Source organism: Solanum stenotomum, chromosome 8 (genome assembly GCF_019186545.1).
Source record: "Solanum stenotomum isolate F172 chromosome 8, ASM1918654v1, whole genome shotgun sequence".
NCBI lineage: Eukaryota > Viridiplantae > Streptophyta > Magnoliopsida > Solanales > Solanaceae > Solanum > Solanum stenotomum.
This window is the reverse complement of record NC_064289.1, coordinates 2,808,592-2,863,376: the sequence shown is the minus strand read 5'-3', so window position 1 is coordinate 2,863,376 and position 54,785 is coordinate 2,808,592. Positions and strand designations below refer to the sequence as shown.

At 29.8% G+C, this 54,785-nt stretch overlaps 6 protein-coding genes across 6 annotated transcripts; 2 read left to right on the top strand and 4 right to left on the bottom strand.

Annotated features, from left to right (window-relative positions):
* Window positions 1-18,910: 18,910 nt before the first annotated feature.
* On the bottom strand, window positions 18,911-20,551 carry LOC125874398 (fasciclin-like arabinogalactan protein 4). Its single transcript, XM_049555278.1, has one exon. It carries the CDS (start codon window positions 20,414-20,416, stop codon window positions 19,151-19,153), a length of 1,266 nt encoding a protein of 421 aa, XP_049411235.1. The 5' UTR covers window positions 20,417-20,551; the 3' UTR covers window positions 18,911-19,150.
* Window positions 20,552-31,033: 10,482 nt separating this feature from the next.
* Window positions 31,034-34,339, top strand: LOC125874392 (protein TRM32-like). Its single transcript, XM_049555273.1, has 5 exons — window positions 31,034-31,239; window positions 31,707-31,901; window positions 32,073-32,158; window positions 32,259-33,594; window positions 33,698-34,339. The coding sequence occupies exons 2-5, from the start codon at window positions 31,739-31,741 to the stop codon at window positions 34,273-34,275; spliced, it is 2,163 nt and encodes a 720-aa protein (XP_049411230.1). The 5' UTR covers window positions 31,034-31,239; window positions 31,707-31,738; the 3' UTR covers window positions 34,276-34,339.
* Window positions 34,340-38,823: 4,484 nt separating this feature from the next.
* On the top strand, window positions 38,824-39,857 carry LOC125873044 (metallothionein-like protein type 2). The gene is made up of 3 exons (XM_049553894.1): window positions 38,824-38,987; window positions 39,161-39,232; window positions 39,531-39,857. The coding sequence occupies exons 1-3, from the start codon at window positions 38,923-38,925 to the stop codon at window positions 39,616-39,618; spliced, it is 225 nt and encodes a 74-aa protein (XP_049409851.1). The 5' UTR covers window positions 38,824-38,922; the 3' UTR covers window positions 39,619-39,857.
* Window positions 39,858-40,714: 857 nt separating this feature from the next.
* LOC125872229 (eukaryotic translation initiation factor 3 subunit C-like) lies at window positions 40,715-45,280 on the bottom strand. The gene is made up of 4 exons (XM_049552945.1): window positions 45,159-45,280; window positions 44,978-45,044; window positions 42,363-44,141; window positions 40,715-41,863 (listed from the first exon to the last, which is right to left on the bottom strand). Exons 2-4 carry the CDS (start codon window positions 44,999-45,001, stop codon window positions 40,922-40,924), a joined length of 2,745 nt encoding a protein of 914 aa, XP_049408902.1. The 5' UTR covers window positions 45,002-45,044; window positions 45,159-45,280; the 3' UTR covers window positions 40,715-40,921.
* A 1,371-nt stretch (window positions 45,281-46,651) lies between these two features.
* On the bottom strand, window positions 46,652-49,501 carry LOC125874959 (cytochrome P450 71A9-like). The gene is made up of 3 exons (XM_049556007.1): window positions 49,100-49,501; window positions 48,165-48,700; window positions 46,652-47,431 (listed from the first exon to the last, which is right to left on the bottom strand). Exons 1-3 carry the CDS (start codon window positions 49,461-49,463, stop codon window positions 46,820-46,822), a joined length of 1,512 nt encoding a protein of 503 aa, XP_049411964.1. The 5' UTR covers window positions 49,464-49,501; the 3' UTR covers window positions 46,652-46,819.
* A 2,704-nt stretch (window positions 49,502-52,205) lies between these two features.
* LOC125873250 (glucan endo-1,3-beta-glucosidase-like) lies at window positions 52,206-54,230 on the bottom strand. The gene is made up of 3 exons (XM_049554149.1): window positions 53,142-54,230; window positions 52,513-52,786; window positions 52,206-52,427 (listed from the first exon to the last, which is right to left on the bottom strand). Exons 1-3 carry the CDS (start codon window positions 54,183-54,185, stop codon window positions 52,399-52,401), a joined length of 1,347 nt encoding a protein of 448 aa, XP_049410106.1. The 5' UTR covers window positions 54,186-54,230; the 3' UTR covers window positions 52,206-52,398.
* Window positions 54,231-54,785: the final 555 nt, after the last annotated feature.

Genomic DNA, 54,785 nt, shown 5'->3' with positions numbered 1-54,785 from the left:
TTTTTTTCAAAACAAGTAACCAACTCACGTAACTATTTTTTTAAAAATGGCAAAGTAGTTACTTTTTGAATTTGAATTTAAAGTGGTTACCTAAAACTACTCTACCCATTATCTCTATTCCCTATATATACATAAATAAAGTCATTAACAAAATTAATTGATCTATTCTTCAAATGTGTAGTACTATTTGTTGAATTATTTCCATTCTTCTTATCTTCATCTTTTTATGGAGCGAATAGGTAGATTATTTGATGGCTAACCGAAAAAAAAGTTTGAATATACTTGCATATAACAAAGTGAAAGTCCACGAAGAAGAAGAACAATATTTATGCAATTAGAAATCTTCTGCAAATGATGATATTGTTAGATCTATAATGTCTTTCCGTGGATTTTTTTTAGTTCATCTCATTCAATTTGATTTGTTTGTCATATATTGTACTTAAATTCTTTAGGTCGAATGAGTTTTTTATGTTCTTCTTTTATTTACATTTGTAATCTTTGATGATTTTTACTGTGATAAATATTTTTTTATGATTGAGTTATTTTTTATTTAATTTAAGTGAAGTTATTCTAATACTTTTTATGTTATCATTTTCTTTTAATTTTTTCTATTCAATCATTTATACTAACATGTTTTTATATTATTGAATTATTGGTCGTATCTTCACATTTATTAAAATGTTAAATATATGCACTTAAAAATCGTTGTTATGGAATCATTAATATAATAATATTGATAAATGTGTAATATAATTTATTATCATAGTTATGCATGTTACCTCACTTTCTTATAGATTTTTATTTTAATAATAGATTTGTGGGTGATAAAATATTAGAGTATGAATTAAAATTTGATTAATTTTATTTGTAATTGTATGTTATTTTTTAATTTAATTTTAGTGCAGCTAATCAAATACTTTTTAATTTTATTATTTTCTGTTAATTTGATATTCCGTCATTTATATTAACATGTGTTTATTATTGAATTATGGATGTATTCTTCTTCAAATGTGTAATGTTGTCTGTTAAATTATTTCTATTCTTTTTATCTTCATCTTTTTATTTAGTGAATAGGTAAATTATTTGATGGCTAGCCGAATAAAATTTGAATATATTTGTGAATAAAATAGTAGAAGTTAAAGAAAAGAAGAACAATATTTATCAAAGTGAAAATCCTCTGCAAATGATGATATTGTTAGATCTATAATGTCTTATTGTGTTTTTTTAAAATTTATTTTATTCAATTTGATTTGTTTTTGTCATATTTTGTACATAAATTCTTTAAATCAAATGATTGAACCATGAATCTATTCTTCTTCAAATGCGTAATATTGTTTATCAAAATTAGTTTCATTCTTCTTATCTTCATTTTTTTATGGGGTGAATAGGTCGATTATTTGATGGCTAGCCAAAGAAAATTTGAATATATTTGCAAATAAAAAAGTGGAAGTCCAAGAAAAGAAGAACACTATTTATCAAACTGATATTGATAAGTATAATGTCTTATTGTGACTTTTTAGTTTATTTCATTCAATTTGATGTTTTTGTGATATTATGTACTTAAATTCTTTAAATCAAATGAGTTTTATATGTTTTTTTTTATTTACATCTGTATTTGTAATCTTTGATATTTCTACTGTGATTAATATTTTTTTTAGATTGTACGTTATTTTTAAAATTTAATTTTAGTGAATTTATTCTAATACTTATTTATTTTTTCATTTTCTGTTAATTTTTATTCAATTATTTACACTAACATGTTTTTGATTGTTGTATTATTGGTAATATATTCACATTTTTAAAATTCTAAATATGTGCAATTGAATATCTAAAGTACTATGGAAATATTAATATAATGTATCGATAAATGTAGAATATCATGATTTATGCATATTATTCCACTTTCTTATATCTTTTTACCAATATACTTGTGAGTGATAAAATATTAAAGTATGAACAAAATTTTGTTCATTTGTTCAGTTAAATTTTATTTAAAATATAATTTTTAAAATTGTTAGTATACTTAAAATAAATGGTTTGTCTTTGAAATTTAGAACGACCTTCAAACCTATAGAATATACAACTATTCTAAAATTAAATGTACAAAAAAGACTTCTTATATTACAAGATATCAGATAATTTGAAATTATTTTGTCAATAGCGAAATAAATAATAGGTCATTTACTTAATTAGAAATTACCATTTAATTAATAAGAGAATATGCACCATTGTGTATGAGATCAAGACAAATAGTAACGTATTTCAAAATATTAGATCAAAGTAAACTCAAAATTAAGATTACTTTTTTATAACGTGGAATTCAGACATTTTAAAAAAATATTGAATTTATATAAATTTTTAAATAGTTAATTAGGAATTATAAAATTATTTTTAAAATGATAAGTTAGTTATTTTAAAATTATAAAATTATTTGTAATTTTTTAAATAATTGAGACTGACAAATTAAAAGTTCAAATTTTGAATTTGATATTTATAGTTTTTGAAGATAGTTATACTTTTCCGACTTTATCATAATTGTAAGATAATTATTTAACTAGAACGTACTCTCTAATAGTGCATGTAATTATTTTATTTGTTCAAAAATATTTTTATCTGTACGTACCTCAATTTTTATCTCAATTATGTGGAAACTTTAATAGTGATCATAAATAATTTCAATCATTATTATTAATAGAACATTAGAAGAATTAAAGTATTTATGTTAATAAAATTAAATTGTTGTATGTATTATTGATATATGATTAAAGAAAATAACACAGTGAAGAAAATATTAAGTAAATATTGCACGTTGTAGTAAAATATATTTAAGTTAATAAAATCAGAAATTGTTGTAAGTATTATTTTTTATGATTAAACAAAAATAACAATTCAAAGAAAATAATAAATAACTTTTACACGTTGTATTAAGATAATAAGTACTAAAAATTATGATAAATTTTATAATAGTCATAAAAAAAATTACGCAGTAATTACTATAATAGAATACTAGAAAAATTGATAAGTTCCTCGACATCTAATCATTGATAAAATATTAAATTATTATTTTCTTTTTCAAAAATTTAAAAGTAGCTTATTCACTATTTGTAATTAATTATTTTCAATGATTAATAAAAAATGTATATATCATGTACTATTATTATGACATTATTTTATATTGACTCTATTTTAAATTACTTTTCTATTATTGTTTGACACAAATTTAAGAATTTAAAGAATATTTTAAATCTTCTGGAATTGAAAAAAAATATATGCAAAATATACTATAAAAATTGATAAGTTCCTCGACATCTAATCATTGATAAAAAGTTAAATTATTATTTTCTTTTTCAAAAGTTTAAAAGTAACTTATTCACTATTTGTAATTAATTATTTTCAATGATTAATAAAAAATGTATATATCAGGTACCATTATTATGACATTATTTTATATTGACTCTATTTTAAATTACTTTTCTATTATCGTTTGACACAAATTTAAGAATGTAAAGAATAGTTTAAATCTTTTGGATTTGAAAAAAAATATATGCAAAATATACTAACATGTCATTTATTCTTATGATATTTTACATTTCATGTGAAATATTTTAAACTAATAAATTGCTAATATGAAAAATATATTAATATATCAATACAACATAAAAATAATAAAGGACAAATATGTAAAATATTTCAACTATTTGCTGGGAATTAAATTAATCATAAATTCATATATAACCGTGCAACGCGCGGGTACGTAGACTAGTTAAGGGAAAAGGGTAAAAAAATTTCTTAAACTATGTGAAAGGAACAAAAATGTCTTCTGTTTGTAGTTTGGTGCAAAAATGCCCTTAACGTCAATAATTTGATCCAAAAATGCCCTTATTGTTAATTAATGGGCCAAAAATGATCATTTTTCAAATAAATATATTATTATTTTCTTTTTTAATACATTCTTTTTCTAATAATATTTTTTAAAAAAAATTAGCAAATGTTTATCTTAAATCAATTCAGAAAAAAAAAAATGAAAATATTTCTTATTTTATTATCATTATTTTTTATCGTTATATAAATATAAATTAAGGATGAATATATTATGATCTTATATATATGACATATATTATCTGTCGAAAGGGTATATGAAATTATTCTATTTTAATTGATAAAATGAGATTAAGAAGAAGGAGAAAATATTTCCTACATTTTTATTTGGTAAAGTTATTTTAGAAGAAAGAAAACAAGAATAGTGTTCTTTAATAATATTTTGATTAGGAAGAAGATGTGTTTAAAAAGAAAAAAAATATTTATTCGGAAAGGGGCATTTCTGAACTAAAGTATTGACTGCAAGGGCATTTTTAAACCAAAGTATTGACAGTAAAGACATTTTTAAGCCAAACTATAAACGAAGGACATTTTTATTCCTTTCACACCGTTTAAAGGCATTTTTCATCATTTTCCCTAATATTAATATAAAAATGTTCTCCAATTGAACATGAAAAAAAATTGATTTTTCCCCCTACCTACCTAAGACGTTCTTAGTTCTAAGAAGCTTTTATGGAAACATTACAAGAATCGTATTTAAACAGATTAATTTTTGGTTTATTCAAATCCCAAAATTATACTAATAAATAGATTAAAAGAAGTTAGGTGGATGGATGGGTTCGTGGCGTTGACGTGCTAGAAGAGCGAGTGAGGTGAGCAGTGCGACGTTTTCGTAAAAGTCAAAGATCACAGCCCAGTTAATGTGTCTAGGAAAATGTGCCCATGATCTTTGAGTATTACTGTTTGATGAAACCATTTGGTCTTGCCACGTGGCATCCCGCTTTTGCCACTTATTGAAAGTTTCTCCCTTTACCATCTAAAAGAAGGAAAAACCCCTTTTTTCTCATCAATAAGCCAATATATGTTTAGTGTAATTCGTCTAAATGGACAATTCAACTATGATTTAAAAGTAAAATCTTTATGTTAAAAAAAACTATAAATTATAAACAATAATAATTTTATTAAGTCAAGAACTTATGATTCAAAGTTTAAATAAATATTAATAATTGAAACTTGAGAGTTTTTATAATTCTTAATAAGCCGTTGCATGGTTTCATCGTATTTTTTTGTCAGAACAGATGAATAAATCAATACATAATATAAAGAGGTAAATGAATTATAAAAAGTCATTTTAGATTACAGAATATTAAAAAGATTAACGTGTGTTGACAACTGACTAGCTCACTTGACGAGCACCTTACCATTTAGGGTCTGTTTGGAAAGTCACCTGGTAATTGAAATTGGTGTAATTACTAGGGTAGTAATTATCAACCTAGTAATTACACTGACATGTTTGGTTGTCACAGTGTAATTACACTGTAATTACACATGTCCTATTTGGATGTCACAGTGTAATTACACATGTTCTGTTTGGATGTACAATTGCAATCATAAAATTATAGTAATAAATTTTTAAATAAAAAATAATTATTTAAAATTTATACTAGACAAATAAGAAACTTTATAAATGACATTAAATTAAATATTTAAGATATATACTCTTTTTTGAAAATATATTAATTAATAAACATATTTTCTGTAACTAATATTATGAAAAAATAATTGATTTATATTTTTTTCAAATTAATATATTTCAATTGAATTGATCGTAACAACTAAAAGTATGAAGTTTCTAAGAACATCGTGAAATGCATGTTTGATTAAAATAATAATATATAAATAAAATGTCATAAATTATTAAATGTTTGACAAAAATATAATTTATCAACTCTAATTAAAAAATGACGTGCAATGTAGATTCAATATTACTAAAACAAATGAAACTAAAAATATAACATAAGTTATAAATTCAGAACAAAAAATTTAACATAATACTCTTTTAACAATTTCAACATAGCAATAAATATGATTTAGTTTTAATTTTTCTTAATAAAGAAAACGTAAGTCTATAACTTACTTAACAATGAATTCTATTTTAATTTAAAAATTAGAATATAATAAAATTAAGCTAATGAGAAAATAAGCATGGCATAAAGAAATAGATAATACGAAAAAATTACATAGAATCACGTAAAGTAAGGTTGAGAATAAGAAGAAAATGAAATATAATAATATAAAATAAAAAATAAACTTTTACAAATTTTTAGAATAATAAAATTAAAAAAAGAACTTAAAATAATAGAAGTAAAAAAAATTAAAACAAAAAAATTAAAATATAAATAAAAAAAATAAATTAAAAAGTAATCAGGTGGTAATTACACCGTGTAATTATCAGCAATTCACAGCCTCTGCCTGTGAATTGTAGAGTGTAATTACCCCTGCCAATTACACCAATTAGCTGCTGACCAAGTAATTACTTGTCCTTCCAAACAGGACAAGACAGTGTAATTACACCAATTACACCAAATCTAATTACCAGGATGTCCTTCCAAACATGCCCTTAAAAGAATTGGTCCAATATTCATTCTTATAATAACAAGAGAAATTATGACTAAATTTCAAATAAGTAAAAATTCATTATAAAAATTTTCACTAATTATATTTCCTTATTAAGCTCTTTATATCATTCATCAAACCTAAAAACTAAAAATGAATAAGTCAACTATATATACAAGTAAAAACAATTGTGATTTTTTTTAATTTTGAATTAAATCTTTTAATAACTCATTAATATTGGATTATCTTTTAAATAAACGTCTAGCTACTTCAATCCTATTCATTATCCAAGGTCGAAAAAAAATTTTGAAAGGTGGGGTGGTTGCAAATGCTAAAGGCAAAAGGCTACAAGTAGTAAAACATTTATTGCCGGCTTAGTGTATTAGGTGGACTTGACTAAATATATTACTCTATCTATTTTAAAATATTTATCGTAATTTTCTTTTATAAATAATAGTGAATGAAAGAAATATTATCTCCATTAATTTTATTTATTCATATATCAAAAACCATTTTAATCTTAATTTTTCATTTTTAATATATCAAAAAAAATTAAAAAATTCTTCATATTTTCTCCTTATTAGCAATTATTTGTACCCTAAATTATTTTCTAAGACCTAAAAGTAATACGAAATATCAATTAAAATAGATATTATTATAAAATCTTCATTTAAATTATTATTTTTTAAAGAGTGTGCAAAATTTAAAGTAGACGAATAAAATATTAATTAGAAGAGATTTTTAATCAATTTATTCTCTTTTGATATTTGAATAATCATATCACTCATAATTAAGGTATTTATAATTTTCAAAAATACTCATTACTACTAAGTGAGTGATATGGAAAAAATAATTAATCATCTTAAAATATCAAAACGATAAATAATGTAAAATAACAACATATAATTGGAAAGAGAGTATACTCTTTCTTTTTTTTTACTGATATATATATACACATTAAATGGGCTTTTCAGGATTATTCTGAGTGGGTCCTAAATCTAATTTTAGCTATTTAAAAGTCAGCTGTATTTAATGCATGCTAATTAAGTCTTCTTTTTCTTTCATTAATTACCTATCCATCATTAGTACTCGGCAAATGGTCACACTTTGACTTTGTGATAAGACTTCAACAAAATGATGTTTGCACCTACTAAATGCTCTTAATCATCAATTAATGCTATTTGCTTTTTGTTGTGTTTATATTCCTTTTTTTTTCCTTATCTTATCAACTTTTTCATTAAAAGAAAAAGGTTGAATAGTATTTTTAGTCACTCTGTTTAGTGTAAAAGTCTAATTTTAGTTATTGTGATATTTAATTGAAAATTTTAATAATTTATTACTTAAAATGTGTATTTCTTTTATATTTCGATTGTAAATATTTAAAGACTTCCAGAATTATTAGAAGCATCATCACTTAATGCCCATGTGTTATATTAATAAATTTATATTATTACTTTACATTTGAGGATAATGTATTCATAAAAAGTAATCTAAATAAAACAAATTTCCTATTTAAACTGGTCAAAATGCACACATTTAAATTATTAAAAAATAAATATCCTAATTTATATATCATAAAAACTAAAATCATAATTTACCAAATTATCGAAGGACCAAAGTGCTATTATTCCTTAAAAATAAATATTCAAATTCATATGCCTCGATATAATATTTTATAAAAATTCATATTTTTCATTTGATGTTCAATATTGCATAAGTGTCCAACTAAATTTAAATTTTTTAAAAATAAAATATTCTTGAATGTATGAATCTAATATCTCTGACTTAAGGTAGAAAAATCTCAAACATCTTCTCATAATCCACGTTGATTCTGATAATTTGTTTGATATTATTATTATCTGAGATTAAAAAAATTAAGATATTCTGATTGGAAAAAATTAGCGCCAGCTAGAAAATTACGAAGTTAAAGTAAAAGCACTACATATTGCCATTGATTGTTCTTGATAGTATTTGATTTCTCTAATGTTATTAGTTTAGTAATAATTTAAAATAAAGGCTTACACATTTCAAGTCAACTAGTGCTAGATAAAATAGATTTTTAACAGCAAAGAGACATTTAATTTTAACCTAAAACACTTCACATAGTTAAAAGGATGGATGTTGATGACAAGGTACAATATTATTATAAGGTTAGTTGTTGAGATAATTAATTAAAAAGATGATATAATGAAGAAGAACCTAGGTTTATTAACGAATTAAAGAATAACAAAACTTAATTAAGTCTCCACTTGCATTATAATACTGTAAATTAAATAAGTGTTCAAAGATATAATGATTTAACATTGCAAGTGGAGAACCCCCTCCTAACGCACCTTCTCCACAATCTCTTTGATGATGACCCACTTTTGTTTCCCTTTTCCCTTTCATTAATTAATGGATGTTCCTTCTAATTGTCTCAAATTTCATATTTAGTATTATGCCAAGTGTTTTAGAAACAATCGTTCTACTTCCACGAAATAAGGATAAGGTCTACATACATTACTCAACTTAAACTCCACTTATACGGCTTAATGAATATGTTTATCCCATCGTTTCACCTAAAGTCTTGCTTTTGCACTTGACTCCTTAGTGGAGCTCTAATATGAAAGTAATTCTAAACCTTAGCTAAAAATTGAGGGATAAATCAAGACATTTTCGAAGAATTATTTGAACACGTAGAGTTCATTCATTTCAAACTTAAGTTTTGTTTACGTTAATAAAATATAGGGCGGGTTTTTAAAAGATAAGTAAATCAAAAATATAGTAAGGGTAAGAATTTGATAATTTCGTATAGTACATTCATACATGAATAAATTTGTTTTTTTTTCCTACAAGAAAATAGAAGCATATTCCAAATCCCAATTCTTGTATAGAATTTTTTTTATTTAAATCATTAAAACAAATAGAGATGAAGAACACTGTTATCGAAGATCTTTCAATTTTTCTAGAAGAAAGATAATAATATATACTCGTACTTAGTTTCATAGCCTTGACGCTTATAAACAAATTTGTGTACTTAAATAATTAATGTTTGGTATCATTAACCTTGACTTAATCTAATTAACTGATTAATTAGTATTAATTATAAAAATAATATAATGAAGCACCACTTGGATTGATCATGCCCTCAATTTCCTCCACTTAATTTTTGAGTCTTCATCACAATACATACACACGCAAAACACACGTACAAATATCAATATAGTCAAACAAATATATATTCTATTGAATTATTCTCTTCTGACAAAAAATAAATACATATATATATATATACTCTTAAACATTGCCTAAATTATGTTTTAAAATGTCATTAAGAGTCGAACAATGAATAATATTTTGGCCAATGTTTTCTTACAATTTATCATAGTTTAGTAAATTTGATTTTTTTACTACAAAATAGTACTACTTTTCTTATACTTTATTTTATTTTGAAAAGTAAGTGAATTATTGGTCATTTCAAATAAAATAATTGGTTGAATCTGACCCTTTGCTAAAAAAAACATAAAGATTTGTCAAATCCTCTATTTCACGTTTTGTCCCAGACCAATTTCTTTTCTTACACGAACTGAATGAACCCCCTCCCTCAAAATAAACTAGCAATAAATTAAAGTTCAACAATATAATAATTAAGACCAAGACTATAGTCTATATATTTGTTGGACTTTACATTTGTGCTGATATTGAAGGCTGCTCAACCCATCTATCTATACCTTTCTGAAGTTGAACTACTATATAGAGTCAACCAAAACTTGTTTAACAACTCAAAGAATTTCACTAAACAAGATTTACCATCGAGATCGTGACGGTGGAATAGAAAGAATCCCTCTATTTTAGTTATTGATCTCAAATTCAAATTTTAAGCATAAAATATTATGGTAGACAGGTAGAGATCGATTTTCCTTTGATGAATTCAGAACCCTATGCTATACAAATTTAAATCTATCAGGACTCGGATATAAATATCAAACGTTGAATATAAATAAAAAAGGCCACCTATTTCTAAAAAGTTATAATAGCAAATTATTTGACTGATGAATTTGTTATTGCAAGATTAGGTTATTATCTTCGTATATTATTTTTTTACGAAAAAATCTTCATTTTTAAATCTAAAATTTTAAAGACTAGTTCTTTTATTCATTTAACAAATGACCAAGATATCTTAATTTCTCGATTATTTTTTTTAGAAGAGGCATAATATATGAGATGAAGTGAGCAAACAAAAAATGTTAAGTAGTAGTACTCTATTAATTTGAGTGATGAGAAAATGGGAATAATAGTCAAAAAAAGTCGGTGTAATGATAAGCGTCAGCAACACCAAATCCACCTCAACCACTACTACTTGCCTGCCTTTCTCTTCAATCTCCATTTTGCCAACTACACTCATTTTGTTTTTATCTCTCTCTCATCGTTTTTTTATTTGATGTTCGATATTTATTTTTAATTGTATATATAAAATTATAATAATTAAAAATATTTTTTTAAAATTTAAAATTTATATTTTTATTAAAAGGCAAATGGGTACTTGCCATTCAAGCAGCATTTATGAACTCTAATTAAATTAAATTTTGCGGAAACTTATATAGATATGGTATATTAAGAAAATATATAACATATATAAGAAAAAAATTTTCACTCGACATTTATAATTCAATTTTAATATATATTATAGAGAACAATTTATAAAAGACATAATATAAATTTTTATTCATGAATAATATATTTGTCACACACATTAATACTCTTATAATACATTGCGTCAATTTCTTACTACACAAGCATAACACATTTTAAAATACTTGGAATACATTTATATTACCTGCATAATTCACTTTTAATACATAACAAATTTATCATAGTATTTTTGTGTATTGCTATAATAATAACAAATAATAAATATTATTAAAATCAATAATTATTTTTTTAAAAGTACTCACTCAAGTAATATTTTGTAATTTTATTTGTCAAACTCTATTCTTATATATCTCAAATCAAAATTTCATTTTGTCAAATATTATATTCACTTTTAACCTTCACTAAAAACAATGCATTAGTTGATCTACTTCTCCTTCTTTATGTTCTTGGATTCACTATGCACATGGTGAATAAGTTGAAAAAGATTGCATGTTCTACTAATTTCCCTTTAAATAAACTAGAAATAAGATGTAACATCTCATTGTACTTTATTAATTTTCGAAAGAAAGAAGGAGTTAGACTTTTGTTTTTCTTCTTATAGTCAAATTAAGTTAAAATATTTGAAGATGAGAAGTTGCAGATGTACATTAGAAAGTTACCTACTCTGACATTTTTAAAATAAAAAATCTGCCTTTGCATTATCAGATTTTAGCTAAAGAGTTGGAATATTTTATGTTAAATAGATATAAAAAATTAGAAAAATAAAATTAGGACGATTAGATCAAGTGAGAAGATAGCAATAAACTAATTAGTGAATAATTGACATTCGTGTACCAAACACGTGATATGTCATATGTAGTTACCTTACGTCGAACAATTACACTAAAAACATATTAATTTTATATGTATATAACCTATTGAATCTCCTTTAAATATGTCTAATTGGGAAGGACAAGTAAATGATTAATCATAAATGGTGAGATTAGCACATCAGTAACAGTGAATTTTGATTAATTAAATATAAAAGATTCGATGTTAGGTAGATTGAAGAACTTATGAAACCTTTATTATAAAAATAATATATGGTTGAAGTTTAGAACTTAAATAATATATATTCTGATAGGAACCAAAATTTATTTAAAAACTGCACGTCTTCGAGGGAAGTCTTTTTGTACTTGGATAATAAAACAATAATCTAAGTTTCTCCCTTGACTATTAAGTATCTCTTTGTAAATACATTACTAATATAGTGTACAATTCAAAGTTCAATAAATTGACAATTAACATTGAATTCTTTACTTTTTATGCACCCAAAACACAGTTGTTTGATTGAATATAAATAAATAAAAGAAGAGAAACTATAGTCAAAAAGAATTTTAAAACGCTGGTCAACATATGTTCTAGATGAGAATGTGACAAATACTTAATTTTTTTCCTTTCCTTCTTTGTAATAATAATTATTATATATTGTTGATAAATAAGAAGTTAATATGCGTTGAACTTTTCTTTTGGTAACAAGCAACGCGCTCGCTATTCTTCAGATGCATTCCGAGTAAATTTTTTTTTTTACTATGATAGCATGTAAAAATTGTAATTCACAGTAGACTCACACTACATAAAAAAATGATCTTTAGCGGCAATTAATTAACGGCAATACCTCAATTGCCGTTAATTATGTATTTTTAGCGGCAATTAGCATTCTTTTGTATATGTTTCTAAAACCTTTAGCAACATTGGATCTAATGACACTTAACTAATATTGGAAAAGACTTTAGCACTCTTTATTAATGTGTACATTTATTGCCGCTAAAAATTGTTTTTGTAGTAGTGTCAATTAAGAAACACATTGAACTTGTTACCAAGAATATTACTCCACTTTAATAATAATACGACAACAGCTAGGATGAATTATCAATTAGACGCTAGATGTAGTATGAATTAATTAGTATCTATATCACCAACATGCTTAAACTAGAAAACTCAAATCGAGCATTGTATTCTTAATAGGTGAGGTTGTTTCTGTTATGCAATTGATATACAAGAAATAATTTTTTTATAATAGAAATCATGATCTTGCAAATTTTGTAGTCTCAATTAATTTTCTTTTTCTTTGTGTTTGGAACGTAAATATATATAATTTCCGGAAAATTATATCTTCTTAATTTTGCATTTTCACACATCTTTTTTGTTTGGGAAGGGGGGAGGCCGGGAGGGTGATGGGATATATAGGCACATCACAGTATTTTGTTGTTCTTGATCCTTTTTTGTAAGATTTGCATTGCCCCTTGTTAGTTGCTGTGTTTTTTCCACTTATTTCTTCTTCCTTATATTGGATTTGCTGCACTTGAGTCGATGGTATTTTGCCAACAACTTATTTATTTCCACGAGATATAGTGATAAGGTCTGAATGTATATTTTATCCTCCTCAAATTCCACATGTGAAATTTCACTAGGTACGTTATTGTGTTGTAATTTGGTGCAACAAACTAAAAGACAAAAGTGAGATAGAGTGTTGAAGAGACATGCATGTCAAACTTCAAATAATAGAGAATCAAAAGATGTTGCATTTGCCAATTTAAGTGGTAATGGAGCTAGGTGTAGGACTAGGAATATTACAACCTATTTGGGCCAAACAGAAAGGTAGTACATAAAGGACCTGTTCCCTTGTTACAACATATTACTACTCAGAACTACCCAGTAGATTCGACATGAAAGCTACAGCCTAACGTTGTAGTCGAAGATTTGTGGATGCTTATGGCCAGAAGACTAACAAATAGTCCCCAAAGTATACACTCAACAGTTCTAGTCATGAAAATATATGTACTCTAGTAGATAGTTTAAGGAAATTCTTCCTTACTCGATATTTGTGTTGGTAAGAAATAGTAGGTATCCGATGAAATAGTCAAAAGTGCACACAAATTGATCTACACACTACGTCATAAACAAAAAAAAAAGAACAATTATCAGCTTGAAAATCAGCAACTTTTCAACCCGTGCAATTAAAAAATAGTCATTGTCATGAAGTTCTAAGTCCCGTAGTTTCACCTAATTTGACATTCATGAAAGTGACTATTTTTCAAATATACGAGCAAAAAGTGGCTCTCATCTAAATTTTCTCTCCTCAGATTCTAAGAAGAACTTGACAGTGATGAGCCCAAGAATGAAATTAACAGAAGCCCAAATTGGACTTAGTAGAACATGGCCCAGACAGTGAATTCAAGAGTTCAAGAATTCAATAATAGCTTCTTTTCTCATTTTAAACTCTATTCATTATAAAAGAAGTTTGGGTATACTATTAATTACTCAAGCTTCCTTCTTACGTTTATTCTCTAAGAGTAAATTATCTATTCTGAGGTGGACGTGGAAGTGAGGATCAATATCATTTTCAAGAGAAGGAGTTTCAAGTATCTTAGGTTGATAATTCAAGAAAATTTAGTTCGACGATGATATTACACATCATATTAGATTATGGATAGGCATGAATGAAATGAAAGCTCGTATTGGTGTCTCATGAGATAAGAATGTGCTACCTTATTTCGTAGAGAGTGATTGTTAGATCTATTATAATGGTATAGGGAAAATTGCCGTTGACTAGTCAAAAACTCATATGTCTAGAAAATGAAAGCAGTAAATGAAAACACTTAGATTAGATATTGAACATAATAGAGGAAACATGCTTTGAATTATTATTATTATTATTTCTGAACTAAGATTTAATAGAAATAGCCTTTCTATCCCTACAAAAATAAAAATAAGGTTTTTATACACCAACCCTCCCTAGACCACTAGTGGAATCACACTTTAAAAACTTTTAATTCCTGCAAATTCTTAATTTTTTGTATACTTGTTAATGGAGGGGTCTGTCCCTCCCTCACTTAAATTAGTAAGGTAAAGTTTGGCCCTTTTATTTTGTCATTTTCAAAAAATATTATTAATAAAATCCACAGGGTGATTTATAATTTTAAAAAATTCCATGCCATATAAAAAAGATTGTCCAATGGTCCATAAACATATCCAGCTCCCGGGAAAAGATGAAAGAGCCAACACACAAGGACGCTAATGTCCAGATCAAACCTAACAATGACCCTTTAAAATATGTAAGGACGGGGATCTACAAGGACATATATAACCTTTTTTTTATTTATTACGATTAAATCTAAATTCACGTCTAAATCTCATATTAAACAAAAAACAATCCCTAACAAAAATGATATTGAACAAAAAATAGGCCCTAAGAAAAATGGCTATGTACTCAAAGCTCACACCAAAGAACTTTTTAGTTCAACTTTCACCTCTAAGAACCTACAACTATGCCATTATTGTTCAAAGTCTTACTAATGGGTGTCACACCCCTTTTTGCGCACGGGCGAAAGGGTTTTTCCAATTTAAGTGATGGTATTGATTTAGATTTTTTTTTTAACTTTTCAGAGTTGCCACTTGGAATTGAGTTGTGGTGTTCCAAGTCACCTTTTTGAATCCCTAATCAATAGGAAATGACTTTTTTAGTTTTGGTCGGTGAACCAGAAATTCGGGTAAGGAATTCTGTTGACCGAGGGGAAGGTATTAGGCATCCCTCAAGTCTCGTGGTTCTAGCACGATCACTTTTATTGACTTATACTTATTTTTACTATTTTTGGATATATTGTGTCTACATGCCATGATTTGCTTATTTTTTAATTGTTGAATTTTTATTAGTCTTAAATCGGATGCATAACTGCATTCTCGATCATGACATTTGGAGACATAATTGTCTTCCCCTCTCGAGTTCATCACACCTAATAATCTCAATTTACACCTCTTGGTTTGAATTAACAAAATTAATTATTAAAATAATTTGGCCAAGGTGCGTAACCGCGTCCTTGAATTTGACCAAGGTGCGTAACCGCATCTTTGAGTTTCTTAAGTATCTGAAAAAGATATGGAACCACATTCTTAATTGAGATGAAATTTAATTATTATTGTTACACGAACTAACCAAAAAAAAAAAACTATACGTTTTGTTTTTCTTCCTTGTTTTTGTGCCTCCGTCCGTTTTCTAACCTTTTCTTAAAAAATATATTTATTTATTTATTGCTGTTTTGGTTATTTTATATTTTTTTTTATATATTCTTTTCCTTTGTTTTTGTTTCATTCTGTTTCTCTTTTCTTATTTTTTATTACGTTTCTATTCCTTTCTTCTTCTTCTTCTTCTTCTTGTATATGTATGCAGGTAGTTTATATTGTTTTTGTTTTATTTTTATTTCTTGTTATTTGATAAAGGAAAAAAAAATAAAAAATAATGAGCATTGTATATCAATCCAACAGTTATTTTTCTCAAAATAATATCCAATTGCCTACTTTAGATAATAATTAACACTAGCATTAAACAAATTACAAATCAATTCTACCTCACAAATCCCTCATCCAATATTATCATAAACTATTTTACTATTTTACTATTTTAACGTATTTAGGTTAATAACGAAAGAGACTATATTTTAAACAGTTAAATGCATATTTACAATAAAGTATCAATACTAAAAATAATAAGGAGAGAAGAGTAAGGCGTACTATCGGAATCAACTGTATAGATTACCTAATACATGAAATCATTTAAATAACTTTGTTCATGCTTTAATCCACAAATAAATATATTAAAAATAAGTAAAAAGAAACATAATATGAATTTGTGTGGTAAAAATAGGAGCAAGAACGATATCACCGGATACTAGACATAAAGATCAAAATACGATACTATACAAAATTTATTCTAAATTTAACAATATACACATATTTACCGTATTTCAATATTATAATGTAAAGCTTGAACAAACATAGAATTTGAGCCAATTCATAACATTGGAATTAAATACTATATAATCATGAAAATTAAATTATAAAATAAATATTAAATAGTACCTCTTGCGAAAATCAAACTCACGAAAAGAAAGCAATCCTAATAGGAAACTACGAACTTGAAACCATGAAAGCAAACCTCAAACTCAACCTTTATTTGTGAGTGGAGAAAAATATGTATAATAAGAGGACGAATACATATGTGTTGTACGCGTGGAGAAAGAAGTATGTTGCTGAAAATCTTTTTTCTCTTCTATTTTTCTTTGCTGATGATCTATATCCTTTTTTTATTATTAGTAGTGTGTAGGTGTATTATAGGAATTAGGATAGGTGTAGGCAGTGGCGGAGCCAGAAATTCTATCAAGGGGGTTCAAATAAAACATAGGCGAAATCCTGAACCCCATAAACCATTGAGCTACTCCTTTGACATATGCTCAGGGGGTTCAATTTTAAATATATACACGTACACAAAAAAATTGATCTTATATATATAGTGTAATTTTTTTTCCGAGGGGGGTCGGATGACCCCCCTGGACACACTCTACATCCGCCACTGGGTGTAGGAGTGGGGCAGTGGATTGTATCGTGTGGGGTGTGGAATGTGGAGGAAAACCTGAGGGAGTGGGAGTGTGGGGTTGGTTTTGTTAGATTATTTAGGTTATTTTTTATGTTAGTTTTAGTTTTATTAACTATGCATATAAATAATAAATTATAATATAATATCAATTGATTAAAATAATAATAAAACTAACAGCAAAACAGCCCGCAAAAGCACATAATTGAAATTTAAAACTCTATCCCTTCATATAATTCTTAGGCACAAAAATAGAAACTGGTTTTTATATATATATTTATTTTATTTATTCTTCTAACAATCTTTGACTCATTCCTGCATGTTTTATGATATTAAAGCAAAGCAAAATCTCATACTACTTTATTATAATCACAATTATTAATAATATAAAATACTTTAAAAAGATTATTATCAAAGAAAACATTTTTTAAAATGTCCAACAATTTTAATATATTGAAAATATCTTCTTTTTTTTATTTTTTATTTTCAAATCTTTTAAAATAAACTTACTAAAATAAAACAAAAATCAAAATATCTAACTTAAACTAAAATAAATATTTAAGGAATAAAAATAAATGTAAAGCCTTATGTTTGGTCAAAAATTACGTGTCTACAATGAGAATCAAAGAATTAGTAGATTTGTTCCACTTGAAATAAGAATATATTAGGGTTATGAATTTATAATCTGATGATCGAGTCAATTTCATAATTATAAGTTCATTCTGTAAACCATACCGGGCCAGGCCGAAATAGGGCTATATATATTCTGATAATTAATGAGAAGGGGTAATTCGGAACTATTCACCTCTTTCAGTGAATCGAAAGATATATGCTAGGCATAAATTCTCTAGATAATTTAAATCGAAATAATTGGATGTCCAACTTAGGCCTATATCTTTTTTGTTGGTTTATATGTTTGACATGCACATAATCAACGTACCAATGGCACATGTTGGGTAATTAATGGCTGCTTTTACTACCGTAACAACACCTCTGTTGGGTACTATATTGCTGAGATCAAGTGAAATACATCCAAGTACATTTCTACAAAGAGCTCCTTCCACAATCTAGCTACATTCCAACACTTGCAAATAGATTTTCTTTTTCACTTTCTAGATTTTCTGATTTACTAAAGTATATAACCAAAAATCTAGTACTTAGTATGTAGTAACATTCAGCTTTTCGTATAAATCAGTAAGAAAGTGGAATAATATTTTTATCTCTATCCCGACAAAAAAAATACTAGGTCATTCTTCTAATCTGTCATGAATTTAAATGCATGAAAGCTGATCCGAACTGTACGTTCATAACAGAAAATATATATATTCACCTCTGGTGCTTGATGACACATTTACACATATCTGCAAAGTGCAAAGATGTCCACTTTTTTTCTGCAATCAGTGGCACTATAAATAAAATTTAATGAAAAATAAATCGAAAAAACCCATCTTTACATAAATTATAAATAAACTCATCGATTCAATGTAGTGAAAAAAATTTAAAATTGGAGCTTTACAAATTACAATAGCAGAATTGGATAATCTAGAAAAATAAAATAAAAATAAAAATTGGTACTGCCTAACCAATTCCACAGATACAGAAATTAAATTTGCCGTGTAAAAAAGGGTGAAATAATAGCAGCAGAAAAAAATTAAATAAATTATAATTTCAGAACTAATTAATGGCTAGTAGGTAGAAGAACCCTATGCACCATAAAAAGATTCCTTTTTTTCTGTTCGCCGCCGATGATACTTCTTTCCCTAAAATCGGCGGCGATGATAAGTGGCTTGGTGGGCTGAATATTTCCGGCGAATTCACCGGCGATAGAGATATCTCCGGCGGTGAAGCTACCACAGATTCTCCACTACCACTACCAATTGGGTTCTTCCCAAAGAACTCTTGAGGCAACAATACTTTCGATACCCCAAATATCGCTACCGGATTCTGATCAAACACCGTTTGAGTTACCGACGCTTGAACAATTCCGGTGTTAATTCCGACAGACCCATTAACTCTAGAAATGTTCAGTGTAAAACTCCCTGCACCATTTTGCTCTGTAGCTAATGTTGGTTGAACTGGATTAACAATAGATTCTAATGAACCTAAAGGGTAATACGAATGCAAAACATGAAACCTTAATACAACAGCTTTCTTCTCCGCCGGCAACGATTGAAATTTCATCGACGATGACATATCGGAAAATGCTTCATCTGTTGGCACAAATAGCGTTAATCCAGCACCCCCTTCATCTCTCTCGAATTCCTCTTCTACCCCAGAAGCAGTAAGCATTGAAGCTGCAACATTGAAATTGTGAGCATCAATAAGCGTCTTCGTAATATTGAGACCCAAAGGGGGTCGAGTTTCAGAAGCCATAAGATCAAACCCATTTGGAACCAAAAGAGAATCGACCTTAAAAACAGAGATATTATAAGGAAGAGTTTTCAAAAGCCCCAAAATCGTAGCGTTCGATGTAGGTGAATGAATTGTGACGGAATTCGAATTAACATTACGGGTAATGTTAACAGACCCAAAATTATTAGGGGCACGGCCGGTAGTTTGAAACAGAGTGGTAACGAGTTTTCCGGTGGGTGGTATAAGTCGAAGGTCCGACCACGAAAAGTACTCAAGAAGAATATGGTAACGGAGGACATCACCGAGATTAGAGGAGGAGGAGGAGGAGGGCGGAGAGCGGTTATTCAAGAGATCGGATGACCGGAGGAAGGTGTTGGGGACGACAAGGAGAGTAAGATAAGAGCGTTGGGTTAGATCGGCGGCGACAGAAGTAGTGGCGAGAAGATTAGCGAAGTCGGAGATTTCAGGATAAGAAGATAATAGATTGGTGATGTTAATGGCGAAAATGGGTAAGTGGGAAGTGGATAAAAGAAGAAAATAGAGGAATGTAGGAAGGGTAAAATGGGATAATGAAATTGTGACAGCCATTTTTGTGAAGATTGAAGCAGAGAGAGGTGTTTCTATGTCTCTCTCTCAAAGTGGTAACAGAGAGAGTGATGCTCCTTTGGTGGCTTCCACACACATTTTCCTCTTGCCCACTGTGGCCCCATCTTGGGTTTGATGTGATGATTATGGTCCATCATAAGTGATATAAATAATAATTACATTCATATTCTTTCATACTATATAGTTATTATAACTGTCGTATGGGGTGAGAGATAAGAATATATAGTCCTAAGATAAAAAAATAGTTCTGGGATAAAAGTTTGGTGTCTTGATTGGTTGACATGTTTGGTATAATTTATCCCACCATTTATATCATAGTGATATGATAAGTTATCCATATACAGGGTGAGATAAATTATCCCACGATAACTAACTCTAGATAATTAATCCTGAAATAACTAGTTCCCAACCAAACGACTTAATAATTATATAAACAGACTACGAGCCTGTTTGGATTGACTTTTGGCTTATGACTTATAAGCCAAAAACCATAAGTTAGGATTTCTAACTTTTGACTTATTTTTGTTATTTTGGCTTTAAAATAAGTGTTTATAAACACTTTTAATTTTATCCAAACACTTCAATACTGCTTAAAAGCTATTTTGACTTAAAAACACCTAAAATAAGTCAATCCAAACGGGCACTACATTGTTGATAGGTGTCAATTCTTGTCAAAAATAAATTCTTTAGCTAGTTCTTGTTGATTAGTGCCATTAGTCAAGGTGATTAGATGAGATAATGAGATAGTCGGTGATTAGATAAGATAATGAGATATTTTTAGTTTATTAGAGATATGTAGTTTCCTTCTTATTTTTTTATTTAGTTTTGCTGGTATTTGTTGTTTTTATGTGTTAGTTATCACATTACTTTTATGTTATTATTATGTCTTTTTCTAATGTTGTGTAATAATTTTATTATTATTTATTTGTTGGGTCTGCTTTGTGTCGATGTGTTTGTTTTTTAATTAAGTTACTTAAGCTGATGATATATCAGAAGATTAAAACCAATTTCTCTATTTTTACAAAATAAAAGTAAAAAATATGTATATCTTACCATTTCTAAATTCCATTTTATGAAATTAAACAATATATATTATTATTATTATATAATTAATATATAGGTTATGAAATGAAAGCAACAAATTCATCAAAGGTCTATTGAAAAGTTCTAATTTTATCACTATCTAATATTTCGAGTTTGAATCGCGAAAATTTAAAATTTTAATTATCCCAACTCAAAAGTATATTTATTACCTACGTTTCGAGAAGATTGAAGAAATAATAGGACTCCTCCGAAATATGAGTATGTAACAACAAATGTAAGACAAATTCAATCCCTTTTTTCCTAAATTTTATCTTCATTACTGGATTCTTATATTTTAGGACTTTATCTCCCATTAATGAACCATCCAACGAGAACCAAATTAGTTCAGCGGCCAACTGAAGTTTTAAATAAATTGAGTAGTGCACGTAACTATTTGTCCACTAGTTTCCTGTTAACAGAATGTTGTCAAATATAATAACCTTTTGAAACAATCTTTTAAATTTGATTTTTTACTGTAATCCTGTCTTTTCAACAGTAATTTTCCTGGTTAAACTACATAATTTGACGTTAACGTTACACATTAGTTTTTATATTTTTGTTCTATAGATTTTGCAAGAATATAAAAAGCAGCTAATCTCATTAAATAATCTTTAGCCCTCAGTTTGTGATAAGATGAGTGCCACGTGACTCATCCATGGGTAGCTAAGTTGACAGAGGTTTTTTTATCCTTGCCTTTCTAAAATCTGTGTTGAAGTTCCCATTAAATCCAGATCACACACTAAAGGGCTTATTCAAGGGTGGTACTTTCAACAATTTCTTCATACGCAAGACTCAAATCAAGATCTCTAATTAAGAGTGGAGCAATTTTACTACTGCACCACAACCCATTTTAATATGTTTCAATTGATTCCTTTGCTTAAAAATTATATTATATAAATAAATAAATAAAATGGTTCTATATATAATTTTTCTTGAAATAATAATAAATAACATAATTGTAAAGAACATTCAAAAATTACTTTAAATCATAAATTCCATATTAGATATGGCGTTTTATTTATTATTAGTATTAGTAGTATTATTTCGAATTTCATTGTATATGATTTTGACTCCGTCACTAAACTCAGCAATCATCTAGAAGAAAAATTATTAATGAAGATTGAAGAGGAAAAAACTCACTGGAAATTAAAGGGCGGGCAGAGACAACATATGAATAACTACCAAACAAAGAAGTGATAAGACATAAAAGATGTAAAAGTGGCAAATTTTTATGTGCTTGTTTCTTAAAGAAGGTACATACAATAGTTAAAAATCAATTATTGTTTAGAAAAAGAGCCTCTTTCTTATCTATATTTTGATTAAATTGGACATTTCTAAAGTCTTATACGATAAAAATAAATGGATGCAATACAGATTTTTTATTTTAATTTATTTTGGTTGTTTTGCAAAGCTGTCTTGAAAGGGTGCATTTATAAGTTTAGATGGTCGGGGTTTGGTGGCTACGACAAATAACACCTATGCAAGGACCCCATTACACATGTTGGGTTTTACTTGTTTTTAATAAACGAGTCATCGTTTGATTTGACATAATAAAAAATAATAGATATAATTATTAGATATTTATGTGGTTATAAGAGTTAAGTATTTTATTAAGAATAAATAAATTTTTTAAATCAAATTACTTTTAATTATAGAAATGTATTTTCTTCTTCTGATGAACCAAAAATGAAAGTTACCATATAAATGATGACAAAGAAAATAGAGAAGTATTGAAAATATTTTTGAACTTGACACAATGAATAGTTTCATTCCTGAACTATTGATAGCCTTAAAACAATCATTTATTTGACTAATTAAACTTTAGATACACCTCCGATCTACCACATGACATAACAACTAATCTCAAACTCTTGTAGGAGTTCATTCTAGAATTATTTTCATTACCTCTAGTGAGAAAAAGATCCCTGTACACTTGGTAAAATTTTGCAGTGTTTCATTTATGTTGCAAGCTCAGGGTGTATTTAAGATTAATTAATCAAGTAAATGCGTACTTTTAAGACTGTTAATAATTCGAAATGAAAGTAATAATTCACTCACAAATTTAAGGTATTTTCAGTACTTCTCTCCAGAAAATAGTTATTCTTTTTGTTGTACTTTCTGAAAATAAATGGAGCTTTTATGATGCACATGGAATAAACGTTGCAATACATGAGTAATGATATTCACAGAGTATTATATATGCCATGAATATAATTTGGATATGGTTAAAGGTATTATGAAGAAGAAAATTGGTGTTGTCAACTCACGAAATTAAGTAAATCATGAATAGAATCATTATTGTTACTATTCTTTTACCATCGGTTTGTACTACGTACCTTATGAGAGAATAATAGCTACCTTGAATAAACCAAATTTATTTCATGCAGTATTCTACAATATCTCTCTAGGTTATCAACTAACTATGATTAGGGGCGGAAATATTTCGTCAAAAAATTGCATTCTATATATAAAGCCACTTGCCTAATACACAAATTTTCAGGATTAAAAGTCAAAACTTGTTAAACTCGAAGTTTTATTCATAAAGTAAACAGAGTCAAAAGTTCAAGATCACTCATCTCAAGGATCATTCTCGTAAATCTTTAATTTGGGCTCTAGAGGCCTAACAGTACGTAAGATTGTGGATAGTACTAAAGCCCAATATGATATTCTTGGGCTATCAATCTTCTTATCACGTTTAGCCAGCCACTTTTTTGGTGCAAATTACACCTCAAGCTGATCGATTAAAAATAATTACATTTACTAGTGAAATATATATAAAAAAAAATACACCGTCATATACTCATTAGTCATTTCACCCATGTCATAAACGTAAGTGTATGCCCGTTTCTTTATCTTTTTTATTTATGTATCTATAATCCATCCATTACTAGTGGTAGTTGTTAATCCATGTTATGGTGAACCATGTTTTTTAATTCGTTTAAAAATGTCAATGTTTGGTAGTCATAACATCAAGCTAAGTACTAAAATTCCATGGGAAAGCTATGAGAGCTAGATAAACATTTTTTTAATAATATGGATTGGTAATAACAATTAACAACAGGTAGAAAGAAATGATGGATCCTGCAGTGTGCAATTCAAATTTGTTGGGATTTCAATATGGACTTTGAACACCGAATGAGAAACCAAACAAACAATTAACAACAACCCCGGGAATATTTAAAAATTCCATATTTCATAGAGAGACAACAACCATATATATGAAAAATTGGTACATATATAATACGATAAGGTTATGATAGAACTGATCAACACCAGGACCACTCTATGAATCTTTCTTTCATTTTCTTCCTTACGTAGATATAATAATTAAAGATGGAATATTAAATACTCCGTATAGTCAAACTACATAAAAAAAGTTAACATAATCAGTATAGTTTTACCTGCTGTGACATGTCACTTGTTTTCTGTTTCTTGCAAGTAATTACCATTTCATGGTAAAAGGGGATGATTGGTCTATTTATGTGGCTTGGGTAGGGCAGGACCGTCTTTAACCCCTAGGCTACTAAAGTCATCGCTTGAGGCCTCATATTTTTTGGGGACCCATTTAAAAAAAAATAATTAGTTATATATGTTATTTTTTAAAATAAAATTATATGTACTATGAGTGCTATGATATCTATTAAGAATATTGCATATGAGATATTTATAAACCTGAATTTCGTAAGAAACAACTTAATGAAAATATGGATTACAAAATCACAAAGTCCCTTGAATAATTTTTTAGAATTGATTATTTTATATATGTAGAGTAGATCAAACTATTTTTCACTTCAAAATAGATTTGAAGCATATGAAAATATTTTTGATTTCTTATTTAGTGATAACATATTGAGATCACGAGATAATGAGAATTTTAAAAATTATTGTGTTAACCTTGAACTTTCTTTAACACGTAATAGTTATTTTGATATTGATGATTTAGATTTATTTTTTGAATTAAAAGTGTTAAGAGAAATAATACAAGTAGAAGATAGTGATCTAATGAAAATACTCAATCAAATAAAAAGACTTGATTCTTTTCCAACTACACATATTGCTTATAGAATAATGTTAACAATTCTTGTAACCATTCTCTCAACCGAAGGAACTTTTTTCGAAATTAAAATTGATTAAAATCTTCTTTAAGATCAACAATGTCTCAAGAGATATTGAATGAATTAGCTATATTATCATTTGAAAAGTAATTATTAAAACAAATTGATTATAAAATAGTACTTAATGACTTCGCATCTAAAATAGCTAGAAAAGTAGATTTTAAATGAAAATACATATGATAAAAAACAAAATATTAGGGCTCCTCTCTTAGTTTCACTTTAGGCCCAATGTTGTTGAGTCGACCCTGGGGTAGGGGGTGGACTGATTGTGTAAATTATGAGTATGATTTTTTTTGCAAAATTAAATATGTTATGCAAATATTTTTTAGAATTAATATAATATTATATGTTTATGGCAATCATGTTCCAAAATGTTTGAATGGTGCACTTGGTTGATTATTGAGCTATTTAACTAAGATAGAATCGTGGATCAATTTTCATTTCAATTTTTTGTTGGGCACCATGTTCTACAAATTGTAATTCCGTCTTCACTTGTCTAATCCTTACTTCTTGGGCTAACTTTTGAGTTGAGTTAGATCTAAGATACTTTGTTTAACATGGTATTAAAAAAACTTTGATTAATTAAATACGAAAAAAATCCGGAAAATATGTTCTCCCATGCCAATGAATAATGATCATATCCTATATGTAATTAATTTATTTTTATATATATATATATATATATATATATATTATTTCTGTATTTTCTGTATTAAAGTAAAGTCTGTTTGCATTACTGTATTTTCTGTATTTTCTGTATTTACTGTATTTACTGTATTTTCTGTATTTTCTGTATTATTTACTGTAATTTGGTATCAGAGCGAGAAGTTTTTGGGAAATAATCATTTAATGAGAAAACCGCTACGTAGTACTCAGACATATTTAGAAACTAAAAGAAAGTTAGAAAGTCTATATTTAGAATATAAGAGACTGAATAAGACTAAAGAAGACAATATAAGGTTAGATTTTCTAATAGAAATAATATCTAGATTAGAATATAAATTTATTACACAGTATATATATATATATATATATATATTAGTAGAATTCTATAAAAAAAAAATATGTCAAATTATTCTTGTGTGGCATCTTAGATTTTTTTCCCCTTCCTTCTCCTTTTCTTCATTGTGTGTGTGTGTGTTTTCTAGAAATACCCAAAGTTTGACTTCAACGCGGCATCTTATAGACTAAAAACTTGGACCAGTTTTAGGTTTCATTAAGTACAAGTCAAGTGTTCTACGTACTATTTTCCAACTCTTTTAGGCAGAATTTGTACACGAAAATAATGTCAATCAATTATTTGGTAGCTTACTTTTTAATTTCTGTTGTCAACAACTACTAGCTATTTTCATTTCAAAGAATAACTACTTTAACAGTTTAACAAACACTCTCTACCTAGATGAAGCTTTGATTTAGTCCAATTTGTAGCCTAAACTAATTAAAGCTATAAGCCGATAATAATATACATGTCATAGTCTATAATGACGTAAAAGCAAGATATATATATGTTTAGCATCATGGAGCCATTATTTTAAGTGCAAGTTGTGATTAAAGATAATCACACTAGTCAAATGTCCACACCGCCCACTTTTAGGACTTGAAAGTAGTTCACAATAGTCTAATTTGGATGCTTTTTCAACACCTTTGAAATAAAAAGAAAGAGATTTACAAGGCCTTTGCTACTGAATATTAAATGGTGAAGCCTTGCTAAGTAGAATTGGTTGTGGAATACACCTAATTAATTAGAACTACGCTTTAACGGAGAGTTTTGATGCAACAATAATATAATTGTCGCTAGTTAGTAAAGTTACGTACAAGAAAAGGAATTAAATGAATCATCTGCGTTGAAAATCTATCGATATAAGCATGGTAAAATTAAAACTTTCTTTATCTTTTAAATTTTCTTGATATAAGAGAAATACGTGTTCAAATTTCAGATATGACATTTATTAGTATTGTTTTTTGAAACTCCTTGTCGAAATTTATGATTCACGAATGGTATAAACTTAGTATGGTCCGACCCTTCTGCAAACTCTGCGATTTGTTTAATTTTAAGGGGATGGGGGTCCTCTCTAGAGGATGGTCCTGTTTGTTGTGAAAAAAGTGGAAGCAAAAACAAAGAAAGAAATAGAAACGTAAGTGTAATGTGGTCCTTGGTAGCAGGAGTGGCTCAACATTATTTGTGGCCTAAAGCGAAATTTTTATTAGAGGCCTAAAATCTATATAAATTATATCTACATCTATTTATTTTTCTAAATTTCTAGACGTAAATTACTACTTAATAGCTTTTATATAAATGATTTTTCAAAACACTTTTTTTTAATTATTAGTTTTAAGTAAGATTTTATCAATTCAACATTGAAAAACATCCTTTTATTGAGACAATTATTATATGAATTATTAACACAATTTTATAAGTAATAAGTTGATAAACTTTAAAGATAAGAGTTAGAATCATAGAATTTGATTCAAAATGTTGATAACTTGGTATACCAACTTTAATATGAAAATTAACAAATAAATTTTAAAAAAAATTGTAGTGCACTTTGTTCAACACTTTTCGACTATTGATTCATATTTTTGAGAGTGTATTACTCTAACTATCAAAGATTTGAAGAAATAGAGTACAAAAAGAGTTACAAAGGATAAATAATGTGAGTGTTAACGAAAAAAATGTAAGAATCCAAAATAATGTTTCCTTAATTTCTTTTATTTGAATGGAGTTAAGATACATAGTTTTTTATTTATAAAAATTTGAGGGCCCAAGAGCCTGCCCTGCTTGGTAGCTACATATAACATTCTTCTCAGAGTCTTAAAGATTCGTCTTATTGTTGATCTTTCCATAAATTTGATTTGACTTTTATCGTACAAATGTACAAATCATACAATGACAATGGAGCATGGTGCATACATGCAACTAATAAATTATTTATACCTTTTTTCTTTTCCAAGAAGGTGTATGTTAATTGCTAGTTAGGGCATCTCCAACCCAATCCTCTATTTTACTCTCCAAATATAGAGTTCTCTATTTTTTCAGACAATCAACTCCAACTCAATTCTCTATTTTACTCTCTAAAAAGGAATCTTTTTCTCTCTCCTCAATATTATATTATTATTTCTATTTCATTCTTATTTTCTTATTTCATAATATAAATCCTTTATTTCTTTTTTCCCAAATAATTACTTTATATAATTTTTACTATGATATAAAATTGTTTTTTATTCTAAATTTTTAAATAACATAAATTGCAAGAAAATATACATTATGTGCGGATAGGTTTTAAAATTGCGTAAAATGAACTATAAATTCAAACACATGAGATGCATGTATTAGATTGTTGTATACATTATGTGCGGATAGGTTTTACTCGATTAATATCTACATATAATTTTATTTATCTAAAATAACTTTGAGATAACTATGAGAATCTCATCCTACGGTTAAAAATATGATAAAATTCATCCAAACAACAGGACGGCGAAAGGCTAGATAGATATATCAAAGCCAAGGAATTTAGAGACGAAACTAAAATTTTAATGAAAAATTTAGAAACTATTAGTGATCCGAATATTCGTGATTACCTGCAACAAGAACAACAACGAATACTTGAAAAAAGAAATCGACAATTACAACCGCAGTCACAACCGCAATCACAACCACAATCGCAACAATTCTCTGAATCATATCCTATTTTTTTTTTCCGAATAGTGCTAAATCTGGAAACGACCTACCGGATTTCTAAATTATTGTTGTGATCAATTAATTATTATGTTATGTATTGTATTTTATCTTGTATTTAATTTATTATGTTATGTATTATATTGTATTGTTATCTTGTATTTAAATTATTATGTTATGTATTGTATTGTTATCTTGTATTTAAATTATCATATCATGTATTGTATTTTTAAATTAAATTTTTTCATCTTGCTATTTTAATTTTGCATATTCTTTATAATGGAAATTAATAATAAAATAAAAGTTTATTATTCACGAAAATTAGAAAAAAAAAACTATTAATTTGAAATTAAATAGTATATATTAAATAATATTTTTAAAAAATATTATATTACATTTAAAAAAGAATTATGAATATTATATATTTAATTAATGGAATTATATGTAAAGTAATATGTTAATTAGAAAGTAATAGAAATAATAATAAAATAATGAAAAAGTGAAATAGAGAGTGTGAATAGTAGTTCTCCAAATTTCTCTATAAATGGAGAATAGAGAGTAATTTAGAGGGTGGTTGGAGAGCCTTTTCTCTATTTTACTCTCCAAATATAGAGAATGGAGAGTAAAATAGAGTGGGGTTGGAGATGGTCTTATACGTACTCATTGATAGCCCGAACAATACGTACAAGATACGTCACCTAGTGAAATTCTGCCTCAAACGAAGAATATTGTGTCAACTCAAAATGAAATTTGGCGCAAATTGTCTAGTATAAAGACTTCTCATATATGAATTGTTTCGAAGATTACTAGCTAAAATATATTTGTGTGTTAAAAGGGTACATAAATTTGGGATACTTAGTGGAACCAAACCAGTCAGTTTGTCATTTACAATCTCCTAAGGTGATTTGCCTTAGAACTTCTAAAAGATTAGGTTTTTCGTTTTGTCATCTTTTGATTTTGAGATGGTAACTCAATTTCAATTTTTATTTTTATTTATCAATAGTACTAAATTATTTTTGTATATCATTTATTCAAGTAATTACACAGAAAAAGTCACTATTCTATTTGAAAAATCAATATGTTTCCACGACTATGATTTTCCAAACACTCTAGATATTTTTTAATAAAAAAGTTGTAGTTTATAAGATTTTTATGTAATATTAACTATAAAAATAATAATAATATTGGGAGAATGGAGAGATTAGTTTATAATAGTGAAAGAACATCCAACAACTAACCAACTAAATAATGTTCCCTTAATATTGAGCAACTTAGCATTAAATCAGAAGGAAAGTGCATACTAAACAAACCAACAAAAGCTTAGCAGTTGTTTAAACTGACCCCTATTTTCATTTCTGTTTCTCCTTACTTATTATTTTAATTACGTGGTTGGTTATCTAACTATACACTCTATCCCTTTCACTCACCCTACATTGACCTTTTCTTTGGGAGTCTTGGCTTAGTTAGTTGTATTTATCTTTTAAGTGAATTATTCTCTAAAAATTCATATACGATAATTTGCTATCAACATGGATGGACCCATGAAGTGATGTGGCAGAGTCAAGATTTTCAGATATGAAAAAGTAACCACACGAACTAATAGAAGTATACATAAAAAATAAAATAAAAATGGTACTGTTTGTATTTTATACTATTTAGTAAAGTGGTAAAGTAGTTTGACGGGTAAAAAGGCGCCTGAAATAGAGGTTTTGTAGTGTGGTTGTTTTGGTCGTATTTGATAAAACTTAGACCTTTTCCCCTCTTCTTCTGCTCCTCCTCTTACGTTATAGGGCTAGGCAGTTTCATTTCATAATCCTCATTTCTGTTACTTACTTTTATGCCAATAAATTTCTCTTTTATTTAACAAATCTCTCCAAATATCACCTTGGCCCTTTTATCAGCTTAACCTCTGCTTCTCAGCTCAAAAGGTGAACCAATTTTCTCTGTTTTTCATTGATTCTTGTCTCTGTTAACACTTATCAAATAATTGTCAGTTTATTACTTAATCTTCTTTTCCTTTAAGATCACGGGGTTTATTCACTTTGATCTCTGTTTTTAACTTTTTAATTCGTATTAGCAAATTTTATTGCGAGAAAAAAAGAAAAAGTAGTATATTTAATTACATAGTATTTAGTTCTTGATTCCCTGTCACGATTTTATCTATGTGAGCCTTGTTTGAGATAAGTGGTGGACGAGGATTGGTTCAACATCTGTTAATATATTAAAAAAATATTAACCTTAGTATAAATTTCCGGCTACCCTTTAGCTCCGCCCCTGTTTGATATTGTAAAGGAAACAAGAGATGGCTACAAGAACAGAGTTATCTCCATGAATTCCCGGCTTGTTAGTTGTTAATTATGTGTTGAATATTGATTGGTTGGTTTGTTCTTATCAGGCTAGAGAAGACAGATTCAAAAAATTTATACTATGGGAAAGAACAAGTGGAGTAGGCATGTAGATCATGAAGATGAGGATATTCATCCAGGTTGTATGATGGGATTCATACATGCCCTTGGCTACAATAGTTGGCACTCTCGCGTAAAGAGGAAATCTCTCCCGCGTATAAATGATGGAAGCAGTCGTATCAGAAGTAAGTCAAGATTTTATACATATCAGTGTAATTTAACGTGTTATAATAGGTTACAGTTGCATGTTATTGCTAGTAACTTAACTATGGTATAAAAATTATTGAACTCCCTATTTGAAATATGTGTGTTTGTTCATTTTGATATCTAAAATTCTTGTATTCGCTCTTCAATAGGTATTTATTCTTCCAAAGAAAAATTGGTTGGCGAAGATCCTAGTGAACTAGAAATGCTTTTAGATGATAATGAAAGTCAGTTTTTGGTAAGTATTACTGAATGCTTTATGAAAAAACTTTTTGTAAGTTTATCAGTGTCCAAACGTTTCAATTTTGATGAAGACTAATGTTATCATATACTTTTAGGTTGATAACGGAACTAGAAAATCAAAGGGGTCTAACAAAAGGTCTCTAAAAGATAAAATAAAAGATTTGATTGCTGAGGAGATGCATAAGGAAAAAAAGAAGTCCAAGAAGAAGAAATCAGGCTCTTCTGATCAACCTAAGTTCCAGAGAACTTGTTCAGTTGAACAGACTGAACATAGTGAAAAGAAACATCCTAGTATTTTGGTTCCCGCGAATGTGGAGGGTGAAGAATCGCCAGATAAGAAACGGATGAATGCCATCGATGCATATGATACTTCCATTGATAAGAATGCTCTAAAATCTCAGCTTAAAGATCATGCTGAATTGCTTTTGGAAATTTTGAGGGAATCAGAATCAGGATATCAGAATTTATCCCGGGGTCAGCTGGTTTCAAATAAAAAGGCAAGATTAACAAAGTCAGGATCATACCCTGTGTCTCATTTGTCGCGGAAAACAAACTTCAAACCAATTAAGCTTGAGGACAAGAAGAAAGAAGTTTGGTCTTCTGCTAAAGGAGAAAGATTGATAGGTGTTACTCGAACAAGATCTTTGTCTAATTATGCAAAGACTCTCTTCACAAGTTTAGGCCTCCTGGATGATGATGGTAGAAACTTGAAGCTAGACAAGTTGTCGAGCCTTAGTACCAAGGGAGCAGTTGATAATAGAGAAAATATCGAAGAGCTCGTTGATGTAGAAGATGTAAATAAGGTAGGCACAGACCATCAGAACAAGTCAAATGGATATTGTGAGATTGATGGATTTGACATTAGTAAAAATACAATCATGCACAAGAGAAGTTCCTCTCTAAACGAGTTCATGAATCGATATACTAAATTATTTGAACATAGTTTTAAGAAGGAAATGAACTTGTATCCCTCCAAGAGTTTGAAATTGACTAGTGAATACGAGATACCACCATCAATGTCATTCAGAAGGATCCGTTCTCTATCTTACTCTGAGTCTTGTTCTCTTCTTCCTAACGGGGTGGCTGGTGATATCCATTTTTCAGAATGGCTTGTTAAGACCGTAGAGGAGAGGAACTCACATATGAGAGGTGAAATTGAGAAAGAAGAGAAATCGATATATGCCACTGAAGAGACTGGATACAAAATTCAACAAGTAGAAGGAAGTGAGGATATTAAGATATATGAAGCAGATAATGGAGTAGTCGAAGATCTTTCAGAGATCATCAATGAGGTAAAGATGTTCAAAGGAAACTCTTATGATGAACAAGAGATAAAATGCAATGAACCAATCCCAATTGATGTGGTTCCAAATTCAGAAATTTGTTTTAAAGAAGACATTTCCAGCTATGCAGAGTTCCAAATTTCAGAAGGTATGTCTATTTTTTCTCATTAATCATCAAATATTTCTAGTAACTTCCTTCATTATGTTATTCTACGCGTGAATTGTCGTTTAATTTGTTTCTTTTGGCTCAGGTTTTGCTCTTAAACAGAATGTTGATGTCGATATTCAAGCAAAAGCAGATCATCATGACAAATCTTACAGAAAGGAAAACGCGGACTTTTTTTATGTAAGGGATGTTCTTGATCATTCAGGTTTCTCTAGAAATTTCTTCAAGACAACATGGCACTCAGAAGCCCAAGTGTTAAACCCTTCATTAGTTAGAGAACTCGAGTCCTTGTGGCATGAAGAAGAAGAAGAATGTTGTCTAGGGGAATTCGACTTCTGCTGTCATCATCATCTACTATTTGATTTGGTCAATGAGGTTTTAGTCCAAATGTATGACAAATCATTCACATACTACCCTAAGGCCTTATCCTATAGTTGTCGCGTTGCTCAATTGCTAGAAAATCGAATGAATGAAGAGGTATGCAACAATGTAGGTACGCTGTTGAGGTTGAAACCGGAGCAAGAATCAATCGACACCATTGTGGATCAAGATTTGAAAATGGATGATGGTTGGATGAATCTTCAGTTAGAAAGTGAATGTTTAGCACTTGAACTAGAGGACATGATTTTTAATGATCTTTTGGAAGAACTTAGATGTTTTTGAGTATGCAGAGTTGATTGTTTTTTTTTCTCTTGATTAATTTATATTTATGAATTTTGGTTTTGCTCAATGTATATATTTACAAATGTTCAGTTGAGTAGTATGTTTATACCTTAAAATGTGCCAAGAAGGATTGTGTTTACCTTCACTTTGTGACATTCATAAAGAACCATTCTTGGGCTTTATTAAAGGCTTCCTCAACAGGCCTGAAGCCTAATATAGCTTTACTAAACTTTTAGGGCTATTAGTAGAGCCCATGAAACATATGGGCTTAGCATACACCATTGGACTAGCTAAATGAGTTGAATTTAGAACTCGAATATTGTCGCGAGATTTTGAGATAAGTTGTTAGCTTTTTATATAATCATGGACAATATCCACTTCATAAACTATTTGTTTTGTTAGATCGAATTAAATTTGTTTATGATGTCCGAGAGGGACGAAATTTTTTATTCGATGACATACACACCTGAAATTAATTGTGTGACGCTTCTTTTATGTCTCGCACAAAAAAATGTACCCAAAATTTGTGGATCCTAAAAGTGTAAGATTTGGGTCCATTTGTGAGACAATGAAAAGCCTTAAGCCTGTCACAACTATTGTCAAATGTGTGAGACACAAAATAAGGTTTTTCGAGAGGGACTATCTACTAGGTCTAAGGAGGTTCATCAATGGTGGACAATTATTAAACATGACGACCAAAATATAAGGAATAGTTCTTTATTAGTGATGAGCATTATTTTTTTGTGGCATCTAGTCCTACCACTAGATATTATAAACTTCAATTAATAAAATATGCACATTCTTTTCCCTATTCACCACAATATTTTAACAAATCTTTACAGAAAAGATATTATCATACTGTTTTTGACATTGGTATAATAAACCTTTTCGTCTAGCATGTCAAGCTACGTCTCACAAGTAAAAGAAAAATGTTATGTTTCGTTTTCAGTGCTCAAAATCAATATCAAAATACATATCGATAATATGTACGAAATACTTCATGAAATAAACATATCACATAGTTAAAATTATAAGTTAATATTGCATCAACTCAATACCAAATTTGATCATATTTAATGATAGACATGTCGATAGGCTTCATTTTTACGACTACCTTGCCTGGAACAAATTGTCAAAACTGCAATTGGAATAATATTAGCACTGTTGATAGTGTTTGAAAATAGTGATATATATGCTCTTTTTCTTTTCTTTTTTGATAAAAGATATGTGAAGCATCTTGTTCTCAGAATTTTAAATAGCTAAAAATAGACGTAGGCAAAAATGGAGCCTGTGCTTTATAAAGTAGACATGATCAATGACTACTACATTGAATGGATAGAAATAAAAGTACAAAAAAAAGCACTTTATTATTTTTCATTTCATAGACAATAGGAAGAGAAAATAATATTAACAATGATTTAGAATAATACTAGATATATATATATATTATTTTTTAAAATCTACTAGTACTTCTTTACTTGACTTTTGTGACATCTAAATCTTTAGCATCATCCAAAATGCCAACAACCCACCATTCTATTATGGTAGTCAATTCCAACACGTCAGTTTAGTTATCCTCATTAAATCACATACTTACTATTTATGGTTCTAATTAGTCAACAATTCCCCTTCTCTCAAATCAATGAAGAAGGAAGATATGAGTGGACTCTTCTGAAGACCCACAAGTGAAGCACTATACTATGGTCGGAGGGACGAAAAAGAATTGCTTTGAAAAAAAAAAGTATTTTTAATGCTTATTCATGCTCAACGAGATGCACAAATGTCATGATCAAAATACTTTATCTCCTAATTAACCTCACGAGCTCTGCAATGAACCTTAATTTGAGCCTCGATTAAGAACAAGAACACTTAATTAGTGGCTAAAGAATTGGAGTGAACTTTAAAAACTAAGGTAATTTGTATTTTATACATATAGGCAAAAAATAGGTAATCAACTTTTCATGTTATCTCATGCGCTACACTGGTGGAATATATGTAATAGGTACTCTGAAAAATTAATTGAGATTAACAAAATGATTCGGACATTACTTTTATTAATAAAAATAAATTACATATATGATTAATTAAAATTTTATATTATCATATCACTTTTTACTTGATAAAACATATAATTTGTCTTATTTTAAAATTACAAATTCTACACGGAAAAACATAGCACATGGATATGGATACTGATAGCAATAGGGTGTACAAAATTGAACCAAATCGCAAATCAAGTTAAATTGGAAAAAAAAATCGCCTAGTGATTTGATTTGACTTAGTTTGGTAATGAAAAAAAAACCCGACTATATTTGGGTTGGATTTTAACTAAATCAACCCCACATGATATATAAAATTTTAATTTTTTTTTATACATAAAAATATTTACTTTGATATAATTTTTAAATATTTCTTATACTTTTTCATAATTTTTATCTTTTAATATACTATTTCAAGTTTGAAACTTAGAATTTTGAATGATCCAATAAAGATTATAGTCAACAGATGTTGGTAATTATAATAAAGCTTAAATCAAAAATCAAATTAATACTAATGCAAAATGAAAATCAATTCAACACTAAGAATGACAATAATATTGAATATTTGTTCTATAGTTTTACATTGGTTAGACAATTAAAATACATAATCTAATTTTAATTTCCTTTAATATTTAGTCATGTAACTAATACTTATTAAACTTATTTTAGCATGGTTTAGTACTTTTAAATTATGATCATTTTCATTATGACTTGTTAATTTTCAATATTTTTTTTACGCGATTTCATTATTATTTTTGTTGTTGGGTATTTTAGTGTCATTAATCATATCATATTTTGTGTTATTTTCTTAAAAAACACCTTAGATAGTTGTATTTTGGTAGGACTAAAGAAATATTTAACATACAAGTAAATTATATGTTTGTATGAATACTTTACCTAAAAAATCCAAAAAAAATCAAAAATCTGAAAAAACCCGAGGTTGAAAAATCCGAGTTTTATTAATTTGGTTTGGTTTATAAATTTTAGAATCCGACACAAATAATTTGATTTAATATTTGAAAAACCCAAACTAACCCAGCCATATACACCCGCACTATCTGTTGATCATAAATAAATGCAAGTTGCAATCAAAAAAGAAATTCCCTCCCGACAATATCCTTATAATAAGTATATAGTTAATTTAAGTTACTTTCTCAGTTTTAAATTATATTAATTGCTAATAATAATTATTTTAAATTATTTGTTATAGTGGAAGTTCAAGACAAAATTATTCCTTTTTATCCTTGTAGTTTGTACTATTGGTGCTAAAGATTATACAAACACTTCAGTTACCTTGATTATCCCCGATGTCATAATCATTCAAATATCAATGAGGGTAAATAGTTAAAAACTCCTTCTAACTAGGTCTTCTTAAAAGAGCGTATAAAAGAGAATCACGATAGATAATTTGAGACGTGTAAAAGAAAATCACCAGAAATAATATTTAGGAGAGCAAAAATCTACAAATTTTGAGATAGACGGACGTAAACCGACATTGAGATCAATGTAAGCAAAGAAAATTCCACCTAATTTTGTGGATTAATTAGGAGGGTTTTATTATTTGTTCTGATCAATTATCATTATCTTGAAACTTCAAGAAAAAAAAAAATCAATTTTTCATTGCTCTCAAGCAATTAGCTTCATGCCTTGTTCTCTTTTTCAGGGTATTATTCAACAAAAATCTAAAGTTTTTTTTAATTAACGGGAATAATATTTTATATTTTTTCGTTTAATAGACGAGTTCTAACACGTTGCTCACCCGTTTACAAGCGCTATTAAACAAAATTAAGTATAAACAGTTGTATGTATTTCAGTGTTAGCTAGTTATGATAACTACGTCTCAATCTCAAACAAGTTAAAATTCAAATACATGAATTTAAACCTAAAAGTTCATGTTTCTCTATTAAAAGACACAATTTCTTATCAGGTGATTTTAATTCTACATCGATCATCCTCTTTTAATTTACTTTTTAAGCAACTTGACTATAATATAAATTATCAAAGGGATGTGGTGAAATGATAGAGGTCTTTGAGTCTTTGACTCAAGCTAACACTAGGAAAGGATTAATAATCTTTATAGGGATAGCTAAAAACAAATGTGGAGTTAAAGCTTTTGAATTTATGAATTTTAGATTATTATTTTATTTTATTTTAAATGTTGGATTCCTAATAAATTATTTATACATATTAAGTATTTTTAACATAAATGACAGATATTATAGCTATTAAATTTTATTGAATTCATAATCAACCTACCAACTCCGACTATAGTTTAAAAAGTACCTCCCATATATTGGACGACTTCTACAACAAGAATCCGAATTGTTAACCGGTGAATTCTGAACACCGGTTGATTTAACAATTAAAGGTTGATTGAGTCAATATTTTATCATGAATAAATCATAAATTTACTCCAAAAAAATAAATTAAAAAAATAAAACAAACCTATTATTCGTCCACGTGTCAGGTATATGATCACACACAATCACCAATAAGTCTCTATAAAATCCCAGTCTTAGCAATTCATTATTCATCACAATTCACAACTACACAAGAAATTAAAACCTTTTTAAGTTTTCAATCCAATTTTCCTAAGGAAAAAAAAAACATGTCTTGCTGTGGAGGAAGCTGTGGCTGTGGATCTGGCTGCAAGTGCGGCAGTGGCTGTGGAGGGTAAGTTCTTCCTAAAATATTTATGTAACATATATACTTCCATCGAAGAAAATCAAATGAAAGACTTTCATAAAAAAAAATTCGTAGAATCGAGATGATCTAGTTGACAGTTTATTTATTCCTTTCACTAAATTTAATTAGCAAAATTCTTGATTTTGATGAATTAATTGCAGATGTGGGATGTACCCCGACTTGGAGAGCACTACTACCTTTACCATCATTGAGGGTGTTGCACCTATGAAGAAGTTAGTCTGATTTTAACTTAGACTTTTCTATATTTTGTTATGATCGGAATAATTACGTAGTTTCTAAATATGTACGTTTAGAATTCACTAACAAAATTAAGAAGTTTCACTCTCGAAATCTGAATTATAACACATAAATTAAAACAAAGGAAATACTTATGATATCAAATCACCTAAAAAATAACTATAATATTGAATTAGTAATATTGAAACATATAACACGTTAAATTATACTGATTAATATGAATTTTGTTTACCCTATTAAAGTACATATATAATTTACATGAATTAATTGCAGCTATGGAGTGGTTGCTGAGAAAGCAACAGAAGGAGGAAATGGCTGCAAATGTGGATCAAACTGCACATGTGACCCTTGCAACTGTTGAGACACCAAAATGTCTCTTGTTCTATTAATTACTACTATGTGTTTTAATAAAACTACAAAGCCAATTGAACTGACTATCTGCAAATCTTTTTGACAAAGGTTTGTCTGATGTTTATTTCATGGTTTTTTATGTTTGGTTTCCTAAGTCTCATTAGTTATGTTTGTATGAAGGAAGTTCATTTGGGCTTGTAACACAAAACTTTATCAATATGAAATACAAGTTGGCTCCTTCTTTTACTATGTGTATAGTCTATCTATTTTTAGCTCTATGTTCATTGAATATTGTTTATGCTTTTATTCTACAGCCAAATATCCATAAGAAATTTATACAATTATGTTAATTAAGAGGTAATTTACAATTATGTTGAAAAAATGATGCTGATGATACAAATATTTCATCTCATCAATGTATCTAACTTAAATTCATGTTTAGGCAGAAAAGTAAAATCTGCAATAATGAAGGTTAGGTAAACGTCACTACTTTATCTTCTGTGCAAATTATTGAAGTTGAAATATTTCATTTGCGTGTGAGAAATCATAAACAAATTGACAGGAGGCCTTCAAGTCCTTATGAATTACGCAATGGATCATTTCTAAGCATAAATTCGATTGTTAAAAGAAACGATTTAAAGAATAAAGCGTGCAATTTTATGTCACGCAATTATCCCTACCATTAGTCTATTTCTCCATCACCATCACCTCTGAAAACAACTTAGCTTTGATGCATTATTTACACAAAGTAGAAAAGGTCAAATTTTTTAATCAATAACTATCATGTGCGCAAAGTAGAAAAGGTCAAATTTTCTAATCAATAACTATCATGTACGTCAGGAAGTAGACCAATTATGTTATGTACGACGGAAAAGGTCACTTTTTTCATAATGGAAAATATATTTCATTAAAAAAGGATTTATCTGAGAAATGCTTTCCAGTATTCAATGAGTAGAGGGTAGATTTTTGCAAATATATACTAAAGAATTAGTAAAAGTAACAACAAATCAAAAAAGGTTTTGGTGAAAGTTTCGTGTATGAAAGATAAATAATAGTAATAATTTTAAGTGTCGATTGGAGCAAATAACACAAATTTAAAGTGAATGTAAGAAAAAAACTTCCGTGCATAACACCAGTACAAAGTCCTAGTTCAATGGGATCAGACTTTCACTATAGAAAATGATTGTACGATTGTTTAGATACCAACTTGCAAAATTCTACACTACTACAAAATAAGGGTCTGAAAAATGATTATTTGGGATGTGCTAAACGCTGTGTTCTCTCAGTGCAAAAATTTGTGTCCTCCACTTTAACTAAGCACGGATACCCCTGTTAAGATTCACCATGCGAGATCCATCCATATTATGGCCTCCCCTAGCAGCTGCATTTGTCTGATATCGTGAACCTTGACCACCATGAGTTCGGGCCTGACCAGTTCTGTCCCTTGATGCTTGCCCTGAGGCAAATCTACCAGCATTGTACCCTGTTCGGCCCCCACTGCTTCCTTGCCTGCCTTGTGAGAAGGAGAACTCCTGCCACTTACCAGTCCCTCCTGCAGCTGCAGCGGCATAATCCTGGCCTTCCCTGCGCCTTGGTGGAAGGCCCTCCAAACCCCCACCGATCCTGGACTCCATAGCTCTTTCATTAGTTTCTGATAGAATTGCCAGCTTTTCTGTCAACTGGAATGCCAAACCCTGCAATCTTGTATGCTCAACATCATGGAAGACCACACAGCGAGTTGGTTGATCCCAGTTTGCATGAAGCTCCTCACTGATGATCATTTTGCTCACAATGCTATGAACTTGTTTATCAGAAAGGTCAAACATCCCTGCAAGCTGATCCAAGCTCAGAGAATTGTAAGAAGAAGAATATGTAAAAAGGTAGGTCCTCAAGGCCTCTTCCTTGATTTTGGCTCTAACCATCTCAAGAACACTCTCTTTGTTCTTAAAAAGCCTCCACATATCAAGGGACTTGATAACATCAAAGGCAATCAGAAAATCTCCCTGCTTGAGGGCTCTTGTGGCAGCCATTACATGGTCCCTAACATTTTCAGGTGGGCCAGTGAAAGTTTGTCTCTCACTAATTTCAAGCAATCTCCGGAAGTTCTTGCTTATGACCTTGCGCCTTGTGTCATGACTATTGGCTGCCATGTTTGGCACCTCTAGTAGCATGGCACATATCAGATGGACAGCCTCAAGAAGCTCAAGATTTATATGCATATGATAAGGCATCTGACGTCTTCGTTCTATCCTTTCCTGCCAAGGATTAACGTGTAGATTTAATGCTATGAGAAGACTCACAATGAAGAACAGCAGAAAAAAATCCCAAGATAAATAAGTCAGTAAAACAGACGATTATTTGGCTTATTTAATCTGAAGTTGAGTTAGCAAGAATATAGTTTAGCCCTTCACCTATTCGCAATCATCTTGCATCATAAATTTATGCTTTCCTTAACATTTCATAAGTACTTAATTATACAAAGAAATGCACATAAATGACAGTATTTAATAGCCATGATCCCCAGACTCTTTTTTTTATTTTTTCCATTGTAGTACACTACACATTATTGTACTTGACACCACATTTTGAGAACGTGACAGTAAAGAAGCAAGAAATTGCAAATCTGAAGCTCGAAAAAGCATGAATTTCTGTGCAACAATAAATCAACATACGAGACACAAAATAAAGGAAATATCTCGCTTAAAGGAGCACATATATGACATAAATACTGCCAAACAGTAAAAAAAAATTAACCTGTTCCGGGGTCTTCTCATGATATCTGCTTTGGGAAACACCTTGTGCAAGTAATTCCTTCACCCTGCCAGCAGAATACAGTTCAGAAAGGCAACCCTGTGCTTCTGTAATGAGTCCCACCCTGAATGCACAGAGACCAAGCTGAGCCATGGCTCTGTTAAAAAGAATCTGAGTTGAAATGTCCATGTGCTGGATATTATCCTGCAAGTGACTCATTAACAACAAGTCACGGGATACTGAAAACTCATCGAAGAGAGCATGATTGTATATGTCACAGAGCATAGCACGTGCCTTGGTCCGCTCATCCCCATGTTTGTAAATGAGCGAAACAAGGACGTCCATCAATGACCTGCTGCCCTCTTCAAAGGAAGGTTTCCTGGGCACAAGCTCAGGAGTCGGAACAAATGCTAGTGGGCCTTTACTCTCCTCAGCCACCTTGTTCTCGTCAGCAGACTCCCCCTCTCCTTCTCCTTCTGCTAGTTCTGCTAACTTCCTCATAGCATCATACACCTCTTGTGGTTTATAATAAATGAACTCAACCTGTTTAAGAGCCACTTTCGCGGCAGCCCTAGTGTCCCCCATGCGAACTAAATAATCTTGGACATTTTGAGCAAGAACCAAGAACAATGGCTCATCCCTCAGCCTCTCAACATATTCACGAGTGTGTGGATCAATAACCTGCAAGCTCTTAAAAAATTCAACATCTATCTTTTCAATAAAGGCTACCAAATTCCCCCAGATCCTTATTGTCCCGGTGTAGTCTGATCCCTTCTGGGTTTCATTCTCATCAGGCTCAACCATGTCATCAACTACAATATTAGGGTATTGGGTCAACATGTCAAGTATGGTGAGCACATTCTGCACGCACTTTTTCCATACGTTTACCGGCATGTGCCCACTGAGACTTGGATTAACATCAAACTGGGCAGAGACAACACTGAAAAGAATTTCAAGCTTCTGAGCTGGGGTCTTGGCCACCTTGGTCAAGAAGGTGAGCTGTTCAACCAATTCGATCCTTCCAGTTCCCTTCCTACCCCTAGAAGCAACAATTTCCTTAAACTTCTTGTTGACTATATCCCACGTGATTTGACTTGGGTCCTTGAACTGTTTATCCATTAGTTTGTCTTTCTTGTTCAGTATAATCTCCCACTCATTTACCGGATCAGGACCTCTATTAGGGTCATCGTCGGATGCAGATGCAATCTTTGTAGGGTCCTCCTCAAAGTCCTCTTCCTCCTCATCCTCATCCGACTCTTCATCATCCCCACCTTCATCCTCACTAACAGGAGGATTCTCCCTATATTTGTTGATCAACTCTTCATACTGTTTATTATTTTTTTTGAGCTTTTGTTTCATTGAATTCAAGGCTTTGGCATTGCTACTACTCATCTTCTTCTTTGCCTCCTTATTGGCCAAAGCCTGAGTCAAAAAGTCCTCCAGCATCACTAGAGATTTGATGTACAGATTAGGAGCTCTAGCTGCCTCTGTAATGCGCATGACCTTCTCCAGCTGCTTATTGATCTTGTCGAAGGTCTCTTGAAGACTGACCCAGTCATTGATTTTCATGGCATTCTTCATCTGATCAACTGTAGCAGACAATTCATCAAAGCGCTTGTCCTTGGCTGACCGGACAACACGCTTCTGCCCATCTGACTCGTCACTATCACTATCATCAGCTGCAAGATACCTCGATCCACCATCTGTTTTGGTGGTCTCAGCTGGTTCATCATCCTGCTGCTCATAATCACTCTCTTCCTCCTCCTCAGTCTCACTGTCACCCTGTTAAAGACCGTGAAAATTAGAGATCAGGTTTCACCAACTTAAAGGGTCAGTTTATGCAGAATGGAGCACGCATATGTTAAAGATAAAGACTTAACATTTACAATAAATTGAAGCACCCCAATTTCAAGGCTCCTAAGACTTCCTTTCAGAGTAGTATATATAATTTCAATTATATAAGTGGTGTTTGGTATGGAGGAAGAATTTACAAAACAAGTTTTTTTCTTGAAACATTCAGTGTTAGAAATATAAAAAACAAACATACTGCGATTGTATAAGGTGAGTAGAGCATATAATAAAAGAATTAGAGTTTTGGTGATATTCTTGAATATTAAGGGTTGACAAAATTTCAGTTTGAAGCATAAAATATTAAGTAAGAGTTGTGATATTTGTAAAGAAAAATGGCTTCCGCGTCTTATGTTGTTTAAGGGAAAAAAAAATGGCTTCCCTGTTCACCTTACATAATTCATTCTCCCACTTCCAGTGAGGAGTACTTCCAACCTTTTTTAATAGTTCACGACAATTAAACAATGAGCAAATACTTTCATCAAATTGAATGAATTTAAACATGTTCGATCAATACCAAACACACACTATATCCCCATCATAAAGGAATTTTTTTTCATAATAATTTATTTCAGAAAAAGTTTATCTAATACAGACGAAACATGATCACTATAACTTGATGGTCCATAAAGTCATAAAACATCTTCTATACTTCAATAAAAAAAAACGGAACAAATACAAATAAGATCTTTACTCTTAACAGAGAAAACATTCGAAAATCTAACGCCTCTTAATGTTATAAGCAAATTTTGAAAAGATAAATCAATTACCTGAGTCCAAAAACGCGAAGCCATCTTCTTCAGCAATAAATTCTTACGATAGCAGAGGTATGAAAAACTGCATTCGACAAATCCAAATCCAAATAAGAATTATGTATAAAGTAAATCCACCACGAAAAAACATACATCAAATTGAATTATAAACGAAAAAAGAAGAAGAAACAGATCGAACCTGCAGGTTAAGATGAATTTTACAAAACGATCGCTGAGAAGAGAGCCAAAATACTGAAGTTGGATGGGAGTTTTCGATTTGAAACCCTAAGGAACCTGTTAATTTTGGAAGGGCCGTTATATTGGGCTGGAATCGACTTATGGAGATTATAAAAGCTTGGGCCAACTAGTATTAGGCCCAAAGCTTCTTTCTTGAGTACTCCTCTTTTAATTCCTTTCGAGATAATAAATTACTAAGTATAAATTATAGGAACCACATATTATAAGTACTAAATAACACCCTATCCCTTCTAGTTTTCTATTTACCAAAAATCCCTTAAAAATGATGTTTGCGGGATACATAGCGTTGTGCACGGGATACATTAGGTTTGATACATTCCGCATAGCGGAATACATAGAGTTGTGCACGAAATACATTAGGTTTGATACATTCCACATAGCGGGATACATAGCGTTGTGCACGGGATACGTAGCGTTTGATACATTCCACATAGCGGGATACATAACATTGTGCACGGGATACATGCTAGATACATAGGTAAATAAGGGATTTTTGAATTTTTTGAAATAAGTAGGGATAAATGGATATTAAGGTAAGTAAAAGAGTGTAGTTAAGTAATTTGTCCAATTACTAATAATTATGTCTCAGTTCCAAATAGATTAGGGTCATTTGTTTTTATTTAAGATTTTCATATCATGACAATTTAATTATGTGTATGGATCTTATTTTCATTGCACCCTATTTTTAACAAGTTTGTAACCAGTCAAAAAATATATGTCCATTGCAACTATCTTTAGCTATCAATTGTATGGATCTTACTTTCATTGCACTGTATTTTTACTTAAGTCGGTATTCCTAGGAGTATTTATAGGTCTTTTGAGACATTTCCTTCATTTGATTGTAGTTATACCCTCTTCTTTTTTAACATTTTCACTTACCATAATTTCACATTTACGAATTGTTATATCTGTAGATCAAGATAAAACATGTACAAAATATCTTGCATGTTATTTGCATCTTCTGATAGATATTAGTCATTTTTTTCATCTTATTTATTTGGGCTATGATTATGCATCCATCTTAATATTCACATTTCTGAAACACTTAGATTTTGTGGGTATGTTGAACTTAAATAGCAATTCAATATAATATTCACTATCATATAACATTAACGGTGTTATAATTATTTTATAAAACTTATCTTTTACTTTGATATACATTCTTTTATCACATCATACTCAGCTAGCAATTCTTCAATTTAACCAACCAATTTATAATCCTACGAGACTATGACTTAACATATTTACCTAATTTGCCAATATACATCTATTTGCAATTTGGCACTACAATCTCGTTTCGTGTTGCCACATTTGAGAAATATGACTTATGAGAAATTTCAACAAAAGATGTAGTTGATCTAATAGTCAAAAAATCCAGCTAATTAATAATAAAAGTCTTTGTAACGCATTCTTATCTTCGGTATAACGTAAAATACACACATAATATATATAATAAATGATTTTTTCAAATGTACACATGGTACTCCTTATTACAAATTGTCTGCTATTATTTATTACTATAAGAACATATTGAGTGTAATGATACACCTTATTGTTCTTGATGAGCTTACATTTATTCAAGTAGTATACAAGAGATATTTATTACAAGTCATAATAAGAAGCTGCTAAGCAAAGGGGAATTTTCTTGTGCATAGTAAGCCCCAAAGCTTCTTCCATATCAAGATCCTTAGCTTTCATCCCTTGAGGAAGTGTCCAATCATAATGAAATAACAAATTAGCAATTGCAAGCTCAACAAGTGGTACAGAAAAATTAATTCCTGGACACCCTCTTCTCCCTGCCCCAAATGGCAAAAACTCGTAATTTTGACCTCTATAATCGATATCCTTATTGAAGAATCTCTCTGGTATAAACGTCAATGGATTTTCCCAGTATTTTGGATCGGTCCCAATTGCTGTCGCGTTGATGAGGACTCTTGTATTTTCTGGGATTTCGTAGTCCATTATTTTGCAACTAGATGTTGTTACACGAGGGATTAGTAATGGGGCTGGTGGATGAAGTCTAAAAGCTTCTTTTATGACCAATTTCATGTATTCAAGTTTGTAAAGATCAGTTTCTTGGACCTTTTGTTTTCCCTTAGCAACTTGTCTCACTTCTTGTTGAGCTTTTTTCATGACTTTTGGATTTAACATAAGTTCTGCCATGATCCATTCTATGGTTGTTGCTGATGTATCAGTTCCTGCTACGAATATATCCTGTTCGTGCATAACAATATTCAGTTTGAGGCGTGTAATACACTGTTCTAAGGATATTTTGCTCGCATAATAAATATAAGTGTATACCTCATGATGTAACAAATTAATCCAACTATGAATTAAGAGAAGAAACAACATAACTTTAAAAGATAAAAAAAACTAACCAAATTAAAGAGATAGAAGAATTTAGACAATCTGTATATTGTTCTTCCATTATGTCATGTATATATATAGGTAAATGTTAAAACAGCTAGTTTATAAACTACTATTAAGTTCCATATTAGCTAGTTTGACAAATTAATTAATATAATATTGGTTAATTTTGACTTTTGATCAAATTAATATTGTTCTAGCTTGTTTGACAAAGTTGTAATGTTATATTGGCTAGTTTACATCGTTTCATGGTAAGATAAAACAAATTAATAAAAATCAATAAATATATGTAAAAATAATTCTTTAAAAATGTGACTTATGGCCTCACGTTTATAATGTGCATATATTGGAAGGGGGATCAACCCAACTATCTTGTCTGTTTCTGGTAAACATTTACACCATTGGTTGTCTAGGAGCCTACCCAACTATCTTGTTCATTTTTGTTTTGTTTTTTTGTAAATTTATGACAATAAAATAAATAGAAATAGAGGGGCTAAATTTTATCTTATCGATTCAATTATTTTGCAAATATAATATAATGTCAGTGTATATAAGTTAAACTCAACGTAGAAAAACTTACCGCAAGAAGGCCCTTGATGTGACTATCTTGAAGAGGTACATCTCGGTTTGGATTCTTTTGAATTCGAAGCAATACATCAACAAGATCTTCATCATCTTTTTCTTTAATCCAATTTCTTGAATCAACATGATCTTCTATTACTTTGTCATAATACTTATCCAATTCTCTAAAATTCTTTTCCAATCTTTCATCTAGCCCATTAAATTTGTTAATCCATGCCATTTTTGGAAAATAATCAGCAACATTAAACTCACCCAACAATTCTTGTGTGTCATAAAGAATTTCATGAAACTTTTTCCCTCCATTATCATATCCACTTTCATCATCACTTCCTTTCCCAAAAGCCACTCGACAAACAACGTTATTTGACAAGGTTAGTGCTAATGCACTTATGTTAATAGATGAGTTTAAAGAATTACCAATTTCTTGAATCAAACGACTCACTTCCTCATCGCGAATTGATGAGAAACTTTCCACTCTCTTTGCGCTTAGTAACTCTAAAGCTAGAATTTTCCGGGACTCTCTCCAATAATTACCTGTTGAAAACATAATTAAGTCAACAAAATGTATATTCTCCATTTATTTTTTATGTAAAAAATAAAAACACGTGATTCAATATGATATCAGAGAAATCGTAGACTTGGCATGTTTCAAAATTTCATCCCCCCCACTCAAGGGCATATCTACTCAAGGAAGAGGAGTGTCAAACCACCCCCAAACCTCAATAGAAACCCAAATACCCTATGTCTATATCGAAGAAAATGAATATACACCAGTTTGACACACGGAACCTCTAAATCCTAGATTTGTCTCTATTGCCCCTAATCGTAAAAAAAACATTTAATTTGCCCATACCAAAGAAAAAGTGAATCAGGATCGCACATACATAAAGATATAATTATGTAAATAAAAATGTATTTTCTCTAACAGCTTACCGTAAGGAGCAAAAGACACGTTACAACAATTATAGCTAAGTCTTCTTGCAGCATACAAGGGAGGACGGCCCGCAAAAGCAACATCATGTACTCTAAAGATCTCTTTCGCAACGTCGGCCGAGGAGACGAGGAGAGTTGGGATTGAACCTAATTGCAAGAAAATGAAATCACCATATTCATTAGAAAGTTTTTGAAGAGAACGATGAGGCAATTTTCCAAGTTGATGAAGGTTTCCTATAATAGGCAATTTTCTTGGACTTGGAGGGAGTTTTTTTCCTTTGTTTTTCTTCTTTGTGAAAGAAAATAGTATGAACAAAAAGAGAAAGAAAGAAGCTAACATCTTCAAGAAAAAAATGAAACTCATTTTTGAATTTTGATCGAGGTTTCTAAAGAGGTAATGATCTTTCTTATCATAAATAAGCAAATAGCGGCAAAATTGGCAACGTATTTATAACTACTATATAAACTTTGAATTATTGGCAGTCCAAGTGGACCAACTTGTAGAGAGGATATACATTATAATTAACTATTTCCTTCGTTGACAAACCACAAAGGCCTAACGTGGAAAGAGTATATTTGACTTGACACAAAATTTTAATTTAAGAAATATATATACATACAATTATTTATGATGATATTAAAAATATATGTAATGTATCAGAATGTTCGGTAAATTTTTGTTGTTTGTATTATATTTTTAATAAAAAAAATAAAAATTACTACTGTTAATTATAGTGACGTTGTGTTAGAAACATATATACTTGAAGAAAAAACAAGACGGAAACAATAAATAACTAAGCCGTCTTAAAAGACAAGGAAATTAAAGGAGAGCCGTTGAAGATATTTGTTTTTTATATTAATAAAATTCAAGAAATGTGTTCCCACAATGTACATCTTTCGTTTTTTCCATCGATAATTCCATATGATAATGAGTGCAAAATGAGGTGCGTGTTGGTAGTGTGTCAATAAAAGAAAATGTTTCTCACATAAATAATGAAGAGTTACCTAGATGTATAAATGAAGAAGACTAACCAAACATGCTACTTTAATAAAAACTACTTCCTCCGTCTCAAAATTAAGGGACAATGACTAATGATTAATGTAATACCGTGATGATCTAAAGATAACTTTCTCCGTCTCATAATAAGTATAAGTTTTATAATAACTTATTGTAGACATTGAAATTTTACAGACTCTACAAGACGTGTTCAATTCGAATTGGGACGCTAGAAGATGTGTTCAGTTTCAATTAGAATTTTTGGGGCTACTCAACCCTAAACCCTAGTTTATGCCTATATAAAGGGTACTAAATTTCCTTAAAAGGCATCTCAAAATATCCCATAAACTCTTGGGTATTTTTAAAGATCAACATCTCGAATATTCCACAAAAGTCATGGAATATTCATATAGAGGTCAAATCTAAATCATCCTAGTTCGAGAAATACGCCACTAATGGCCCTCAAATCATGGATAAATCTTAGGAGAGTAGAATCAAGAGAAGAACATAATTGTACCCGCAATCTTGATGAATAAAATTATATTTCTTCATATTTTTTTGTGATTATAATTTATTTTATGTCACTTTAAGATATATTGCAAACACTTATTTAAGCCTATTGAAAAATAATAAATAGAATGTATAACTTCTTATGTTCTTTTGAGATTTGAATCTAAAACAACAACTATAATATAAGGGTGTCAAAGCTAAAAGGACCACTTAATATGAAATTGATGGAGTATATAATGAATTTACAACGTGTAGAAAACGTTGAAATGCTGAGAAATATCTCTACATCTGTAACTATTTGACTTATTATTATTTAGCGGAAATAGAACGCTACTAGTTTGGCATGAATTGATTTTTTTTAAATGATTGTTATATTTACTGTTATGTGACAATTTAGTTCTAGAAATATCATAGTCTGCCAACCACCTAAAACCAATGAGCTTGCGTTTGGTTTTTCTTTTTGACGCGGGGTGGGGAGGAGTGGGGGGGTGTATTGGTTCTATTGGAATAACTAACTATTTTCTGATGTTGATATCGCCCTTCTAAATATTAATTCACACTTGATATTTAGTATTTATAATTCGATCATAGTATAACTTATCATGATTAACTCAAAAATTAAGGCTAAAATATGAGTATATCTTAATTATTTATAATCTATATCTATATTTATAACCCCGTCATACAACTTATCATGATTAACTTAAAAATTAAGGCAAACATATATATCTTAATTAACTATAATCTATATCTATGTCTATATAAAAGAGGACAAGATGTGGCATCTGTTCGGACGGAATCAATCGTTTTCTACACGTTGTAAATGCATGAAAATCAATACAAATTATGATATTATGCCATAGGAACTAAAACGTCTTGCAAGAAGCTTTCTTGCTAAGAATTACTATCAGGTTATTTTCAATCATCCACTTTGATATCTCATTGAATAAAAATAATGTTATTATTCCTCCATTAATCAAGAATTTCGATTCTTAAAAAGTATCATGATAATTCTTTAATATATGGACATGTACAAAATAAAAGTACTAGAAAAAGAAAGGGTATATAGTGAATTTAACGTGTAGAAAACAATTGGAATGCCAAAAATATCTTTACATCTATAAGTAGTTGACTTTATTATTATTTAGCATGAAATTTATGAAAAATGATTGTCACGGCTAATGTGACGGTCAGTTTAGTTCTAGAATTGTCAAAGTAGACAACCACCTAAAAGCAATGAGTTTGGTACATTTTTTTAGTCGTTGTATTATTAGTATTTAATTTGGTACATTTTTTAAATTAGCTTATGCATAAATAATGTTATTATATATATATATATATATTGAGTTGTGTATTGATTATTAGTAATATTATAGATTTTTATGTATCAAGGATCGTTTGGTAGAATATATTAGAAGAAAGAATGTACTACATTAGTTTTGTATATCAATAGTATCTTGTTTGATATACTTTTATATACTCTATTGTGTATTGAGATGCGTTAATTTTTTAACATGCGTGAATAGGCAATATTGTATTGCATAGAATTTATTCATGGAAAATGATTGCACTATCGCTGAAACCAGTGAAACACGGTGGACGCTAATTGCTTTGCAAGTTGAGAATCACCAAGTTCGAAAAAGAGATATCATCGATCCATATGCAAAATTAACATTGAACTCTTCAGACTTGAAAATAACAAAAAGTTACAGCATCACAAACCAATATTGGACTATACCAAAATGTAGTCTGATCCAATGATTGAGAGGAAGAGCCAACCTCATTTGCCACTTTAAGCATCATATCTACATTCTTCATAACCTGCATTCATGTGCATAAATTATAACACAACTGAATAGTCGTAACCATGAGGCTATTAAAAGCAATTTGTGCAAGAAAAACTTACTAGGATCATAGTTAGTGACAACACCGGTATTAATGAAGCTACAGTCCAAATCTTTACCACCATTTGCTTGATAATAAGCATTCATGGCGTAAGAAGCGTGTGCTCTGATCGTATTGGGCTCGTAGCAAGGGCCACCATCTTTTATAGGTTGACAATCTATTCCAGAACTACACACGAAGTCTATGTTCGACTGCAAAGCTGCATCACTAGCATCTGTCGTTGGAACACACCATTTTTTTGACACTTCCGGTGCCATAGCAGGCGGAGACGAAGCCTAAATTCACAATTTTAAGTCAGTAAATACAAAGTAACGCAACATTACATATATATATTTTTTAATAATTACACTTTATGTTAGTATAATGTAAAATAAAGGTTTATAGAGTACAAATCATATGGCTACAACACAAACCAAGAATTGGAAAGATCAAACTATGAGAAAGCGGCGGAGATTTCTCGGATCAATAATCAATATTGTGTAGACAATTATACCCTTAATACTAGCAACAAAAAATATTTTCAAGGCATATACTAACAGGATATTTTCGTCATTGAATACAATTCCTGACCAAAGAGCAAAGCATTTTACTAATTTATCCTTGGGGATTATCTAAATTTTCGAAAATTACCTGTGTATTACGCAGAATGCCCACGTCGTAAACAGGGCTGAAGTCGGGTCGGAACAACCCGAAATTACGCTCCGAAGTGCTAGGCTTAAGGTCCTCATTGAATAGGGCGAAAACGTAAGTTTCAAAGGTCCTGTTTGGCATCAATGGCGTTCCCACACCGGAGTTTACATGCTTCACGAGGTTCACATTGTACGAAATAGCGTTCTCCAAACTCACACCTGGTTGATTCGGGTCACCGGCAGAAGGCCACCCAGTTTCCGCCACAACGATATCCACGTCAGCATAACCCAACGCTTTCATCGCAGAATACACAGCATCAAGCTGTGCATCAAACATGTTGGTGTAGTTCATCCCAGTAGCTTCATCGTAAACCCCATTATTGGGTTTAAACAAGGCGTAGTCTAGGGTTTCATCATTGAACCCAAAGAATGGGTACGGACAAATCATGAAGGGTGATTTGGTTTCACGGTGAAATTCCAGCATCGGGGCAAAAATTACCCGGTCGTATACCCTTCTGAACAGACCCGAACTAGGAGGTTCAGAGCGGGACAAGATTCCCAATGAATGTGGGGTTGAAACCTGAATATCATTGATTCCAGCTGCTAACAGAGCTTCATGAATCGCTCGCATGGCGGGTACTAGATGACCGATGAGATTCTTATCGCCGGTAGCCATAACTTCATTTCCAACGCAAATGCGATCAATTCTAGTGCGTGGATAGAACGGAACAACATTTTGTTCGACCCACCATTGTGCAGCAGTTGGTTTTGAAACTGACCAAATGTCTCCGTTAGGTACCGTAACGGTTACCCAAACACCCGTATCAGCAAAAGCCCGGATAATATCTGGGTTTGCATCGAAGATCTTGATTTTGTTAAGGGTGGTATGGTCTCTGATGAAAGCGGCGACTTGGGACGGCGGTGGAAGGTTATCGGCGACGGTTCCGTAGTTGATTCCGAGGAGATAGTCACCGGATACGCCGTTACAGAGAAGAAGGAAGATAAAGGAAGAGAAAATGGGGAGGAAGAAACAGAGGTCGGCCATGAAAACTGAACGGAAAGAGAAAATTGAACTGCAAATTTGTGCAGCGCAGCCAAAGGGAAATGGTACTAAAGGGGGGAAAAACGTGGGAGGTAAGGTAATTGCTGCAATCCCAATGCCAATATTTTGGGTAAAAAACAAAAATGCCAATTAGGATTTCGGGAAAAAATAAATTTTGATTTTTAGACTAACCAAAAGGAAAAAAAAAGCTTGAATTTCGATGATCTCTAGATTGGTGTTTAAATTCAATTTAATTCAAAATAGATATTTCTTAAGTCACATTTAAAATGTATTTTCATCATATTCGGTCAATATTTTAAAATGTATGTTGATCATTTTCATATTAAAAAGTATTGCAATTTATAGAATTTTTATAAAAAAATTAGATATTTTAATTTTAAATTTCAAAATATTAAATTGATCTGATTGCTTTAGAGATTACTCACATTAACTATTAATAACCAAAAAATGATACATAATTTAGAACAAGAGTACTGGCTTACATTTGTATAATCTAGTCTTATAGAGTCTGTTTGGCTAACCGACTAACATCTTATTTCAAAAAGCATTTTTATTAAAATACACCCTATGTCAAATTGTTTA

Bases quoted from the DNA above. Each gene is read 5' to 3' on its own strand.
- LOC125874398 (XM_049555278.1), bottom strand. From the start codon at position 20,416: ATGGCTGTCACAATTTCATTATCCCATTTTACCCTTCCTACATTCCTC.
- LOC125874392 (XM_049555273.1), top strand. From the start codon at position 31,739: ATGGGAAAGAACAAGTGGAGTAGGCATGTAGATCATGAAGATGAGGAT. The intron at 32,159-32,258 runs GTAAGTATTACT...ATATACTTTTAG, and splicing joins ATAATGAAAGTCAGTTTTTG to GTTGATAACGGAACTAGAAA. The intron at 33,595-33,697 runs GTATGTCTATTT...CTTTTGGCTCAG, and splicing joins AGAGTTCCAAATTTCAGAAG to GTTTTGCTCTTAAACAGAAT.
- LOC125873044 (XM_049553894.1), top strand. From the start codon at position 38,923: ATGTCTTGCTGTGGAGGAAGCTGTGGCTGTGGATCTGGCTGCAAGTGC. The intron at 38,988-39,160 runs GTAAGTTCTTCC...AATTAATTGCAG, and splicing joins TGCGGCAGTGGCTGTGGAGG to ATGTGGGATGTACCCCGACT. The intron at 39,233-39,530 runs GTTAGTCTGATT...AATTAATTGCAG, and splicing joins GGTGTTGCACCTATGAAGAA to CTATGGAGTGGTTGCTGAGA.
- LOC125872229 (XM_049552945.1), bottom strand. From the start codon at position 45,001: ATGGCTTCGCGTTTTTGGACTCAG. The intron at 44,142-44,977 runs GTAATTGATTTA...GGTCTTTAACAG, and splicing joins CTTCGCGTTTTTGGACTCAG to GGTGACAGTGAGACTGAGGA. The intron at 41,864-42,362 runs GTTAATTTTTTT...AATCCTTGGCAG, and splicing joins ATGAGAAGACCCCGGAACAG to GAAAGGATAGAACGAAGACG.
- LOC125874959 (XM_049556007.1), bottom strand. From the start codon at position 49,463: ATGAGTTTCATTTTTTTCTTGAAGATGTTAGCTTCTTTCTTTCTCTTT. The intron at 48,701-49,099 runs GTAAGCTGTTAG...TGTTTTCAACAG, and splicing joins CGTGTCTTTTGCTCCTTACG to GTAATTATTGGAGAGAGTCC. The intron at 47,432-48,164 runs GTAAGTTTTTCT...ATGCACGAACAG, and splicing joins ACATCAAGGGCCTTCTTGCG to GATATATTCGTAGCAGGAAC.
- LOC125873250 (XM_049554149.1), bottom strand. From the start codon at position 54,185: ATGGCCGACCTCTGTTTCTTCCTCCCCATTTTCTCTTCCTTTATCTTC. The intron at 52,787-53,141 runs GTAATTTTCGAA...TTGTGAATTTAG, and splicing joins GCATTCTGCGTAATACACAG to GCTTCGTCTCCGCCTGCTAT. The intron at 52,428-52,512 runs GTAAGTTTTTCT...ACATGAATGCAG, and splicing joins TGTCACTAACTATGATCCTA to GTTATGAAGAATGTAGATAT.